Source organism: Cucumis melo, chromosome 11, assembly GCF_025177605.1.
Source record: "Cucumis melo cultivar AY chromosome 11, USDA_Cmelo_AY_1.0, whole genome shotgun sequence".
NCBI lineage: Eukaryota > Viridiplantae > Streptophyta > Magnoliopsida > Cucurbitales > Cucurbitaceae > Cucumis > Cucumis melo.
Window position 1 is genome coordinate 26,167,520 of NC_066867.1, and position 72,089 is coordinate 26,239,608.

General features: G+C 35.5%; 2 long non-coding RNA genes and 2 pseudogenes across 2 annotated transcripts; 2 read left to right on the forward strand and 2 right to left on the reverse strand.

The window, feature by feature from the left end:
• Positions 1–12,850: 12,850 nt before the first annotated feature.
• On the reverse strand, positions 12,851–14,394 carry LOC103502953 (peroxidase 4-like; annotated as a pseudogene).
• Positions 14,395–20,179: 5,785 nt separating this feature from the next.
• LOC103502963 (peroxidase 4-like) lies at positions 20,180–26,407 on the reverse strand (annotated as a pseudogene).
• Positions 26,408–30,908: 4,501 nt separating this feature from the next.
• LOC127151689 (uncharacterized) lies at positions 30,909–32,196 on the forward strand. The gene is made up of 4 exons (XR_007824793.1): positions 30,909–30,940; positions 31,046–31,118; positions 31,201–31,249; positions 32,134–32,196. It is a non-coding gene; the product is annotated as an uncharacterized LOC127151689 (long non-coding RNA).
• Positions 32,197–38,259: 6,063 nt separating this feature from the next.
• Positions 38,260–38,798, forward strand: LOC127151690 (uncharacterized). Its single transcript, XR_007824795.1, has 3 exons — positions 38,260–38,291; positions 38,397–38,469; positions 38,552–38,798. It is a non-coding gene; the product is annotated as an uncharacterized LOC127151690 (long non-coding RNA).
• Positions 38,799–72,089: the final 33,291 nt, after the last annotated feature.

Consider the following 72,089-nt stretch of genomic DNA (forward strand, 5'->3'; position numbering starts at 1 on the left):
TGAGAGAAAAAAATGGGAACAAAGATAACATAGAGAGAGAGAGAGAGAGAAAATTAGGCATTATTAATTAATTTGAAGATGAGGCCAAACTTTTGGCATTGGGTGATTGGTAGATTACCTAATATTATTCAAAGACAGAGACTAGCAATGGCATGGATTGGATGTATATATGTCTTGAAACTTATAGAGAATATAGACTTTTCTCTTTTTGATGTGAAATTATTGGTTGATGTTTTTGTTTGATTGATGTAATAAATAAAATAGTGATTTTAACACAACTTTTGTGATCAGTATTTTATTATTTTCTTTGATGTTAATTACGTCGGGTAGTAAAAAAGCACTCATAACAAATACAAATGACAAAAAAAATATTGAACACTAAATTGTGCATTAAAAGTAGGTGTTGGATCTCTCATATTGAGAGGTCTAGAACTCCACAAGATTATATACATATATATATATATATATATATATATTTACACTCTCATATTTTCAACATCAATTATTTTGAAATTGAAGGATGAATTTAATTAACCAAAATAGAAATGGGATGAGAAGATGGGTCTAATTTGGAAATGACAGGGTGTGGTTGGAGGGTTAATTTTAACTTTAATTATTAAAGCCTTAATCCATTTAGTCAAAATTATAAGGGCCCACACAACCAAACTAATTTGGAGTTTGTTTATTTTCAGTAATTCACTTTTTTTTTATGGTCAAATTTTAATGGTTATAATATCATTTTAGCTTTTGTATTTTAGATTTTTTTTTTTTAATTTTCCATTTATCTCTCAACTTCATATCTATAGTCTAAGTAAACTTTAAATCTAGTTTATCTTATTTCTAATTAAAATAAATCAATGGGGTTACATTCGATTATGTTTTTGATACTTGTTTCCTTGTATTTAGCCCATTCATATTGATACATGGGACCCTCATCTGTATTCGTAGAAAAAAGCCACTATCAACAACTGTGTCTGAAAATTACATCTTATCATTATTCTCACGGTTATAGTTTGAGTTATTTTTGTCATTTTTGTTATTGTTTTAAAGAAAAAGCTATCAATTTTGACATAATATTTACTGCTAGTTGTTATGGTTTGAGTTAATGGTGCACGCCATAAATCAAATTATCGACGGTAATGGTTTGACAAAAACCATATTTTAGAGGTTAAACACGATAAAATAATAATAAAAAAACAACCTAATTATACTTGTAACTATGATCCATTATGATTCATCAATCAATAGAATTCTATTACGATTACACCAATTTTTATTATGAATCGATAAACAAGGTCTTAGTATCCACGACTAATTTGTTATCCATTTTCTTTAGATTTTTTTCTTTGTTATTTATGAGTTTTTTCCACTATAAAATTTAGTGACATATTTATTTGGTGTATTTTTTTTTCTGCCGGAGAATCATTATAATTATTTTTCATTTTGCAAAATTAGATTTAAAAAGATAAAGAGTTTTGGTTTGGGATTGTTTTTGGAATGGTTTAAATTGATTTTAAAAAATCTTAACCGTTTGTATTGTTTAGTAAAACTAATTGTTAGTACATCTATCAAAAATTAGTTTAGAAAACATATGTTTATCGATTATGATTATAATTATAACATATAATAAAATTTTGGATTTTATTAATGATAGACACTTCTATAACGATCTATCAATATGACTGATAGAAGTATATCAGTATCTATCGATATCTATCATTGATAGTATCTGAAAATTTGCTATATTTTGTCAAATTTGCTATTTTTGACAATTCCCCATTAAAATTGATAACTAATTCTAAAAAATGGAGCATCAAGTAATGTATAAACCAATCTATTGAGACAAAATCAAAGAGAAGATTGGGATACCAAGAGTCACTAGCAAAATTAACAGAAATTGTCTTATTGGAGTGTTGTTGATTATACACGTGGCAGTCATTAGAGTAATATTAAGCAAAATATAATATTAAAATAACATTAAAAATATTTGATTCACCCAATAATGTCTATTAAATAAATAATTTATCAGCACAATCTCTTTTGGTATTTTTTTAACTTTAGAAAAATTTATAAAAATAAAAGTATTTGTAAATATATATAAAAAAATAATATCTCTTAGATTATTCTTAAAAATGAATTTTATTTTATTTTATTTTAATAAAACTTGAGGTAGATAAGCACATAATGTTGTTTAGTAGTATATATATTTAAATAAAGGTAATTTTTCAAATCTAAAAAAGCAGCCACAATTCCATGCATGCACTACGGATTTTAATTGAATTGAGCACCTGTTTTTCATTTTTTTCCCCTTCTTTTTTCTAGTAAAAATAATTTTTGAAATTTTGTGGATACTTGATAGAAATAATGTCAATTTAAACATGGTTATTAAAAAGACAATAATTTTCCAACAAAAAGAAAAACAATAATTGATTAATTAGAAAGAAAGTTAAGTTTCTCCAAAGGAAGCGTATTATTTAAAACTCCTTGCTACCATCAATATGCAAAGCCAAAAAGTTTGACTTAAACTTTAATTTATTCATAAAATTTTGTATATAAAGTCCATTTTTTCTTCAACTATAATTAAATTAAATAGTGAACCTAACAATATCATAAACTAATATATTTTATGATTCTATATATAGTTGAGTATCAAATAGATGGATGGATTATCTATATTCTACCTACTTACATACATTTCTTCCAAAATATAGAAAAAAAAAATATTAATCTATACCTTCGATTTTCTCTATAGTATTAATGTATTTATCCATTCTATTGATTGGACATTTAAATGAGCCTACAGTATTATTAATTCAATAGAAGGATGATTTTTAAATATAATTTTAGTAAGGAGTCTTATAGGTTAGTGTTTAGTTTGTTAACGATTTAGATATTTGATTTTGATTTCAAACGGTTATAGGAATTCGGTATTATTTTTTTAACTAACTAATTGATTTGAAGGAGGGGGTTAAATGATAACATCTTATATGGTTTTCATTCTCAACAACCAAAATAAAAACAAAAAATTTAAGTTACAACATAAAAATAATATATCTACAAAATTTCAAAATCAAAATCTTCTCTCGAACAAAATAGAAACGATTAATAGCCAAGTATTATTTGGCTATTAACATGCTTAACTACTAATAATGTACAACTTTGTTAAGATATATATTTAAGTCTTAAAATTAAATTATGTTGTGCTTTATTAATTATTATCTTTCATCTCTTAATTAAGGTGTGCAATATTTATTTATTTATTCTACATAAATAAATTAGAGTATAAATAAGAGTCAAATAGTTTTTTTAAAAAAGTAAGAAAGTATTGAAGAAAGTATACGTGAATATATAAATAAATTGAAATCGAGCAAATCGATCAAAATCAACTAAACAGAAGGTAATTGAAGTTGATGTCAGTTTGAAAAAAATTCCAAAACAGACAACAATTTTTAAAAACTTCAAATGCTTAAACCATCTCAAATGAATCGATTGACAAACCAACATTCGATTTGTACTCATTCTAATCAGAGTCTATTTAAACATTTATGAAACTAACTATAGTTAATTCGACGATAGTTTGGTCAAAAGACTAATTAACTCCAACTTACTAATAGACACCCTTGGATCAGAGATGGAAAGGGAGAAAAATGTGGAAAATAGAGAGATAATACGTAGTATTAATGGTTTATATTTATATAACAATAAAGATAGTTTAAATTCTTTTTCTTTGATAAGTTAAGAATATTTTTGAAACAAAACCTTTAACGACGATTTTTATCCAAAATTAACTCATATTAAAAGTTACTCAAATACTTTTGATAATTTTAGTTTTTTAATAGTTTTAAATTTTTATTATATTTAGAAATGAACTATATTGTATTATTTAATTAATAATTTAAAATAATATAAAATTGAAACAAAGTTGGACTGCAATTTACTTTAAAGAAATGAAGGTTGGTATATATTTATAGTATAGAGAAGGGTAAGGCATGCCTCTTCTTTGTGGTTGAATATTAATTTCTTTTGTTTAAAGTTTACGCAAACTTCCAAAAATTAATTTGAAATGGACCAATAGAAAAGTATATATAAATTAATAGTTCTCTCTTGTTCAAAGTTGCTGTGGACTTGTATCCTATAAAGTGTTCAAATCTTCCTTAAATCATAAATTAGTCCCTATCATTTGATAATATTTTATAAATAATTTTGATGGTTTGATAGAACATGGAAGTTCATTAAATCATACGAACTAAATTCTATACTTCTTTACCCTATCATAGAGATCAATTTACAATTTAATCTAATACATGTGCTATATACACCCGATAATATTTAAGTCGAAGGACATATCGTTTCCCTTAAGTTTTAAGATTTTTATTTATTTACTCCTTAAACTTTTTAGTTGTGTCAAATATAATCAAAATTAGTACAAGTTTGAATTTTGAAAATCAATTTGATTAACATTAGATACCAATTTGAATTTGATGTTTTACTAGGAATCCAAAGCTTTTAATTTTTGTTTATGGTATAAATTATTTGTTTATTTTTTCTAATCATATTTTGTTTTTCTTTTTGTTGTTATTATAAATTAATTAACCTTTCTCTATATATATACACATTAATTTTCCATTGTAAGTTTCTTACTTTGTTATTTGTATTATACTAATGGTTTAAAAATGGTTTAAAAAATCAAACAAAAGGTTGAAAATAAAAAAGAATATTTTAAAAAACTTCAACCATTGTATTTAAAAAAAAAAAATACAAATTACATGAATAGAAAATAGGTTTGATTTAAAAAAATAAAATGATTACTAAACAAATCCGAACTTAAAGGATTAAATTTGTAATTTTGAAAGTTAAATCTAAAATAGGTAATTATTTAATACAATTTTGAAATTTAAATTAAACTTTTGAATCACCAAAAAAAATATAATGGATTCTCAAATGCAAATGCAACTTTTAAAGCTTGTGCACATAAATCATATTAGTAATTTCTAATAATAGTAATAATAATTTTATTTTTCAACAGGTAGTCAATTTAATATAATGAAAACTAGATTAGTTAGTACTTAATGTTTTATTGAATTGAATTATTAAATTATATTTAAATATCATAACATAAAAGTTAAGGTATTGAAACATTTAAAAGAATAATAATTAAGAAAAATAGAAAAATCACCTACTTAATATTATATAAAGTTTAGCACATTTATTATCACATTGAAAGGAAGCAAAAGTCAAAAAGAGAAAAACGTATCTTTTAACTTAAAGAAGTAACAAAAAGAGAGCGTATGAGATTAAGTCAAAGTTAGGAACTTATATTAATGATTAAGTAGTTTTTAAAAATTTAAAAATAATAATCAAACACAACATTATTCTTTCTAAACCAATTCCACAGTTCTCTCTTTGGTTCGTCATCTCTCGGTATTATTGTATTGACTAAGTGGATAATATGAGTTGTGTGTTTGAAATTTTCATCTATATAACTAATTTGATTCCCAACTTTTCCTTTGTAAATTAATATATATATATACACACACACACACACACGAAGGTTAAGAAAAATATCTCTTATTTGACTTTAATTATTAGAACATATAATTTTATATACTGCCAATTTGCAAGACTTTTAGTTACTTTGAAAGTTTCTCCAATTTTACAAAAGATTTACAAAAAGAAAAGTATGCACCGATTATCATCGCTTTAAAAGTTGACAATCTGATTTTTCAAACCTAAATAGGTATTAATAACCACGACGTTAAATGATAGGATTCAGAGTCTCTAATAATGTTATAATATTGTTCTAGACTATCCCAAAAGGCCTCATAAAAATAAAAATAGCTATCTTCACTTATATCATTTCCTTACTTAACCAACGTAGAACTTTGATTGCATTACATGCATTATTTCAAGCTAATTTAAAGAAAAAAACATATAGAAAACCTATTAAATTCTACTTCAAAATATATAATAATCCATCTTCTTCCCCATACAATTCTAAATTAAGATAACACGATTCTTTGCTCAGGATATGTCAGTAAATAGATGTGACGCCCCAAATTTAAGTTAATTTAGTTGTAATTATCTTAAGTTAAATTTTAACATTTGGGTGTTATTTTAGTGTTGAATTATTTATTGGTAGAAATTAGGACTTATTAGATATTATCTAATTGTTTGTATTTGAGAAAATTTGATTAATTATATATTTGATTGTATAATTAATTAAAATTTGAAGTTAAAATAATTATATTATGTGGATAATATAATTAGGTAAGGATATTTATTTTTTGAAGGATAAAAGTGATTAGATTGGAGAGAGAGGGAAATTTGAGTTTAAAGAGAAGTTTTGGTGAGTTTTAAATGAAGAGAGAGAATGAGACTTTATTTGGGGAAAAGAAAAGATAATAATAATAATTTATTATTATTAATGCGTTTAAATAGACTCCTTAGGAAGAGCACTATTCATGAGGAAAAACAACCTCAAGGAAACCCTAAAAACCCTAATCTCAACCATCGCCGCCGCCGCCTGACTTCTGTCGACCACCGCTAGGAGACCGAGCCGACTGACCATCCTCCGCGCCGCGGGTTTTGTAAGGCAATCGATTCACCGACCCGAGTCGTCCGTATCCATCCTAGCCAAGAGTCGTCTCTGCTGCGTCGTCCGTGAAGCTGATCCTCTCCTTCGTCCTCGCCTTAGCGTTCGTGCGTCGCCGTCGAAGACCAGCTGGCCGCCATTCGCACGTTGCGGTCGAAGTCCAGCCGCGTCAGCCGTTTCCGCCACGTCGTCCGCCAAGTAGCCACCATCGTCGTGTTTCGTCCTAGCTGTCAGTCGTCTTTCAACCGCGCGCGCCAGTCATCCCTGCAAGCCACGTAGGGAGCCGTCGAGTCATGCAAACGTTTCCTTTCAGTTGCGCGCGTGTCTTCGCATCGAGCCGTCTCCTAGTCGCGTTTCGTCCCAACCGTGCGCACGTGTGCAAGCCACTTCCCCAACCGCCGAGCTGATCCTTACCGAGCCGCCTTGCATCCACAAGCCGGTTTCTGCCTTCGAGCCGAGCCAAGCCCCTTTTGACCAAGCCATTTAAGCCACCTAGTCTATTTTTGGTCATTTTCACCTATTTTTGGTAACTATGAGTTGGGTTTTGGTTAATGCCCAAGAAAGAGTCAGTTGAACCCTAAATAATTTAATTACTGATTTAATTAAATTATTTTTCATGATAGATCAGTTGGGAGTTGTACTGTAGAAGATTCCTAAACTAAGGATAAAGTTGGGTTCATCTTCAATTTTGGTAAGTGAAAATAATTGGAATTTGGTCCCTAGGTGACTGTTAATTAACTTATTAATTTTAGTGATTGGGTTCACTTGTGTTTAAGACTTGATTGTTGGGAAGCTTGACCGTCACTGTTAGGATAATTTTGGTTTTTAACTAATTTCTAGGTAAGAGATTCTACTATTAGACCCTTGAACCGAATTTAAGAGACCACATGTATTTATGGTTATGCATTAATGATAGCTAAAACGTATAATTTGATGCTATTGATAACGACTACCATTGTATGAGTGATTGATGATGATGACTGTTAACATGTTTATTACCGGTAGTATATTGAGGATGACGACTGTATTATGTCTTGGATGACAATGTTTGATTAAAATTAATGTTATGATCGATACTTATGCCATGTTTATGATGATATATGTTATGTTATATGCTATGGTTAGGTTGTGCTGTTAGCTTTAGCTATTAGAGTTGTACCCGCATGAGTGTCCCTCGGGATCACCACTTTTTATGACTGTGTAGTCCGACCGAAGCACTAATCCAATATGACATAGACATAGACATGATTATGAGTGATTTGACAAGGTTACTTATAGTCCGATTGTCTTAGTGTTTCCTTTGGATACACTAAAGACCAGTTTGTCCTAGGTGTTCCTTTGGGTTCACCAAAGACCAGATATGTTTCTACGAGATCATAGATTTGAACGTGTTCGGAAACATGTCAGTTTAGGGGTACCACTTTATAAGACTCTAATAGAAACTCCTTATACTGAGTCGAAGTCATTACTAAATATAGAACAAGTGGTTTAAGTCATAAAATTTAGTAAAACGCATAAGGTTTGAGAAATTTATTTATGAAAATCCAAACAAGGTAATATGCAAAAAATGAAATTCGTTCTAAAGTCCTACTCGGGCCCTATCTACATAAAAAAATGGTAAATAGTGAAGAATACTCAAACTCAGGTACTAAAGTCAAAAACAAGAATAAGCGGAAGCAAAATCCCTATGGCTCGCCACGGTCACTTCTGGTCGCTCGCCAGCTTGCCTTTGCCCTTGCCTCGTCCTCTACCTGAAATCATGACATGAAAAGAGTGAGTATAAAATACTCAGTAAGGGACCCACTACTAGTCCCACTAGGTGCCTGTTAGCTTCCTGTCGGAGTCCTGTAACTGGTACCCAATCTCTGGCACGTTCCCGAACACGTGCAACATGCGCTCCCGAAGGAACGTAACTCTGGTCTTCGGTGCCCCGGGGGACACCTAGGACAATCGGGATGTGAGGACCCCGTCGAGTCACTCGAGTCATATCTATATCCATGCTAGACTGGTGTCCCGTCGGACCGCACAGTCCTAAATAGGTGGTGATCCCGGAGGACACCCATGCAGGTACGACTCTAACAGGTTAAGCTAACAGGTACCCTAATTGCAGTATACGTACACATGGCATCATCATTTAACATAACAGATAAATCATTATTACACTCTCCCTCTCGACACCCGTCGTACAGCCATAACAGTTCTCGTCATCACAACATCATGCTATAATATAACCATATCATCAATCGCATCATACTATCATTAATTTCATGCATCGTACAGTCTAGTCCTCGACATGCACAATTGAAGGTATACGTGACCTCATAATTCTAAACATGGGGCTAGTAGTAGAAATCTCTTACCTGGAGATTTGGTTGTCGAGTCCTAAAAGTAAGAAAAGGTGTGCTTTCCAAGCAGCAGGACCCTAAATGATTAGAAACAACAATTAAAACTAACCTTCAAGGAACAGAGACCCAAGAGTCGTTCGAAGCAACTTACCCCAAAATCAAGGTAGCGCTAACTCCCTTTAAGTCGAGAAAGAATCCCACGCTCCAACACCAATTTGTCCAACCGGCCCCCTTTCAGAAAGATAATTTAATTCAACCATTAAATTATTTAAAGAAACTAAAATTCCTCTTCGTTGGGTATACCAAATCCCAACTATCTTCCAAAACTTACCAAGGAACGTGGGGAACGGCCAAAATTTGTGTGGCTCTAAAAGGTAGGGATCGGCTCGGCTTGATTGGCTGGAAGAGCAAGGATCGGCTCGTGTGCAGGCGCGGCTCGGCTCGGCGCAGGAGCTGCGCGCGTGCGGCTCGGCTCGGCGCAGGAGTTGCGCGCGTGCGGCTCGGCTCGGCGCAGGAGTTGCGCGCGTGCGGCTCGGCTCGGCGCAGGAGTTGCGCACGTGCGGCTCGGCTTGATTGGCTGGACACGACGCGGCTGAGCTGCGCGGGGCGATCGGGTCGCGGGGAGCTTCGGCCGGGTCGGGTCTTCGCGCAACGTGGCGCTGACTTTCGGACTCGGGTGGTGCGACGGGTTGCGGTGGTCCAGCTAAAACCACGGCTTCGCTCGGGACGGCTCCAGACGGAGGCTTCGGCTGCTCTGCGTCGGATCGAAGCGGCGCGACTTGGCTTCGGCTGGCCGACACGACTTCGGCTTGCAGACGCGCGGGTGGTTCAGCCTCGGACGACGGCTCCAAAAGACTGACTGTGCGGCGGACGGTCGGCGTGCGCGGATCGGCTTGGACGGGTCTCCGACACGGCTGGGAGGATGGCGTCGGCTCGGTGGCGTGCGGCGGTCGATCGGCGGCGGCGTGGAGAGTGGCGGCGGCTATGGTGGGAGCAAAGTGGGGCTAGGGTTTTCTTGGGAAGGTGATGAGTTTCACGCCTCCCAATGCCCTCTTTTTAAAAGAATCAAAAAAATAAAAAAATTAAATAAAACCCACACAAAATACTTTCTTTTCTTCTTTTAATCCAATAGCAACCCTCCTCTCTCTCTCTTCATTAAAGCCACATTTGACCCTTTCCAAAGCATTAATTAATTTGTTACTTCACAATTAATTAATTTATTTCATCCTTAGACTTCAATAATTAAAATAATCAACCAAGGAAAACTTTACCCTTAATTAAGTGTAAGGTCAAGATGGTCCTATTCCATAACAACTTTTGAATTTTAAAAAAATATATATTATTGAGGTGAACAATGGAACTCTAATCTACTGGGGCGTTACATAACGGGACTAGTAGTGGGTTCCTTACTGAGTTTATTTTTATACTCACTCTTTCTTGTTTAATTTTTTTAGGCAGAGGTAGAGGTAAAGACAGAGGGAAGCTGTCGAATGACAAGAAGTGACCGTGGTGAGCCATAAGGATCATTTTGCTTCCGCCTTATATGCTTTTATTTTATTTTATTTATTTTTCTTTAAAACTAGATAGGATCCGAGTTAAGATTTTATTTAATTTTATTTTTACCTACGTTTGTTTATGATTTTTTTTAATGAATATTTGAGGTTTTGTTTTATTTTTCTATTTTTAATTTAGAAATTTTTATTTATTTTTTAATTAGTAATGACTTCAGTATAAGAAGGAATTGGATCGTTACAATAACCCATGATGTAATATAAAGTTGAAACTTAAATGAAGGAGAAGCTAATAAAGGTAAAATCATAAAACTGCATGTGTCACAGCTTCAACATAAATAAATACACAATCCAAATAATAAAATACTAGACCCCTTTAGGATGAAGCCAAGGGGAGAAAAGCCGGTCACGACTCGCATGAGAAGGAGAGGGTAACATTGTAATGACAACGTCTCATAAGCTTCTGCAACTCAATTCAAAAGGTGTTTCACTCCCATATCTGAGTAATTCTTCGTTGTATTGCGGTTTCTAGTAGGAAAAAATTATGCCACAGTCAAATAATGTAAGTCAAACCAAGTCATTCTTTCATGAAAGAGCAGCGCAAAAATCGTTTACACAATTTATATCAGATGAAATCCACCTAGCTCATGATGTTTCCCACCAGCTTCATCACCATCCAACTATGAGCTAGCTTTGTTTTTGGATCATTGGTAATAAAGATATAAAAATGTGTTCGTAGGAACGTAAAAACATAAAATTTGTCTTCGATCATCTTTCGGCTACCTTTAAGATTCAAATAATTCATTACTGACATTTTCTAGAATAAAGGCCAGTTTAACAAAATTGTTATATAAGTGAACTTTTGAGCTGTATATTGATGAAACAAGAAAATGTGTGATTGAGAAAGTGTGGTCACCTCCTATGTAAAAGTTGAAGGATATTTTTCTGGAGCTTTCTCATGTCAATGTTCTATGTGCATATGGCCTTAAATATATATAGCACACCTTATCATGGAATTGATAGAAATTTAAGATGCAAAACCTGGTGTGAGGATGTCAATAATTATTACTGACCATTATATTCAAAACGAAAATTAATTACTATTGAATTGAATTGTTGTTCTACCTCACTATGCGCTAGTTCAAAAAAATCAAAATATATTGATGTTTAAGTAATTTTTACTTCTTTCTTTTATGGGAGAAAATGTTTTATTATTATTATTTTGTTAGAATTACTGCAGTTGAAAATATGTTAATAGTTATTATTATTATTATTAGTATTAGTATTATTACTTTTTAATATGCTAACCATTAATTTTAGATTTAAAATGTTTTTCTTTTCTATACATTTGAGAGAAAGATTTTGGTGCAGTGTGGTTCTTTTCTAAATTTTTTATTTTTTTCTCTAAATAATATTTTCTTTGATTTCATTTTTTATTATGGTAAGTATATGCTTGAGTTTGAAAGTTGTGTTAATTTTGGGGAACAACGGACATATACAATTTAACACTAAGGTTGCGTTGAATTTTTCTTTTAAGGTAGAGGTTTCGAATACACAACAACTAGCGGCATTTGACACCAACAGATTAACGAAAAAAGGGGAAAGAATATGTTGGGACAATATGATAATTTTATCTTTTCACGATGGAGAATCAATTACTGAGAACAACGAATTTGAAAACTTTCAAATCGGTGTTTGGTGATGGCAAGCCAACAAGACGCTAACGAGAAACAAATCTGAAAAAAGAATACATCCTTCTATGCATAGGTCTACCTCTCTTACATTTAAATAATCTATTGTTATGTTTTTACTCTTAATCCAATAATTTATTTATAGATTTGATTTGTTTAGTTGGAAATTTAAATAGTTGGTTGTTTTACTTATTAATTATAATAATAATTAGCCTTATGTAACAGTAATGCACTCTCAATTGATTACAAAAATTTAATTTGTTGTATTACTTTAATTAATTAGCTATAGTATAATGGTATAATTTCAATTGAATTTTAAAACCACTAGAAATCTTCTAATTCAATCATTGAAATAAAATCAAATGATTTTATTAATTGTTTAAAAGATGTATATTTTTATGAAGATTAAAATTATTGGAGAAACTTTTGATTGATTGAATTCTCTCATCTTATTGAATAACATAAATTTGATTAACAGTGAGATATAGATTTTCCCTTTTTTAATTAGCGTTTGCATGTGAATTTATTCTATTTATAATTTTAGTATATAGATAGCGAAATTGGACTTTGAAATATTGTACTTTTAAATTAATTGCATGTAGGAAATCTGATAATTAGGACTCAGTGGTCAAAGATTAAACAATACAAAATCAAACCATTAATTAATTAGAAAATGTATTTAAGAAAAAGAGAAAAGACAACTTCATCCACACTTGCAGAGGCTTATTTTTGCTCAAACGAATTTCAAATGATCAAAGAGGAAACAAACAAAAACAAATTTATTCTCCATCATGAATGCGAATCTCGATCAGTTGGGTCGGCTGCAAATCTTACGAATCTCGCCCTGCGATCCAGTGAGTGGTTGAATGTCGCCCATTTTAATCATAGCCGTCACAAAATCATGTTCAAAGGCATCACTGTCATCGCTGTAGAGTTCAACCAATGAATCAGTGGATCCGCCGTTGTGGAGCACTTGATCGGAACGTAGTAAAGCCTTCTTCTCCAAGATGTTTTTGTAGTAGTAATTGTCAAAAAGCTTTGGGGTTCTTAAGTCTAAAGGGGCACGATTGTCATCTCCTCCATTTGTTGGGCAAATCCTTTGCCTCTCTTCAGCAAACGACTCGTCAATGTTGGTCTCGTTGTATATACGGTTCTTGAAAAACAAACATCTTGCTTGTCCAATTGTGTGAGCCCCTGCATTATATTACATCAGTAAAGTACTGATATAATTAATAAATTTTGGTTGTAATAATTAACGACGACTCTCATTATTAGCTTTAACCATTTTGATTAATTGATAATTTTGCCATGATATGATTAATTAATATGTACAAGAGATCATATTATATTACAGAACAATATTATGCTTGATATTATATAGTACCAGATAAGGCAACCAAGTCTCGAGGGGAGAGGCCTTTAGTGTTGAATCGGTTGATAAGGGTGTCAAGAGTTGAGGTTGGCGGAGGAATAGCACCAGTGACATCAGAGAAGCTGGCAGTTTTAGAATCTCTTCTTCCTAATTTTACCTTCCAACTTGGCCCTCCAAGCTATAATAATAATCAATTGGTAAAAATTAAAAGTCAACATCATCAAGTACTCAAACCTAAAACATAAGTTATGTAATGTACAAAGTTTGGATAATTAAGCTAGCATAATTAACAAACTAACTCACCACTACAACAGCATCACGAGCAGAAAGAGTCAAAATATCAGCACATGAGACAACACCAGGGCAAATTTTTTCAACATTTTTCTTTATGCTCTCAATCACGTCAAACCCTCTAACGGATCTGTTGTTGGAGCTGCTGTTTGCTCTCCTGTAAACGTAGGAGTATCTTCCAAAAGAATCGATCTGTCACAACCCTAAAAGATAATAATATTATAATTTCCATATAAAATGAAACAAATGAAAGAAAAAGTATACATATATATGATACACTGTGACATGAAAATACAATAAAAAAAATATATAAACAAAGAATACTTTTTTTGAAAAAATAATATATATAGATTGTACATACATTAACAAAGCAGTCATGAAAGTGAAGGCGAAGAAGGGAAGCGCCCATACGCGCTTCCTTAGCCACAGCAGCGTGGATACCAGCTCTGACCGTGTTAAGGAGCTTGGGACAGCTCTTATGGTAAAAGTTAGTAGAGAGTTGAGCTGAAGAGCTCCCAGTAAACACGACCAAGATGAGTAATGCTAAAGTCATAACCATTTTGTTACAAGAAGAAGTTGTAATAATCGCCATATAGATATTAAAAAACGGAGATTATCAGAAGAAGAGGATGGGGGATATATTGAAGTTTGAAGAAAGAAGAGAAGGGATATTTATACATAAGAAGGAGAGAAATTGGAGGTATTAAAAGATTGTAGAAATCAAATTTGGTTAGTAGATCGCCTAAAAACTTCAAAGAAGACCTAGTAAATTGTTGGTATATCCTAGAAGAAATTTCCAAAACCTTAATTGTTTAATCATAAAGGGACACTTAAAATACAAGGTTTGGATTGGGAGAAGAAACCTTTTTTAGTTTTTTTTTTCTTTTTCTTTTTTTTGCAATTTGAATGGGTTAGTTGCCAAGGGCAGGTGGATTATGGTTAATCAATTATATGATTAAATTATGAGTCAAATTTGAAGGTTTATTTAGTTATTTTTCTTCGAACTATTTTGAATAGTTTCATGTGTATTCAATATTCATGGTATTAAGTTTCATTTAATCTAGTTTTTTGTTTTTTATATTTTCATGAATTTGACCAGGACGTAGTGACATATATAACAAAATTCATATAACATAAAAGAAAGAATATTTATTTAGTAAAGAGTTAAAACATTTTCTTAAAAGATTTTGTTCTTCTAATTCTTATTTTACGAAACATCAACGGGACATATTATAATTAAAACTCTTTGTTAGTAGTAAGAAAAGCCGCCGTCATTTGGTCTGTGGTGATGCAAAGGGATTATTAATAATAGGAAGTCTCCTTTGGAAATTCCAAATTCCAACATTAAGAATTAAATTTTTAGATTTGGGTAGCCGAGTCAATTTATACTTTCTATTTATGTCGTTATTTTTTAAAATCATCATAATACTCTATCAAATTTCAAACAAAACACAACGAAAGATGTAAACTATTAACATACTAACAAAAGTATCGAATTTAAATTCACGTTGGATTAATAAGTATAAAATGATATTTGTTTCTATAAATTTTAATTAATTGTAATATGTCATGAAAGTATATACCAGAAGGTCTATATATATATAGAGAGAGAGGGGAAAACCAATTCAACAATGAATATTGATTCTTAAAGTTGTGAAAAAATACTCAATAAATGTAAATGAAAGAAAGGGTCAAAGTTATCTTTTGTCTAACTCCTACTCATAAAATATTGGTGTTGAGGAAATTTTTTTGATACTCTTAACACAAAGGTTTTCACACACTATATACCTCATAGAGTGCTTAATTCTCATTTAATTAGGTTTATTCAATGTAAAGTATAAGTAATTAATGGCAGTACTATATCAGACATTTTAGATTTAAATATAAACAAAAACCAAATCCTATTTCTAGGGCATCTAAAATTGATTTAAAATTAAGAAATAGGATTTTTGGGATAAGAGAATAAACAAAACATGGTTAAGTTGACTCTTCCTTAAATCCAAAAAATATTTTTGTATGTGTTTGCCTTACAAGAAATCGAGTTTTTAGTGGCATACAAAAAACGTCGCTAAAAGTATTAGCATTGTTTCCATGTAGATTAAAGTTTTAGCGCGCAACAATTACGTACCAGCAAAAGATATATTTTTAGTGACGTTTGTGCGTTACTAAAGGTTACTAAATGCTTACTCTTAGTAACATATGTTATGCACTATTTATTTTTTATAGTGACGTATTGAACTCGCCACTGAAGGTGATATTTTAGTGAGAAATAATGTTGTTGTTAAAGACTAATTTGTGATTGTTACAAGCATCTTTTGTGACATATTGAAGTACACTAAAAATTCATATAGTTTTTTTTTTTTTTAAAAAAAGCAATGCTTTTGCGACGTTATTGAAAGCGCCAGTAAAAGTATTTTATTACATAAAAAAATATTATCCAATTGATTATATAAACATATTATAAAATGTCAAATATAATAATTTTAAAAACTATATTACTAAGTAACATGCAATAACACCAACTTTATAACAAGAAATATATGTCAAGAAACTTCAATAATTTCACAAATAGTTCAAGCAATGTCAACCTAAGTTATAAGTATGAAGTTACATCAAGTAAATGGATGCCCAAAGTTAATTCCAAGTTATAACCAGGAAGTTAAATCAAGAAGTTACACGGACCAAAAGTATTATGCATAAGAAAAAATTCCTACAAAGTCAACTTGGATTCATGAAATGATCTTTCTTAACAAAATTATAAGATACGAACCAAAAACTCTTTTTCATATTCATCCGAAGTCAACATCAAAATCTTGTATAGAAGACCATTTGTGTGTCAAATCTCACATGCAACATAAATAAGTAAAATATGTAAGCAAAAAACGAAACTTAGGCATTTTAAATATGACATACTCAAATTGATAAAACTCAAACATTCTAAAAGAATGAGTAAGGGAAAAAAGGATGGAGAGGGGGTACGTATCTAACGCGAAAGTAACAAATTCCATAATAAGGAAATGGGGCATATCTACATCAAAAACAACAAATTCAATATGTTTGTACTCAATAAATAGCTCCAAAACATAACGACATTACTTAAATGGATGAAACTCAGATACTTTAAAACAATAATCGAGAAAGGGGAGCACTAAAATCATAATAACACTCCATAACATTCTAATCATAAGTACCAAAATCATCATAAGAACGAATCTATAAATAAGGTAATATATTAGATAATGAAATAAGTATATCCAAACGATTTCGTCCCTCACAGTAACTACCATATAATATCATGAATAGTAATTAAGATTCTCAGTTCCATATTAATTCCAACAAAATTCTAAGAATTTGGTTACTGATGGTGAAAAAAAAAGTTATACGAACTAGACAAAATTAAAAACACAATTTAATAAATGTCTGAAAATTTTAAAATCTGACCCAAAAGAACGAAACAAAACCAATAGAAACATACACTAATCTTTCCTCTCACAAACACAATAAAAGAAAATTGATAAGATTCATCACTAACATCAACCATTCCATCTCTTCCCACTCCCCCCATCACCCGGCCAAAACGTCGTGGGTCGCCGTCAGATTGAGAAAGTGAGTAGGAAAGTGAGAAACAGAGTAGTGACATGGTCGGAACGTGCTTTGTTTCGGGGCTCCGTGTGGTTCGCTGTCAATGAGATGTGTGGTCAACCGTTGGAGGTGGAGATGGAGAGGATTAAGATTGGGAATGGGGTTTGGGATTTCATGGAGATGGAAGAGAAAAAAGGGTTTAGGATATATATATAATTAATAAATTATATAATGAAAAAGTCGGTGGAAAATTAAAAGAATGGAGAAATTTAATTTTACTAAAATTTTAGCAACGTTTGTTGCTGAAACTATTTAAGTTCTGACGACAATCTTACTATATCTTTTAATGACGCAAATTAAGAACTTGCTGCTAAAAATGATTTGTGACTAAAATTTTGTTAATTAATAATGAATTTATTTGAAAATCACAATTATTTATAAAAGCAAAAATAATCGTCATTTGGGTATATGCCTCTTTTTTTAATCTAATTTGAATTTTTTTCCCTTAAATATAAATAAGCCAAAAGGATGGAAGGAAAGTGAAATTTTGGTATTTTTATCCGAACCAAAATTATACAAATATTTTGAAGGAATAATCATAAGGAAAACTCTTGTAAATGTAACAAAACACCAAACTATTTACGGCTCATATAACAAAACCCATCAAGTTAGTCATTTTTTAAATATTGCATATTTGCTCTTCCATCTTTCTTTTCTTCCTTACAATTCGTTTTTCTCCTGCGATTTCGTCTGTCTTCTTTCTTTTTTTTTTCTGCAATTTCTTTCCATTATCTTTCTTATTTTTCAATTCTTTATTTACGTCGTTCAATCTTTCCATCATTTTTCTTTTTTTCTTTTTTCTTTTTCGCTTTTACATCGTCTTTTTACTTTTCCTCTTCTTTTTTTTCGCTGCGATTTCTTTCCATTGTCTTTTTTTTTCTTTTACGTTGTGTACAAAAAATAGCAAAATCTAAATTGGAGTAGCCAAATGTAAAGTATAAAAAAGCAAACAATTGTGTAAAAAAAGATTATAAAGAATCTTGAAAAACAATCATTTAGATTGAAGTAGCTAAATGTAAACGATCCTGTAAAAAAAGTAAACGATCGTGTAAAAAAAAAGATTGTTTATAAAAATCATTTAGATTGGAGTAGCCAATGTAAACGATCCTTTAAAAAAAAAGTAAATGAAAAAAAATCGTATATAAAGAATCTTGCAAAAGAATCATTTGGATTTGAGTAGCCAAATATAAATAATCGTTTCCGTTTACCAAATTTTGAAAAAAAAATCATATCTAAACAATCGCATATAAATTGTAGCCATATCTAAACCATCACGTATAAATTGTAGTCATATCTAAACGATTGGGTATAAATTGTAGGCATATCTAAACGATCGCGTATAACTTGTAGTCATATCTAAACGATCGTGTAAAAAAGTGTAAAAAAGTAAACAATCGTGTAAAAAAAAATTAAAAACAATCTTGAAAAAAATATCATTTAGATTGGAGTAGCCAAATGTAAACGATCGTATAAAAAAAGAGTAAACAATCTTGAAAAAAAATCATTTAGATTGAAGTAGGCAATATAAACGATCCTTTAAAAAAAAGTAAATGATCATGAAAAAAATTAAAAGATATTGTTTGTAAAAAAAAAAAACATTTGGATTGGAGGAACCAATGTAAACGATCATGTAAAAAAAAAAAAATAAACGATCGTATAAAAAAAATGTAAACGATTGTGTCTCAAAAGAATTAAAAAAATCGTGTACCAAATTTTGAAAAAAAAATCGTATCTAAACGATCACGTATAAATTGTAATCATATCTAAACGATCGCGTATAAATTGTAGGCATATCTAAACAATCGTGTATAAATTGTAATCATATATAAACGATCGTGTATCAAACAATAGCCAAATCTAAAACGATCGTACATATATTATGCACATGTTATTCATGGTGAGATTGACACAACATTTTTGGTATTTTACACGGTAGGTCTTTAGACTTTTTCCATTTTAGAATTGTTTTATAGAATGAAAATATTTTATCATTTTTTAATATTTTTGAAAAGATCGTTAATGAAAAAGATAAATGAAAATAACTAAATAAAGAAATAGAAAAATATTAATATCAAAATTAAACGGAAGAAAATACCTTAGTTACACATTAATTATAAGAATGGAACTAATATATAAAAGACTAAGCTTCATTTGTGCAAATAGGTGTTTGCTTTAAAGGATTGAAATGTTTGTGTGTTTATATATATATTAAAAAAGTTTTTTCATTTGAACGTGAGTTTATAATAAATTTTAATAGTGGTTTTAATATATTATTGATTAATGAAGTTTGGATTTAATCACATAATAAACTGTACCCTTACTATATTTTGAAGATTAAATTAGGATAGTGTAATCCTAAAAAATTGTATTTTTCGAGTTTTGAAGTATTAAAAATGTATGATAAATTAGGAAGTTTCAATGTATCTAAAAAAAATATATTTAAACTTTCAATTTTGAATTTATTATAAATCGAATATTTTGCCAGTATACTCTACCCAAAATCTCAAATAATTAAAAGTTATTACATTTATTAAAAAAAGATTAATACCAAGATAGTATTAGACAAATTAACACATAAAAAAACTATTAAACACAAAATTAACAACAAGAAACGTTTGGTAAAGTAAAATCATTGACGATAAAAATACAATTTTCAAACGACCAAAGCAACAATATCAATTCACAATTACATATAGCTAGGAAAGGCTTTATTATTTGGCATGCCCAAACGAATTTTAATGGAAATTTGAAGGGATGGATTGTGAATTCTGATATGTCAATTTGTTGGGTCGACTACAGACTTTCCGAATCTCGCCTTCCAATCCAGTGAGTGGTTCAATGTCACTCATTTTGATCATAGCTGCCACGAAGTCAGATTCAAAGGCTGCGCTGTCGTGACTGTAGAGTTCAACCAAGGAATCCGTGGATCCACCATCGTGTAGTACCTGATCAGAACGAAGCAAACCCTTTTTCTCCAAAAGGTTCTGAAGTCAAATGGCGTACGGTTGTCGTCTCCTCCATTTCTTGGGCAATTCCTTTGTTTTTCCTTGGCGAATGACTTGTCGATGTTGGTCTCGTTGTAAATACGGTTCTTGAAAAACATGCATCTTGCTTTTCCAATTGTGTGTGCCCCTACATGCACCAACAGTTAACTCGTAAAAATTTGAAATCATTCGAGGAGATATTACTGCAATATGTGTGTGACTGACAATTTTGCATGGTAGAATTATAAGAAAAACATAGTAATTATTCAGGGTATGCATATTTATCCAATAACAGTTATTATGAAGCAACTACATTGAGTGATTTTCTTTGCTCATCCTATTACTTTTAGAGCAAAAGAAAATATATAAACAACGAAAACTAATGGTGATACCAGTTAAAGCAACCAAATCCTTTGGTGAAAGGCCTTTGTGTTGAAGTTAAATTAATCTAAACTTAATACATGAATTTGCATTATTAAATATGCATGAATAGGTGAGATACATGGAATAGTTAATAATCACTAAATACATTGATATATGAATAGTCACATGTATTGATATTTATTGTTAATGACTTTTAATATACTTTTCTACTAGTATAAATATGTGTAAGGTTTCTCATTTGTAAATAAGAAAGAAAGTAAGAAATTCAAGTTTAAGAAATATTATTCAAGTTCTTTCTTCTCAATTGTGTGAATAAGAGAACAATCTTCTTCTCTTGTTTCTTGATTTGTATTGTAAGGGTCTATTACGTTTCCAACAAGTGGTATCAGAGCTCCAGTTAGATATGACTTCAAATGGTATGTTGCAACCCCAACTTCCAAGGTTCAGCGGGAAGAATTTTAATCAATGGAGTATTCAAATGAAAGTGTTATACGGCTCTCAAGAATTGTGGGATATTGTTGAAAGAGGATACACTGAAGTTGAGAATCAGAGTGAGCTCACAAATCAACAGCTTGTTGAGTTAAGAGAAAATCGTAAGAAAGACAAAAAGGCTTTATTCTTCATTTATCAAGCTGTTGATGAATTTATTTTCGAGAGAATTTCAACAGCTACTTCTGCAAAGGCGGCTTGGGATATTCTAAGATCTACCTATCAAGGAGAAGATAAGGTAAAGATGATAAGGTTACAAGCTCTCAGATCCGAATTTGATTTCATTAAAATGAAAGAAACTGAAACTATTGAAGAATTTTTCAATCGTATTCTTGTAATTGTCAATAGTTTAAGATCAAATGGTGAAGAAGTAGGCGATCAAAGAGTTGTTGAAAAGATTCTTAGAAGTATGCCAAGAAAATTTGAGCATATCGTCGTTGCAATTGAAGAATCGAAAGACTTATCTACGTTGTCTATAAATAGCTTGATGGGTTCTCTTCAATCCCATGAGCTAAGATTAAAACAATTTGACGTTAACCCCGAGGAAGCTTTTCAAATGCAAACTTCATTTAGAGGCGGTTCACGTGGAAGACGTGGTGGTCATGGAAGACGAGGAGGTGGAAGAAACTATGATAATAGAAGCGGTGCAAATTCTGAAAATTCACAAGAAAGCTCTTCTTTATCTCGAGGAAGAGGAAGCAGAAGAGGAAGAGGCTTTGGCAGAAACCAAGGAGGTGTCGTGGTAATTTCTCTCAAATTCAATGCTTTAATTGCTGAAAGTATGGTCATTTTCAAGCAGATTGTTGGGCACTAAAAAATGGAGTTGGAAATACCACCATGAATATGCATAAAGAACAAAAGAAAATTGATGAAGGAATTCTATTCCTCGCATGTAGTGTTCAAGACAATGTTGTAGAGCCTACATGGTATCTTGATAGTGGTTGTAGTAACCACATGACAGGAAATAGAAGTATATTTGTTACTTTGGATGAATCTTTCCAAAGTGAAGTAAAGACTGGTGATAATACCAGACTACAAGTCAAAGGCCAAGGTGATATTCTTGTGAAGACAAAGAAAGGGACAAAACGAGTTACAAATGTGTTCTATGTTCCAGGTCTAAAGCATAATCTTTTGAGTATTGGCCAACTGCTTCAACGAGGTTTAAAAGTTTCATTTGAAGGTGACATATGTGCAATTAAAGATCAGGCCGGTGTTCTTATTGCCAAGGTAAAAATGACTGCTAATAAGATGTTTCCTCTTAACTTTACATATGGCAAATATCTTGCTTCAACAGCATATTGAAGGATCCATCCTAGCTTTGACATTTTAGATATGGTCACTTAAACTTCAAATCACTATCTTATTTGTGCAAAAATCATATCGTGAGAGGTATACAAAATATCAACCATGAGACAAATATTTGTGAAGTGTGTATTCTTGCAAAACATCATCGAGATTCATTTCCAACTGGGAAAGCTTGGAGAGCCTCTAAACCTCTCGAGTTGATTCATACAGATTTGTGTGGTCCTATGCGAACAACAACAAATGGAGGTAATCGATATTTCATAACCTTCATCGATGATTTCAGTAGAAAGTTGTGGATTTATTTTTTGAAAGAAAAGAGTGAAGCACTTGTATGTTTTAAATCCTTCAAAACTTTTACTGAAAATCAAAGTGGTTACAAGATAAAAACTTTGAGATCTGACCGTGGTAGAGAATATATAGCTTTTGGTAATTTTTTCAAGGAGCAAGGAATTCATCATCAAATGACAGCTCGAATGACTCCACAGCAAAATGGAGTTGCAGAGAGAAAAAATAGAACAATCATGGAAATGGCGAGAAGTATGCTAAAAGCAAAAAATATGCCAAACGAATTTTGGGGAGATACTGTTGCATGTACTGTTTACATTCTAAATCGAGCTCCAACAAAGAGTGTTCCAGGTATGACTCCTTATGAAGCATGGTATGGTGAGAAACCATCTGTTAGTCATTTGAGAGTGTTTGGGAGTATAGCTTATTCTTATATTCCAATTCAGCTAAGAGGCAAGCTTGATGATAAATCTGAAAAATGCATTATGGTAGGTTATAGTGAAAATTCTAAAGCTTATCGATTGTATAATCCTATGTCAAGAAAAATTATTATCAGCAGAGATGTGATTTTCAGTGAAGATGAATCATGGAACTGGAATGACGACGTTGATGAAGCTAAAAGTCCATTTCATGTTAATATAGATGAAAATGAAGTTGCTCAAGAATTAGAGCAAGCGGAAATTCAAGCGGTGGAGTCATCTTCGTCCTCAACGTCATCTTCCACAAGTGATGATGAAATCTCACCAAGGAGAATGAGGAGTATTCAAGAAATTTATAATAATACTAACAGGATTAATGATGATCATTTTGCTAATTTTGCATTATTTGCTGGTGTTGATCCTGTAACTTTTGATGAAGCCATCCAAGATGAGAAATGGAAGATTGCAATGGATCAAGAGATTGATGCGATAAGAAGAAATGAAACATGGGAGTTGATGGAGCTTCCGACAAACAAACAAGCTCTTGGAGTAAAATGGGTGTATAGAACAAAGTTGAAGTCAGATGGTAATGTTGAAAAATACAAGGCAAGACTTGTTGTAAAAGGCTACAAGCAGGAATATGGTGTGGATTATGAAGAAATATTTGCCCCTGTGACAAGAATTGAGACCATTCGATTGATTTTGTCATTAGCTGCTCAAAATGGATGGAAAGTTTATCAAATGGATGTAAAATCCGCTTTTTTGAATGGACACTTGAAGGAAGAGATATTTGTTGCACAACCTTTGGGCTATGTGCAAAGGGGAGAAGAAGAAAAAGTGTACAAGTTGAAAAAAGCTTTGTATGGATTGAAGCAAGCTCCGCGAGCTTGGTACAGTCGTATCGACAGTTTTTTTCTAAAGACAGGATTTCGAAGGTGTCCATATGAGCATGCACTCTATGTCAAAGAAGACAAGTATGGCAAATTTCTCATCGTTTCTCTTTACGTTGATGATTTACTTTTTACTGGAAATGATAAATTTTTGTGTGATGATTTTAAGAATTCCATGAAAAAGGAATTCGAGATGAGTGATATGGGTCTCATCCATTACTTTCTTGGAATTGAAGTTAATCAAAATGAAGGAGAAATTGTCATTTCACAGCAAAAGTATGCTCATGATTTACTAAAAAAATTTCGGATGGAAAATACTTCACCTTGCAACACTCCCATGGATGCAAATTTGAAATTGTGCAAGGATGATATTGGAGAAGCAGTCGATCCAAGTTTATATCGAAGCTTAGTTGGAAGCTTAATGTATTTGACAGCAACAAGACCTGATATTTTATTTGCTGTAAGTATGTTAAGCAGATTTATGACAAACCCGAAAAGAAGTCATTGGGAAGCAGGAAAAAGAGTTCTTCGTTATATTCTTGGCACCATTAATTTTGGAATTTATTACAAGAAAGTTTCAGAATCAGTGTTGTTTGGTTTTTGTGATAGTGACTGGGGTGGTAATGTGGATGATCATAAAAGTACATCTGGTTATGTTTTTAGTATGGGTTCAGGTGTTTTTTCATGGACTTCAAAGAAACAATCTGTTGTTGCCCTTTCTACAACCGAAGCAGAATATATCTCGTTAGCTGCAGCTGGATGTCAAGCTTTATGGCTTCGGTGGATGTTAAAAGAATTGAAGTGTACTAAAAAATGTGAAACCGTTTTATTTTGTGATAATGGATCTGCCATAGCATTATCAAAGAATCCAGTTTTCCATGGAAGAAGCAAGCATATTAGAATCAAATATCATTTTATCAGAGACTTGGTTAAAGATGGAGAAGTGATAGTAAAATATTGCAAGACTCAAGATCAAGTGGCTGATATTTTTACAAAGGCGCTCAAGTTTGACTTATTTGTTAAATTCAGAGGAAAACTTGGAGTTGCTCAAGTTTAGATTAAGGGAGGATGTTGAAGTTAAATTAATCTAAACTTAATACATGAATTTGCATTATTAAATATGCATGAATAGGTGAGATACATGGAATAGTTAATAATCACTAAATACATTGATATATGAATAGTCACATGTATTGATATTTATTGTTAATGACTTTTAATATACTTTTCTACTAGTATAAATATGTGTAAGGTTTCTCATTTGTAAATAAGAAAGAAAGTAAGAAATTCAAGTTTAAGAAATATTATTCAAGTTCTTTCTTCTCAATTGTGTGAATAAGAGAACAATCTTCTTCTCTTGTTTCTTGATTTGTCTATTACGTTTCCAACACTTTGGTATTGAATCGATTGATGAGGGTGGCGGTTGGCGGAGGAATGGCACCAGTGACATCAGAGAAGCTGGCTGTTTTGGAATCTCTTCTTCCCAATTTCACTTTCCAACTTGGCCCTCCTAACTATAAGAATTAATATATCCAGAAAACAAGGGGAAGAAATTCAACATCATCATATCAAACCAAAATGAGTGTTGTTTCGAATGAGTTTAATAAATTAAACAAAATAAACTCACTGCTACAGTGGAGTCACGAGCAGTAAGAGTCAAAATATCAGCTCAAGAGACAATGCCGGGACAAATTTTTTCTAATTTTTCCTTTATACTTGCAATCACGTTGAACCCTCTAACAGATCTATTGTTAGGAGCTGCTGTTTGCTCTCCAAGAAACGTTGGAGTATCATCTAGAAGGATTGATCCATCACAACCCTGATAAATGAATGATTTGCAATACAAGATTTAGAAAAAAAGAAAGCATGAAAAGCACATATCATCACACAATTTGAATTTTCTCAATAAAGTTTTGGAAAATATAGTGTCTCATGCATATGCATATAAAAAAAAAATGATAGGACAAAATAAGAAGAGGTTTCCATACATTGACAAAGCAATCGTGAAAATGGAGGCGGAGAAGGGAAGCACCCATGCGAGCTTCCTTCGCAACGGCAGACCAAACACCAGCTCGAACGACACTGAGGAGCTTAGGGCAAGTCTTATAGTAGAAGTTGGGAGAAAGATGAGCCAAGGAGCTCTGCATGAGTACTGCGAATAAATCTAATGTTAAAGCCAAAACCATTTTGTTACGAGAAGAGAACATTGTAATGGCCATTGATTTTAAGTAAAAGGGAGTGATTAGTAATTAGAAGAGAATAATTGAATAAGCTAAGAGAGAAGAGATGATTGAAGGCTGAAGGTTGAAGGTTGAAGATGAGAGAGGTATTTATACATAAAGTGGAGGGATATATTAATGTGGAAATTAATGTTTAGAAGAAATTTGGAATTGGCTTTGTAATAGGACAATGGATTTGTTGTATAGTATAAGGAGTCTTGGAAAGTTCCAACGTCCAAAAATGGCCATAAAATAAACTCGATGGTGAGAAGGAGATCAGTATTATTGAACAGTTTGGTTTTTTATTTGATTGGTGTGCTGAAGACGCCGTCTTAGTGTCCCTAAGTGGACTTTGGGTAATTTAACATTATTAACCCAAATCCAACTTTTAGGATTATTATGTATTTAGCCGACACATTTTTAAAATTCATGCAGTAGTCCATTATTTTTCATTTTTAAATTTACGATACTTTTATCAATATTAAACATATAAACTAAAACACTATTCAAGTTTTAATTATCATTTAGGAGCCGTATTTGAATCCCACTTTTTGTTTCTATATTAAATATTCAAATTTTGAATGCATGAGTTTTATATGTTTTGAAATAATTAATATTGATAATTAACATTTATAATTTATATTAAGTAGTTCATTTAATACAAAATATTATTGATAAAAAAAATTAGTTGAAATTAATTATGCATCAATCGCAATTTACAGAAGAATTTTCGAAAATAGAAAATTTTACAAAATTTTACGAGATATTTACAAAATTTTAAATTCTATTCTCGATAGACAGTGATATGCTTCTACCACTTATATTGATAAATAGTAATAGAAGTCTATCCGTGTCTTTTATTGATAAAATCAAAAAATTTATTATATTTTGTAATTATTTTAATTTATTTCACTATATTTAGAAAAGTTTCATATTTATATTTAATAATTAATAAAAATCAATAGTACTAAATAGGTGGCATTAGTTTATAAACTAATTAATAAGGTATATATATATATATATATATATATATATATATATATATATATATATATATTGTTTTATCATCCAATCATAAGAATTTCACACTTTTGCAAAAGTATTAATAGTCGACGTTAAGTGAGTTTTAAAGTTGTCTGAATGATAATATTTTGAGTTACAAAAAGTAAAATTTTATGAAACATACAATGATATTGCTGGAATTTGTGTCCTAAAACTCATACTTTGTTATTTAATTCAATAAAATTTATTATTGAATGTTATAATCTTAAAACCAATAATTTTAAGGTCCCAAGACTATTTACTAGTTTGTCATATATACTTGAACTTTATGTAGAGACATAAACATGGATTAAGTTCAAGTTAATAGCCCAAATGGTCTATAGTGTATGAATAAGGTTGGATGCCTTATTCTGGATAAACACTATGGATGCTGCCTGCTCTGTAGTTAGTACAAACGATGTAATCCTGAATCGTTCATGTAGAGACATGGGAGTGGGGGCGTCCTATGTAAATAGTTTGCATAAGACTGGAACCACGAAATAGTCATTTTTAGTTATAACACCGTAAACTATAAACTGGCTATTTCAATTATGATGACCTAGGTAACTTGATCTTAATCCTGAGCTAACTATGAACTTCTGTTCATTCAGTAGTATCCTTAGATCTGTATAGGTGAGGACAGCTCAACATCGCTGGCTCAATAAGTCTCCCATTTTAGGGGTAAGACCGAGTGAATAGCTAGGGACATAGGGTGCAAGATGAAATTCACTCCTACCCACTTCTGAGATAGTAGATAGGTTGTTCCCTTAAGGACTAAATACAAATCTTGAACAAGGGGCCCCACCTTCTCATTGGCCCGAGAAGGATTCTGGTTTAAAGGTTGGACCTTAAACCAATTGTTCAATAGTGGGTCTTAAGGAGCAAGATGTAATCTCGGGGGTAAAACGGTATTTTAACCTAGCCAAGATTACGAACAACCTGTGAATGATCGACTTACCCATCATGGTTATATCAGGTGGACAGAAATATATCTATAGTGAGGGAAGTGCAACTAAGAGTCTTTAGTGGAATGACTCTTTAGTTAACGAATGTTGATTAACTTTGGTCTAAAAGAGTTTAGCCAGTTAATCTCGAATCGTTGGAGCCCATGATCTATAGGTCCATTAGGTTCCCGTACTAGCTCATATGGATTCACACTACTACAAATTTGATCTTTCTTGATGCACGCAAAATTTGATTTCTTGATGGTCATGGCAAAGGACCATCAAGAAAAATATTTTTCTTGATACAATGTTTATCTTGACGGTCATGTACGTTAAGAAAAGTTCCCATATTTTGTTAAAGAAATACGAAAATTCGTAAAAAATGTGGATTACTAATTTCCTTGATGGGTAAAGTTCCCTTAGTTTCGTTGATGGTCCGTAAACGTCAAGAAAACTATTTCTCGATGGACAATAAACATCATGGATAATATATTAGTTGACGGGCAATGCCCATCCAGATAGCTAGGTTTTCTTGATGGACAAGATCCATCAAGGGATGAATTTTCTTGATTTGCAATGACCATCATCGAAAAAAAATTAATATATTTGTTTTGGATTTCTTGATGGGTCGGGTTTCTTGATGGACATAAAAGAAAACGATGGGCAAGATCCATCAAGAAAAAGAATTATAATTTTGAGTTTGTGATAAGATCATGGGTAAGGCCCATCAAGAAAACGATAGCTTAATTGACAATGCCCATCAAGAAAAAATATTTCCCACTTCCGGACCCTCATTAACGGACTAAAACACGATATTCATCATTTTTATCTCATTCACTCTATTCCCAAATTAAATTAACACTACTCTAATTTTATCATTTTTCTTATTAATTTCTAATTTTTTTAAAAAAAGTAAAGTCAAATGGTTAGGTACATAACTTCAACAATTTTTTTCTAATATTAAATTAATAAATCCATTTACATTTAAATTTTTTTAAGAAAACCCATTAAATACAAAAGAACAAATGGTGTAGTTATTAATTAAATTTAAAATTATTTAATTTATTGTTATATCTATTAGTTATTCAATCAATTAAAATAAAAATATATATGATTTCGAATTATTTTACGTCAAGTATAGTTCAGAGTTTTCTTGACATTGTGGTCGCGTGAAGTATAGGTAATATTTACTTGACGTGAAAAAAAACGTCAAGTATAATTTACATTTTTATTTAAAAATATTTTGGAAATGTTTAATATAAAAAATAAAAAATAAAAAAATAAAAAGTATAAACATATCATTTATTCCATCCTTTCATTAAATAAATTTATTAAAATAAACTTAATAAAATAAGGTTATCAAAATTAATTTGTTAAAAATTATTTTAATAAAACAATTTATTAAAATAAATTAATTTATAAAATTTCCCTCGTAGCCCTAATTTTCATTTTCTCCCTTTCTCTTCCAAATCCATCTCAAACCTCCATCTCAATATCTCAAACCTCCATGTAACGTCCCGAATTTTCGAGGTAAATTTTATCTTTTTGCGGGGATACGAAATTTTTTGAATTTAATGTTTTGTAAATTGCTATAATAATAATATGATATTAATTATATTATTAATATTATTTTTTTATTATTATTATAAATTATTATTGTTATTATTACTATTATTTAATATTATTATTATTTAATATTATTATTACATTATTATTAATTAATATTATTACTAATTATATTATTATTATTATTATTATTATTAAATATTATTATTATAATTATTATTTAATTTAATATATATATATATATATATATATAAAATAATTCTTTTTTTTAAAAAAAACCCTAGACGCGCGCGCCGCCCCCCCCAGTTTTTCTTCTTCCTTTCCCCGACGGCCTTCTCCTTCTTCTTCACTCTCTTCTCCATCCGACAGCGACGCCACCCTTCTCGTCAATCTTCTTCTTCGTTTCCGACAGTGCCAGCTTCGCCTCCTTCGTCGCCGTCGTCGGAATCTCCCCGCTCCAGCCTTCATCTGCCGCGACCATCCATTTCCGAACGCCCTTTCGATCTCACGCACCCGGACGCCGCCGTGCATCTTTCACTCCACCGCGTCCGCCGACGCCCTGCCACTCTCCGCCGCGTTGAAACGGAACCGGTCGTCGGACTCCTCCAAGCCGCGAAGCATTCCGTCGTCGAACGCCGAAGACCGATGTTCGTGGTCGCCCCTGTTCCAAGCTGACCCGACCCGAGACCCATTTCCAGCCGAGCCGCGAGCCACAAGCAGATCCAGCCGAGTTGCGAGCCACAAGCAGATCCAGCTGAGCCGCGAGCCACAAGTCGAGCCGAGCCGAGAGCCGAGCCGAGGACCGAGCCGAGCCAAGACGAGCCGAGGACCGAGCCGAGCCGAGCCGAGCCGTAAACTGATCCAAGCCGAGCCGAGCCGCGAGCTGGCCAACCCAAGCCCCGAGCCAAGCCAAGCCGAGCTCCCTGTTTATCGAGCCACCTAAGCCTTCCTTCCTCCACTCCGGGTCACGGTGAGTTCTCGGTAAGGATTGTTTTGATGATTTCCCTAATGTTGCTATATCCGATTCGAGTTGAATATTGGAATAAGATTTGGTCCTACCTTTCATTCCTTGAAGGTATTAAGGAGTTGACGTATAAGTTCTCGGGTTCCGCGGCAGGCTTGTTTGGAGATAGCTTTCCTTTCCTTGGGTAAGTCAACGGATGTCGCTTAGGACCATTTAAAATGACTTCTACTAGTGTCATCGATTAAAACCTTCGTGTTTTCGTTTAGGTGGATCCGTTGAGCGTGGACTCGATCGAGGGGCATAACCGAGTATCAGGTAAGGGTTTTCCTACTACTGGACCTCGAATCGAGGCTGGAAACGTAATAATCCACAGGGGATTACACGTTAGTAACTGTACCGAATAAATATATGTGTGATTGACTTTTAAGTATTGTTGCTATACTCTTGTCTGATGTAAAGGTAACGCGACCGCTAGTTGTAGCTTGTGTGCTATCGGGTGTAAGGAGTTGCTTGCGGATAGACCCCGATGCTGGATGTTCGGTATAGGGTGGTTATGTTAATAAGCTACGTTGTAGATTGGGATTTTATGTCGATGGACCCTGAAGTTTACGGTTAGGTACGTGGTAGTCATTGGTCTGGGCATTGATCATGGAGTTGGTCGGGGAAGGACGGTGAGTCCGATTTTGATTGATTAGTTGATTGGGTCTAGGGGTTACCATAATGGTGTGCGAATTGGAAACGCGTATAGCAACTGAGGGTGTAGTTGTTTAAACCTATACTATCTGACTGACAAAGCCTATGGCGGAACTGTAATATGAATGTCGTTGGGGTATGACTGTTGTAGACGGTTTAGTATGGACTGAGGGGTAACGGTTAGCTTCATCTATGGGGTAGTGTGCCTTACGGATATGTGCATCCTTCGGGAGCACTAGACTGATATGTGCATCCTTCGGGAGCACTAGACTGATATGTGCATCCTTTGGGAGCACTAGACTGATGTGTGCATCCCTCGGGAGCACTAGACTGATATGTGCATCCTTCGGGAGCACTAGACTGATATGTGCGTTCTACGGAACCACTAGACTGTTATGTAGGGTACCCCCGAATAGGAAGTTAACTGTTGTTCCCTAACGGGCCCAATAGTGGGTCCCTTACTGGGTATGTTTATACTCACCATTTTCTCTTCTTTAACTTTTCAGGTAAGGGCACAGCGAGGGGCAGACCGACGAGAGGCAGGAAGGATGCGTGAAGGCCATATGGACGCGTCTGGTTTTCTTATTGCTTCCGCTGATGTTTTTTGTTAGAATATGTGGTTTTGTGATTTTGAGTTGATGACCTGAGTTTTTATTTGAAACTTTTGTGACTGTGATTTAAAATAGGGCCCGATACTTTTTTTTTGTAATATTTCTAACGTTTTAAGAAATCGTAACCGGTCCGTTATGAATTTTATGTTGTGTGGTCGAGTTTTGGTATTGAGTAGTGACCTCAGCTTAGTCCGGAAAGTTGGGTCGTTACAGTTGGTATCAGAGCCTAAGTTTAAGGTTCTGTAGACTGACTTATAATGTGAGTCTGTGTTTTGTGTCCTTATGGCTAAAACGATCCTTGCCACTCGTCAGGTACGCTCTCATGAAAGTATATGTATAACTCTATATGCATTACCTTACCTAAGTTAAACTGCAAAGTTAATTACCATTTATGACTAAAGGGATCATTGGTGGTTGTTAGGGAAATGCCGCCAAGGAGAGGTGCACGTAGGGGTGGCCGAGGAGGCCGAGGAAGAGGAGCAGGACACGTTCAGCCTGAGGTGCAGCCTGTAGCCAAAGCCACTGACCCGGCTGTGCCAGTTACTCCTGCGGATCTAGCTGCCATGGAGAAGAGGTTTAGAGATTTGATTATGCAGATGCGGGAGCACCAGCAGCCTGCCCCGCCAGCTCCAGCGCCAGCTCCAGCACCAGCTCCTGCTCCAGCTCCAGCTCCAGTACCAGTTGCGCCCCAGGTTGTGCCGGATCAGTTGTCAGCAGAGGCTAAGCACCTGAGGGATTTCAGGAAGTATAATCCCACGACATTCGATGGGTCTTTGGAGGACCCCACCAGGGCTCAGCTGTGGTTATCGTCTTTGGAGACCATATTCCGATACATGAAATGCCCTGAGGATCAGAAAGTTCAGTGTGCTATTTTTATGTTGACTGACAGAGGTACTGCATGGTGGGAGACTACAGAGAGAATGCTAGGTGGTGATGTGAGTCAGATCACGTGGCAACAGTTTAAGGATAGTTTCTATGCGAAATTCTTCTCTGCTAGTTTGAGAGATGCTAAGCGGCAGGAGTTCCTGAACTTAGAGCAGGGTGACATGACAGTGGAGCAGTATGATGTGGAGTTCGACATGTTATCCCGCTTCGCCCCCGAGATGATAGCGACCGAGGTGGCCAGAGCTGATAAGTTTGTTAGAGGCCTCCGACTGAACATTCAGGGTTTGGTCCGAGCTTTCCGACCCGCTACTCATGCCGATGCACTGCGAATGGCAGTGGATCTCAGTTTACAGGAGAGGGCTAACTCGTCTAAGACCGCTGGTAGAGGTTCAACATCGGGACAGAAGAGGAAGGCTGAGCAGCAGCCTTTTCCAGTGCCACAGCGGAACTTCAGATCAGGTGGCGAGTTTCGCCGCTTCCAGCAGAAACCTTTTGAGGCAGGGGAAGCTGCCAGAGGGAAGTCGTTGTGTACCACTTGTGGAAAGCACCATCTGGGCCGTTGCTTATTCGGGACCAAGACTTGCTTTAAGTGTAGGCAAGAGGGTCATACAGCTGATAGATGCCCGTTGAGACTTACGGGGAACACGCAGAATCAGGGAGCAGGTGCTCCACATCAGGGTAGGGTCTTTGCTACCGACAAGACTGAGGCTGAGAGGGCAGGCACGGTGGTGACAGGTACGCTTCCAGTATTGGGGCATTACGCCTTAGTTTTGTTTGATTCGGGATCGTCATATTCTTTTATCTCTTCCGCATTTGTGTTGCATGCCCGCTTAGAGGTAGAGCCCTTACACCATGTTCTATCAGTATCTACTCCTTCCGGGGAGTGTATGTTGTCGAAGGAAAAGGTGAAAGCATGCCAGATTGAGATAGCAGGCCATGTGATTGAAGTAACGCTGTTAGTCCTGGATATGCTCGACTTCGATGTAATCCTGGGTATGGATTGGTTGGCCGCTAACCACGCCAGTATAGATTGTTCCCGTAAGGAGGTAACGTTTAACCCTCCCTCGATCGCCAGTTTTAAATTTAAGGGAGGAGGGTCAAGGTCGTTGCCTCAGGTAATCTCAGCCATCAGGGCCAGTAAACTGCTCAGTCAGGGTACTTGGGGTATCTTAGCGAGCGTGGTGGATACTAGAGAGGTCGATGTATCCCTGTCATCAGAACCGGTGGTGAGGGACTATCCGGATGTCTTTCCTGAAGAACTTCCAGGGTTACCTCCGCACAGAGAGGTTGAGTTTGCCATAGAGTTGGAGCCGGGCACGATTCCGATATCCAGAGCCCCTTACAGGATGGCCCCCGCAGAGCTGAAAGAATTAAAGGTGCAGTTACAAGAATTGCTTGATAAGGGATTCATTCGACCGAGCGTGTCCCCTTGGGGTGCGCCAGTTTTATTTGTTAAGAAGAAGGATGGATCGATGCGTCTATGCATTGACTATAGGGAGTTGAATAAGGTAACCGTTAAGAACAGATATCCCTTGCCCAGGATCGACGATCTATTTGACCAGTTGCAGGGAGCCACAGTGTTCTCTAAGATTGATCTTCGGTCGGGATACCATCAGCTGAGGATTAAGGATGGTGATGTACCAAAGACAGCATTTCGTTCCAGGTATAGACACTACGAGTTTATTGTGATGTCTTTTGGTTTGACGAATGCTCCGGCCGTGTTTATGGACTTGATGAACAGAGTGTTTAGGGAGTTCCTAGATACTTTTGTGATCGTGTTTATCGACGATATCTTGATATACTCCAAGACGGAGGCCGAACATGAGGAGCATTTACGTATAGTTCTGCAAATACTTCGGGATAATAAGTTGTATGCAAAGTTCTCGAAATGCGAGTTTTGTCTGAAGCAGATGTCCTTTCTGGGCCACGTGGTTTCTAAGGCTGGAGTCTCTGTGGATCCAGCTAAGATAGAGGCAGTCACCGGTTGGACCCGACCTTCCACAGTCAGTGAGGTTCGTAGCTTTATGGGTTTAGCAGGTTATTATTGACGGTTTGTGGAGAACTTTTCTCGTATAGCTACTCCTCTCACTCAGTTGACCAGGAAGGGAGCTCCTTTTGTTTGGAGCAAGGCATGTGAGAATAGTTTCCAAAACCTTAAACAGAAGCTAGTTACCGCACCGGTTCTTACTGTACCTGATGGTTCTGGCAGTTTTGTGATTTATAGTGATGCTTCCAAGAAGGGTTTGGGTTGTGTTTTGATGCAACAGGGTAAGGTGGTCGCTTATGCTTCTCGTCAGTTGAAGAGTCATGAGCAGAACTACCTTACACATGATTTAGAGTTGGCAGCGGTGGTTTTTGCTTTGAAAATATGGAGGCATTACTTATATGGTGAAAAGATACAGATATTCACGGATCATAAGAGCTTGAAATACTTCTTTACTCAGAAAGAATTGAATATGAGACAGCGAAGGTGGCTTGAGTTAGTGAAGGATTACGATTGTGAGATACTGTATCATCCAGGCAAGGCAAATGTGGTAGCTGATGCTCTTAGTAGAAAGGTATCACATTCAGCAGCACTTATTACCCGACAGGCCCCATTGCATCGGGATCTCGAGCGGGCTGAGATTGCAGTGTCGGTGGGGGCAGTCACTATGCAGTTAGCCCAGTTGACGGTACAGCCGACCTTGAGGCAAAGGATCATTGATGCTCAGAGTAACGATCCTTATTTGGTCGAGAAACGTGGCCTAGCAGAGGTAGGGCAAGCAATTGAGTTCTCCATATCCTCTGATGGTGGACTTTTGTTTGAGAGACGCCTCTGTGTGCCGTCAGATAGTGCGGTTAAGACAGAATTATTATCTGAGGCTCACAGTTCCCCATTCTCCATGCACCCTGGTAGTACGAAGATGTATCAGGACCTGAAGCGGGTTTATTGGTGGCGTAACATGAAGAGGGAGGTAGCAGAATTTGTTAATAGATGCTTGGTGTGTCAGCAGGTTAAGGCACCAAGGCAGAAACCAGCGGGTTTATTACAACCCTTGAGCATACCGGAATGGAAGTGGGAAAACGTGTCCATGGATTTCATTACAGGACTGCCGAGAACTCTGAGGGGTTTTATGGTGATTTGGGTTGTGGTGGACAGACTTACCAAATCAGCGCACTTCGTTCCGGGTAAATCCACCTATACTGCTAGTAAGTGGGCACAGCTGTACATGTCTGAGATAGTGAGATTACACGGAGTGCCAGTGTCGATTGTTTCTGATAGAGATGCCCGTTTCACTTCCAAATTCTGGAAGGGTTTGCAGACGGCTATGGGAACGAGGTTAGACTTTAGTACAGCTTTCCATCCACAGACTGACGGTCAGACTGAGCGTCTGAACCAAGTTTTAGAGGATATGTTGTGGGCGTGTGCATTGGAATTTCCAGGTAGCTGGGACTCCCACTTGCATTTGATGGAATTTGCTTATAATAACAGTTATCAGGCTACTATTGGCATGGCACCATTTGAGGCCTTGTACGGCAAATGTTGTAGATCCCCGGTTTGCTGGGGTGAGGTGGGTGAGCAGAGATTGATGGGCCCTGAGTTAGTTCAGTCTACTAACGAAGCGATACAGAAGATTAGATCACGCATGCATACCGCTCAGAGTAGCCAGAAGAGTTATGCAGATGTGAGGCGGAAGGATCTCGAATTTGAGGTAGGGGACAAGGTGTTCTTAAAGGTAGCACCTATGAGAGGTGTCTTACGATTTGAAAGGAGGGGAAAGCTGAGTCCCCGTTTTGTTGGGCCATTTGAGATTCTGGAACGAATTGGCCCTGTAGCTTACCGCTTGGCGTTGCCACCATCACTCTCGACAGTTCATGATGTGTTTCATGTTTCTATGTTGAGGAAGTACGTGCCAGATCCATCCCATGTAGTGGATTACGAGCCACTAGAGATTGATGAAAACTTGAGCTATACTGAACAACCCGTTGAGGTGCTGGCTAGAGAGGTGAAAACGTTGAGGAATAAAGAAATCCCTTTGGTTAAAGTCTTATGGCGGAATCACCGAGTAGAAGAGGCTACATGGGAGCGAGAAGATGACATGAGGTCCAGTTACCCCGAACTGTTCGAGGAATAAAACTTTCGAGGACGAAAGTTCCCTAAGGAGGGAAGAATGTAACGTCCCGAATTTTCGAGGTAAATTTTATCTTTTTGCAGGGATACGAAATTTTTTGAATTTAATGTTTTGTAAATTGCTATAATAATAATATGATATTAATTATATTATTAATATTATTTTTTTTATTATTATAAATTATTATTGTTATTATTACTATTATTTAATATTATTATTATTATTATTTAATATTATTATTACATTATTATTAATTAATATTATTATTAATTATATTATTATTATTATTATTATTATTATTATTATTATTAAATATTATTATTATAATTATTATTTAATTTAATATATATATATATATATATATATATATATAAAATAATTCTTTTTTTTAAAAAAACCTTAGACGCGCGCGCCGCCCCCCCCCAGTTTTTCTTCTTCCTTTCCCCGACGGCCTTCTCCTTCTTCTTCACTCTCTTCTCCATCCGACAGCGACGCCACCCTTCTCGTCACTTTTCTTCTTCGTTTCCGACAGCGCCAGCTTCGCCTCCTTCGTCGCCGTCGTCGGAATCTCCCCGCTCCAGCCTTCGTCTGCCGCGACCATCCATTTCTGAACGCCCTCTCGATCTCACGCACCCGGATGCCGCCGTGCATCTTTCACTCCACCGCGTCCGCCGACGCCCTGCCACTCTCCGCCGCGTTGAAACGGAACCGGTCGTCGGACTCCTCTAAGCCGCGAAGCATTCCGTCGTCGAACGCCGAAGACCGATGTTCGTTGTCGCCCCAGTTCCAAGCTGACCCGACCCGAGACCCATTTCCAGCCGAGCCGCGAGCCAAAAGCAGATCCAGCCGAGTTGCGAGCCACAAGCAAATCCAGCTGAGCCGCGAGCCACAAGTCGAGCCGAGCCGAGCCGAGGACCGAGCCGAGCCGAGCCGAGCCGTAAACTGATCCAAGCCGAGCCGAGCCGCGAGCTGGCCAACCCAAGCTCCGAGCCAAGCCAAGTCGAGCTCCCTGTTTATCGAGCCACCTAAGCCTTCCTTCCTCCACTCCGGGTCACGGTGAGTTCTCGGTAAGGATTGTTTTGATGATTTCCCTAATGTTGCTATATCCGATTCGAGTTGAATATTGGAATAAGATTTGGTCCTACCTTTCATTCCTTGAAGGTATTAAGGAGTTGACGTATAAGTTCTCGGGTTCCGCGGCAGGCTTGTTTGGAGATAGCTTTCCTTTCCTTGGGTAAGTCAACGGATGTCGCTTAGGACCATTTAAAATGACTTCTACTAGTGTCATCGATTAAAACCTTCGTGTTTTCGTTTAGGTGGATCCGTTGAGCGTGGACTCGATCGAGGGGCATAACCGAGTATCAGGTAAGGGTTTTCCTACTACTGGACCTCGAATCGAGGCTGGAAACGTAATAATCCACAGGGGATTACACGTTAGTAACTGTACCGAATAAATGTATGTGTGATTGACTTTTAAGTATTGTTGCTATACTCTTGTCTGATGTAAAGGTAACGCGACCGCTAGTTGTAGCTTGTGTGCTATCGGGTGTAAGGAGTTGCTTGCGGATAGACCCCGATGCTGGATGTTCGGTATAGGGTGGTTATGTTAATAAGCTACGTTGTAGATTGGGATTTTATGTCGATGGACCCTGAAGTTTACGGTTAGGTACGTGGTAGTCATTGGTCTGGGCATTGATCATGGAGTTGGTCGGGGAAGGACGGTGAGTCCGATTTTGATTGATTAGTTGATTGGGTCTAGGGGTTACCATAATGGTGTGCGAATTGGAAATGCGTATAGCAACTGAGGGTGTAGTTGTTTAAACCTATACTATCTGACTGACAAAGCCTATGGCGGAACTGTAATATGAATGTCGTTGGGGTATGACTGTTGTAGACGGTTTAGTATGGACTGAGGGGTAACGGTTAGCTTCATCTATGGGGTAGTGTGCCTTACGGATATGTGCATCCTTCGAGAGCACTAGACTGATATGTGCATCCTTCGGGAGCACTAGACTGATATGTGCATCCTTTGGGAGCACTAGACTGATGTGTGCATCCCTCGGGAGCACTAGACTGATATGTGCATCCTTCGGGAGCACTAGACTGATATGTGCGTTCTACGGAACCACTAGACTGTTATGTAGGGTACCCCCGAATAGGAAGTTAACTGTTGTTCCCTAACGGGCCCAATAGTGGGTAGTGTGCCTTACGGATATGTGCATCCTTCGGGAGCACTAGACTGATGCGTGCATCCTTCGGGAGCACTAGACTGATGCGTGCATCCTTCGGGAGCACTAGACTGATGTGTGCATCCTTCGGGAGCACTAGACTGATGTGTGCATCCTTCGGGAGCACTAGACTGATGTGTGCATCCTTCGGGAGCACTAGACTGATGTGTGCATCCTTCGGGAGCACTAGACTGATGTGTGCATCCTTCGGGAGCACTAGACTGATGTGTGCATCCTTCGGGAGCACTAGACTGATGTGTGCATCCCTCGGGAGCACTAGACTGATATGTGCATCCTTCGGGAGCACTAGACTGATATGTGCATTCTACGGAACCACTAGACTGTTATGTAGGGTACCCCCGAATAGGAAGTTAAATGTTGTTCCCTAACGGGCCCAGTAGTGGGTCCCTTACTGGGTATGTTTATACTCACCCTTTTCTCTTCTTTAACTTTTCAGGTAAGGGCACAGCGAGGGGAGACCGACGAGAGGCAGGAAGGATGCGTGAAGGCCATATGGACGCGTCTGGTTTTCTTATTGCTTCCGCTGATGTTTTTTGTTAGAATATGTGGTTTTGTGATTTTGAGTTGATGACCTGAGTTTTTATTTGAAACTTTTGTGACTGTGATTTAAAATAGGGCCCGATACTATTTTTTTGTAATATTTCTAACGTTTTAAGAAATCGTAACCGGTCCGTTATGAATTTTATGTTGTGTGGTCGAGTTTTGGTATTGAGTAGTGACCTCAGCTTAGTTCGGAAAGTTGGGTCGTTACAGTCTCAATATCTCAAGCCTCCATCCAATCTCACCGCCGTCGTTGGACGCCGACCCACCGTAACCCACCACCGCCGTTGGACGCCGACCACCGTAACCCACCGCCGCCGTTGAAGCCGCACCAGATCCACCGTTGAAGCCGCAACGCTATCGCCGCCTACACGTCTAAAAGCCGCAACGCCGCCCACACGCCCACACACTGTACTGCCACCGCCCACACGCTGCACCGCCGCCGCTGCACTCGCTGTAACGCTCCGTCGCTGCACCCGCTATAACGCACCGCCGCCGCATCCACTGTAACGCCACCACCATCGCCACTATTCATCGGTGAGTCTCTTCACCAATGAACTTTGAGTTTGTTACATCGATGGAGTGGTTTAGCCTTTGTATTTAACTTAGAGATGTTTAATTTACTATTTGTTTAATACCTAATAATGGGTAATTTACTGTTTAATTTGTTTGGCTTCTATGGTAGAAATGTTTGTTTGGCTTTTATGGTAAATATGGTATTGATCTACATTTAAAGGGATTGATTTTTGTATGAATGAAATGTGATGTTTGAATGAAATGTTGATCGATTTTTGTAGCTTAATATTATAAATATTAAAGGGATTAGGCCAAAGAATGCAAAATTTTTAGGTTGAATACAAGGAGAAAAGAGCATTCTTCAAAAAAGGGAAAAGAATTATTTGTGGGTTTGAAGATGAGATTCTTTTAAATTTGAAAAATGTTAACTCAATAAATTCTAATTGTTATTGTGCATTCCCTCTCCTTCAAGCAAGTGACAAATTTTGTTATTACTTTATGTATGCTATTAAAGTTCAAATTTAATATAGCTGAATTACTTTAAAATACATAGATTTTGTTATGTGTGCTGTTAAAGTAGAGTGATCACTTTATGAGTGTTGTTAAACTAAAATACATAGATTTTGTTATTACTTTAAAAGAGTTAGAACTTTATACCTATATTTGATAGTTTAGACATTATAATCATAATCATAATCATATTTTAGTTTAGACATTAGAACTTTATACCTATATTTGATAGTTTAGACATTATAATCATAATCATATTTTAGTTTAGACATTAGAATCATAATCATAAGAATACATAGATTTTGTTATTACTTTCTTTCTTTTCTTTTATTTTATTGGATCTCTATATTTACTATAGGCAAAAGGATCTCTATATTTTGTCTTTTGGTTTGAGATCGTAAAGTTTGAACTTAAGTTCGTTTATGTACATAAAATATTAGTGATGAAGGTGTTATAACAGTTAAATGACACTAGTAGAAAAAGGGCCTACAATGACAGTTAAATGCTGTCATTAAAGGTTTTCGTGACAGTTTTTTGCAGTCATTGATGTGGCAGTCATGGAAAGTATTTTATGATAGTTGTATAAAACTATCACGAAATTTGGTTTCCATGACATATAATAACTGTCACGAATGAAATATTTTATGACAGATTATAACTGTCATTATTTAGTTACGATGACAGTTAATAACTATCACAGTTTATGTTTTATGACAGAGTATAACTGTCATTATTTATTTTCGATGATAGTTAATAACTGTCATTGTTTATATTTTATGACAACTTATAACTATCATAGCTTACATTTTATGACGGAGGATAACTGTCATTGTTAATATTCTATGACTGATATTAAATGTCATTATTTATCATTTATGACACTTTTTAACTATCATCATTTTTCTTACCATGACTTTAATTAACTGCCAATAAAACTTTTTTTATGACAGTTTTATTTTTTAATTTAAATGTCATAGTTGTGTTTTTAGTCACTGTTTTCAACAAGCATTTCTTATTGAATCATGTATTTCTTGTCGCCTGCCATTACACATACCATTATAGACCAATACAATCACATATGGAAAAGGTAAACACTTTAATAGAAAGAAACACACTTTGTAATATTGCGTTAATTGTTGGTACAAATGTGTTTTGGTACGAACAAACTATTTAAATAACTACATTTAAACAAAAAAATTTCCTACCAAACCTACAAAAAAGCCTATACATCAACTAATTGACATAAATATGGCTTCATTGCTCCAATGGATTGTGGCAAAACCTAATAAGAAAAGAAAAAGAAAAAAAAAAGATTCAACAAGACAACACATTCACCCACATAAACACATCACATTCACTTCATGATGAATAACACACTTCAACAACATAGAGCACATACACACTTCAAGAAGAATAACTTCTAAGCTTAGCTAAATTCAGTCCACAAACTAAGCTAAATTACATACACACTTCAACAACACTTCATGATCAAATGTGCATACTAAAAACAACTAAAAATAACACGATCCCATAACCCACCCATCTTCTAAAGGAAGTATCTTTTTGCAATGCTTGATCAATATTATACTGTGCCTAAAAACCAAAACATGAAATGAACTTATGGGTAAAAATAAAATCATTTGCCTATTCAACCATAACATGATTGAGTACATACCTTATAGAATGCCCTAAAATTCCCTTTTGCCTTGTTAAGACCTTTGTCAACTTAGAAAAAACAAAAAGAAAAGATATTGGACTAAAATTTTGAGTATTAAAAAAAAAAAAAAACAGAAAGGGTGTTTCGATAGTTTCAATGTTCAACTTTGACCCTCTAGAAATCCCCCATTGTTGTAACAAGACCAAACCTAGAAAAATTGACAAGTTCCATATTCTTAAAAGGAAATGAACAATCTTGACGTGCTTAAAGAGCATTATTATGACACATAAGTTTATAAACTCAAAGAAATATATATATATATATATATATATATATATATGAGCAAGGAACTTGCCTATATTGTCCTTTACAATCAACATGGAAAGGTTTGCAAAACTAAATCATTAAAAACAGTCTTTGAATATAATATATACCAAGAGTGAAGAATATAAAGATAGATTCAATAACTAAGAGAACGTACTTAATTACATGTTCCACGCAAGCTACTGTGTTATTGACGAATATGATCCTCCTAAAACTCCAATAACACATATCAAAAAATCAAAGTGAAAGGATCTATATACACAAGCAAACTACACTGCTAAAAGTAATTGCAATTAGGAGTACAACCATTTGTTTCCATCTTTTGAATCAAAGCATTTGCCTTATCTACAAGTACCTCTCTACAAAGGTAAAGAAATTTTTGTCTCATTTTCAAAATACACATTTGGCATCAGTTCCACATGAGAAATTCTTGCTCTTCATTTTTTCCTACCAATTAGTAAAAGAAAAATGGTACTGTAAATCTAATTTTCTTGGCTACAATCTTGGAGAATTCTTGTTTTAATTATTTTTTTAATAATACCTTTTATAAACTAAGGACTCCTATCTTTAACTAACAACAACTAATGAAAGCACAAAATAAACCTTTAATCTAAGTAAACAAATAAAAATAGAACAACAAACACTTAAAAACAGAAACAGAAGCTCTACTTATCAACTAACTGATTAACATCAAATATATGATGAGTATTTTCAGTAATCAAATATGAGCCTGTTTAGAGGAAAGATTGGAAATAGAAATCAAAAGAGTATAGGAGGAAATTTACCTTGATGATTCTTGATCATTCCTGCTGCAAAGATGGTCATACCCTTTCACTAGTAGCAAAAACTATTCATGTCATTGCTTGTTATAACAAAACCATGGCAGATCATACATACATTACGAAACAAATATAGCATGGAGTACACTCTAGAGAACTAATGAATCTAACTACAAATTCTTCAACTTAAAGGATATCTAGCATGAAGGTTAACGATCATTACCCCTCATCACCAAAACAGTTATATGAAAGTTTTTCAACTGTGTAAATAAGCATATGATGATTATATAATTACAAAAGAATTTAGGATGATTATGTAACGCCCTAACTTTCCGGACTAAGCTGAGGTCACTACGTAGTACTAAGACTCGACAGTAAAACACACAAACTCATAAAAGACCGGTTACGATTCATTAAAAACGTTTAAAATATCACAAAAGCAATTTCATGCCCTATTTTAAATCATGTTTCTAAGAGTTCCAAAATATAGTGCTCAAATCATCAAAACCACCAATCAAATGTTCTAACCATGACTCGATCTGACAATGAAAAATAACAAGTAACAAAATACATCAGCAGAAGCATAAAGAAAACCAGACGCATCCATATGGCCTTCACGCATCCTTCTTGCCCCTCGTCGGTCTGCCCCTCGCCATACCCTTATCTGAAAGAAAAATTTAAGAGAAAAATGGTGAGTAAAAGATATACCCAGTAAGGGACCCACTACTGGGCCCGTTAGGGTAATAACAGTTAGCTTCCTATTAAGGGGTACTCTACGTAAACAGTCTAGTGGTTCCGTAGAACGCACACATCAATCAGTCTAGTGATTTCGTTGGATGCACATATCAGTCTAGTGATCCCGAAGGATGCTCATATCAGTCTAGTGATCCCGAAGGATGCACATATCAGTCTCGTGATCCCGAAGGATACACATAGCAGTCTCGTGATTCCGAAGGATGCACATATCAGTCTCGTGATCCCGAAGGATACACATAGCAGTCTCGTGATCTCGAAGGATGCACATATCAGTCTAGTGATCCTGAAGGATGCACATATCAGTCTAGTGATCCCGAAGGATGCCGTGCCTACAAGGTACGCTACCCCATAGATAAAGCTAACTGTTACCCCTCAGTCCATACTAAATCGTCTACAATAGTCACATCACAATAACATTCAAGTTAACGTTTTAGTTTATAAGCTTAACTAGTTCGACAGTTTAAGTTTAATCAATAGTCTCCTCGGTCGCTATATGTATGTCCAACCCACACTTCATCGTGACATTCCTTAAATTCAGTCTAATAGTCAAATAACCACTTTGTAAATCCCCCTGACGGTACTTCGTCTCAATTCAAACCCTAGCACATCTATAGGTTATCTATTTTATGCATAACGTTCATATTAGGCATAACAATCGTATTCGGTTTACAGCACCTCTCAACCGCGTATACACAATCTACCCAAGAGATTTCCAAACCCTTGGTACCTCCACGAAATAATTCATAACCAGTATCTTGATAACAGACTTCAACTTTATATAACATTAAGATTTTCATAATCCATCGGCATTACTATTCCAATTGACAGCACAACCCATCAACATAACCACAATACATAGAACATCAGGCCATCAGTACCTACCAACAGAACAACTCATTACATAGGCTACAACTAACGATCACGTTACCTTTAATCAGTCAAGAGCATATAAGTGATATGTACTAGTTAAACATGCGTCAATCAATTCAATACAGTTACTATTGTATAATTCCTATGTGGGTTACTAGGTTTCCAGTCTCATTCCGAGGTCCAGTAGTAAGAAATCCCTTACCTGAGATGTAGCTAAAATCTCGTTCAAGTCCGCATCTAAACGAATCCACCTAAACACAAACATACGGGTTTAACAATGACATCATTATAATCCACAGTACAAAACACTCCAAAGCAACAACTACCGACTTACCTAAGCAGAGGAGAGTTGGCTTCTACTGCGCTTGCCGTAAAATTCCTGAACTCGAGCGTCACCTCCCCAACACCTTTAGGGGATCAACGGATAACCCCATCAATCAGTTCAACATTTTAATCCAATATTTAGGCTCTCACTGAATATTGAAAACATTAGAAATTCCTCACATTGTCCTTATCAAGACTCACCGGGACTCGACACGAATGGATACGACTTAAGTGGCTCAGTGGATCAAGAGATTGGCTTGGAAAATCAACTTGGCTTGGGAGGCGGCTCGGCTTGGCTCTCGGCTCGCGGCTCGGCTCAGTTATCGGTTAGCGGCTCAGCTCGGCTCGACTCAGTTCTCTTATTGGCTCGACTCTCGGCTCGCAGCTCAGCTTGGTTCAGCTATGGCTCGGCTCGACTCGATCGGCTCGGCTTGCTTGACTCGGCTCGACTCGATCGTTTGTAGCCAGCGCACACGCGACCACTGTTTTCCCTCTGCTTCACTCGACGACGGTCAGAAGAGGGAAGCACGACGGAAATGGAAGGACGGCTTGCTCGGGTACACAAGATGAAGAGAGAGAGAGCGTCGGAGATGGCGGAGATGAAGAGAGAGAGAGCATCGACTGCGTACGGTCGGATGACCGATTTGGGAGGACCCGTTGGTGGCTAGCCATGCCCAGGCGAAAACGTTGCGAGGCGGACGACGACGAAGACGAAGGCGGCGGTTCTGGCACTGTCGGAAAAGAAGGAGAAGATTGAAGAAGGCGGTGGTGGCGTCGGGTGAAAGAAGATTGGGGGGGGGGGGGCGGCGCGCGTCTTAGGGTTTCTCCTTTTTTTTTAAATATATATATATAATAATAATAATAGTAATAGTAATAATAATAATAATAATATAATTAATAATAATAATAATATAATTTATTATATTATATTATTATTATATTAATTTATATCATATTATATTATTAAAAATTCATACCCTTCATTTTCTTTTTCTTTTCTCTTCTAAACCAAACAAAAATTAACACAAAAAATTTTAAATTCCCAAAAATTAAAATAAAATATGTTAAAATTTACCTCAAAATTTGAGGCGTTACAGATCGTGTTGCACCAAAATACAAAAATACTCGAAGCAACACAATATGGAAAAACTCCAAATACTCCCAAGAACATATGGAAAGAAACATTGTACGATGTTTGTATCATTCAACACTTTAGTTCCCAAATGAAGCACTAGAAAAATCTCTAAATACTCCCAAGAAACTTAATAAAAAGTTTTAAACTACCAGAAGAAAAAAAATGTTGAAATAAAATTGATACCTCCGGAGATATAGCATGGTGAATAAGACGTGCATTGCTATGAAGAAAGTTTAAAGACTCTACTAGTTGAAGCAAACCATATTTTATTTCCAGTAATCCCATTTCCTATCAAATGTCAATGAAGAACAAGCCGATGAGAATAGAGAAGCTTTTATGAAAACTACAAGCATAACATGATTAGTGATCCAAACAAAAAAAAAAAATGTAAGTATGACACATATGAGAAGTATATATATGTCAGAATTCATTTTCTAAATTAACAAATGAAGAGGTCTATAAATAGAATTTCCCAACAAACTTATGAGAAATACTAAAAATGCTTTCATCTAAAACACTTCCACAAAACATTTACATTTACAAATGACAACCCTACAACCAGGCTAACAATTATAGATGCAGTGAATTTATTAAGGTAATTTGAAGAAAGCAACCAAGAAACAAGTGACACCCCACTTAATAAAATCCAAAAATAATAAACCGAGATCAAAAAACGAAAAAAAAGAGAAGCAAATGAAGCAAACAAAAAAATATTTGATCCATAACATTCCACCACATGGAAGCAAATTTAAATCAATTGAAACTCCAACTCCCCAATTCACCCTGCAAATCAGATTTCAAGTTGAGCATTCACATCCGAAACAAGAAGCAATTTTCAACCAAGATAAATACAAATACTAGTTGACTTTTTCTCCTTCAGATTGGATTACCATCGGGTTCAGTTCCATGTTCTTTACCACAATTAGTGCTCGGTCTAATATTCCATTTCCTAATCTTAAAACATTATTAATCAACTTCCAAATAATATATAGAAACCCAAAACTACTCAAGACAACATAAACTTTTACCACTTTTTACAACTAATGTTCCAACTTTCTACATCAAGGATCCAAATGTTCCATTACCCCAAGAAGCATTCTATCCAAACCCATGAATCCAAAAACCTAATTAAATTCAACTAAAACGCTAAAACCCAATAACATAAATTTAGGGCAATGTTATACGTTGTATTTCAATGCAAACTGTATTACGATGCTCCAAAGATTTTCTAACCACTCCAAATGATATATCTTGCTAGCATACAACAAAAACTAATTACAAGAAATTGTATTGAATAGCAGAATTCAAGAAAAAATATGCCAATCATAAATAGTAAAACAAAATTATGTTAACAAAACTTACAATCTAGTAATTTCGATTGGCAATGTCCCAACCACCTTCATACCTCTTTTAAGTAAGACAAAAGCACTCATTTCCTCAGCCCAAATCAAATAGAAAATACATATTACAAAACTTAAAGTTTGACTAAGGCATAAATCTTCCATAATTAATTTTTCACCTTTCTCAACCCTTCCCTTGAACAACTTCTTGAAAAAGAATATATTGAAGACCAAGCACCATAAGGCAACAAAGATCGATAAGCCCTGTTAAACGGTCAATGATAATGCACTGAAAAAAGAACCACAAAACAAAAAAACCATTCAAACATGAGTAACATAATTAACAACATTGAATGAAGCATTACAACATCAAAAAATTGATCACATTTTGTAGGAAGAAACACTGGATATAATTAAGTGGAACACAAAGTGAGAACACGAGTTTTGCAGTATACCTATGGCTGCTTGTTATGTGAAGTTCTCATATACATTGAGACTAACAAATTAGGTATGAGAAGAAATACCGAAGTTGGATCGAGATGGCTCATACAAAAGTATGGAAAATTTCTTCCTACTCCCTGCCATAATTATTATAACATACAATCATTTAACACTGATATTCTTAGAGAGAAGCTCACATGAGCATAATTATTCCATAAATTCAAATTCATTCTCGCAATGTCAAGCTGAAAGAAGATAGAATCATATACATACTGATCATCTCTTATAAGCACCGTACTATCTTTTATATTAGAAAACAACATGATCGCCTTAGTATTAGTGAATTTAGAAAATAAAGAGAAATCTGGAAAAAAGCTATCCTATCCCTCAATGAAAAAATGATGAGACGCTGACTATGTTTCTAATAGCCATAACTAACTATAACTCCGAAGTCAATTTAACCAAACTATAACTCAAAACATATTTCAACAACTACAACTCCGAAGTCAATCTAACGAAACTAATCAATGTTATTATAAAAAGTTAATTAAACATTGATTAACTGTTTCTTCCATGAGCAAACAAGGATGAAAAGAGAAAGCACCTCCCATTAACAAATATTTGAAGACAAATTATGTAAATGAATCAAATTCTACACTAAGTTTGACGGTGTCTTAGCTGTAAATTCTTGTGAGGATTTGACATCAGCAATGAGTCCATTAGCAGCAACTAGATCTTCTTTATCATCTCTGAAGGAAGATTTTCCATTTCTTTGCATAAATCTAGCAAGTTAGAGAAGATATATCAAACACTCTTGTATTTTCATCTAGTGTAGTCCATATAATTAGTAGTTTAACCAAATGTCTATGCAGTAACATTTAAAAATTTAAACTAAGCATAGTAACATTCCACAATTTATGAATAATGAAATCTCCGTAACTCATGTAGACATGGGAAGTAAATATTGTCAAAGATGTCAACTAAAATTGATATGAAAATCTTGCAAGCACAATAGCTGAAACCATACAAATCTGAAAAAATGGGCTCCATTAAAAAGAAATGAAAATACAGAAAAAAGAGGCTCATCTGCCAAAAATGGTTGGAATATTGATGGTAATAAGAGCTTCTTTATTCTCTCACTGGAAAGTATGAAACAATATGTTATGTATATCTTTAGAAAACCAGAATGTTTAGAGTTCTAATACTTGGTTGGGTTGTTGGCAGGCCGAGAAGAATTAAACCGAGCTTATAGACCAAGAATCTAGCCCAAGAATGTGAGTGGAAAAACCAATTTTGAAATATTTTTCATAACTGTTATTTATGATTGAATGCGATGAATGTTTATTTTCGAAGCCATGAAAGGTATTTGAATTTCATGACTATTTTCAAGTATACGTTTGGAAACTAGATTTCTTAATGAAATTTATCCTAGCACGTGGATATTAAATGTTTGGAAAGTATTTAAACCACCATGTTTTAAACAAAGCATGAATTAGTAAGAAGTTTTGTTTTAAGAACTACAGTTTTCCACGAAAGAGCCGAGTAAAGTTTGAGCTCTGTGTAAGATTTATAAGCAGGCATGTTTTAATATTTTTTTTAGATGATTTATGAAATTTTCATTAACTACATGATTGAGATCTTGAGCCTGAGGCTAGAGATTACCGTGTGCACACTGGTTAGATTTCGTTGTTCACATTGAGTGAACTCCGTGACAACGATGCTGTCGTGAGTGCTGGGCGGGCCCTACTAAGACAAAGATGATAGGAGTGCTGGGCGGGCCCCACTACATCGTAAAGCTTGTAAACGTTGTTGTATTGGGTGTACCCTACACAACGTAGATTTGTCATGTTAGTTAAAATATTTTGATATACTTGATATGCCTTGCTAGATTTCAATGACGTACACGCTAAGTATTTGCAAAAGCTATTCTTACTACTACATGTTTACATTTACGACTTATAAAACAAATTTATATGTGTAAAGTTTTCACGTGTTCTTATCTTTAAATTTATAGTTTTAAACTGAGTCACTCACTGAGCTTTATAGCTCACCCTTTCCAAAATGTTTTACCCATTTTCTAGGTAAAGATCGAGTTCCCGGTGCCTGATAGACTGTCTTAGTCTGCCGAAGCTCCGTTATCAATTGCTAGTATGTGTTTCAAGTTGGGCATAGAGTCTATTGTGTTATGATGTATATACACCCTTGTATGTTATAGATACTCCACAGTTTGTATAAGCTTTAGAAGCTGCTGTTGTGTAAATTTTTGTTTGTTATATTTTGATTAAGGTGTCTTTAGGTTTACTCGTGAAATCAGTTAATTTCGAGGTACACTTCATGTATGTGTTTGACTAGCCTAGGATCCGCTGTGTTTTGTTGCATGTATAATAGTTTATATACTAGATTGGAAGTTCATCACATTAAAGTTTTAAGCAGAGTCGACAGATACAGGTAAAGAAAAGCATTGTTCGTCGGCTTCGCGCCATCTTTCAGTCTAAGCTAGCAGGTAGTGCGGGAGGGGATGTGACAACTTGGTATCAGAGGAGTTTGCTCTATGGAATTAAGATAGAGCGGTTAGCTCTAGAAGAAACTGGACAGTAAATAATTGAAAGTCAAGTTAGCTTAAAGGGAACTAGTGGAGTATGGTCTAGGTAAGGGTAGAAGTGAGTCCAATTATTATTAATATGTGAGTAGACATTTAGTATCATGCATTTGAGTTAAGTATCTATATTATGTCTAATGTGTTGACATATTATAGAAGTCATGGCACCACGTACTGGCAGACGACGTCAGCAGAATCAGGATGGGATGCAAGGTCCTACCAAAGGTTCATCTGTAGGGGAATCTAGTACCCTAAGAGTTTGAGGTGGGGCAGGACACGAGCAGTTTGCAAGAACTGCACAGGAGAAGGGAAGGCCAGAGAGAGCAAAGCCTAGTGATCTAGAAAAGACATACGAAATTGAACGACTGAAGAAGTTAGGGGCTACAGTGTTTGAGGGTTCCACAGATCCAGCTCATGCAGAGAACTTGTTGAATATGCTTGAAAAGTATTTTGATGTGATGAATTGTCCTGAGGAGCGAAAGGTTAGATTGGCCACATTTTTGTTGCAAAAAGAGGCTGAAGGATGGTGGAAATCTATATTAGCTAGGCGCAGTGATGCACGTGTTTAGACTGGCAGACTTTTAGAGGCATATTCGAAGATAAGTATTATCCCAGCACATACTGCAAAACCAAGAGGGATGAATTTCTAGGGTTGAAACAAGGATCACTTTCAGTGGCTGAGTATGAGATGAAGTATACCGAGCTTTCACGGTATACTGACGTTATTGTGGCTTCTGAGAGTGACAGGTGCTGAAGGTTTGAAAGAGGGTTGCATTTTGAAATACGTACCCCAGTTACAGCCATTGCTAAGTGGACGAATTTTTCTCAGTTAGTGGAGACTGCTCTTCGTGTGAAGCAGAGTATAACAGAAGAGAAATCAGTAGTGGAGCTTAGTCGTGGGACTTCAACAGCTAGTGGATTTAGAGGCCGTGAGCAGCGGAGGTTCACGTCTGGGATAAATATTTTAAGCCGTCAAGACTTTAAGAATCGGTCTGGAGGCCAAGCATCGAGGAACTTGAGTTATGGTAGTGTTTTTCAGAGACAGAGCCAGAGAATACCTAGTCAACCCACTAGATCAACAATAAGATCGCAGCCAGGTGAAGAGTCCGTTGCTAGTACAGTCAGCAAACACCATGCTTGAGTTGTGGCAGGAACCATCGAGGTTAGTGTTTGGTGGTTGTCGGTGTATGTTACCAGTGCGGACAACCAAGACATTTCAAGAAAGATTGTCCGCAGTTGAACATGAAAGTTGAGAGAGATCAGGGAGTTGGATCCCAGACAGTTGAGGAATCGAGAGTTTCAGTGGTTCCCACAGAGGGCACCAGTGGTGCAAGGCAAAAGGGAGTTGTTGGAAGACCTAGACAACAGGGAAAAGTCTATGCTATGACTCAACAAGAAGCGGAGGATGCACCAGATGTTATTACTGGTACGATTCTTATTTGTAATGTACCTACAGATGTTTTATTTGATCTAGGTGTTACGCATTCCTTTATTTCTAGTATACTTTTAACTAAGCTGAATAGGATGCTAGAGCCTTTATCTGAGGGGTTCACTATATACACTCTAGTTGGTGACGTTTTACTTGTCAATGGGGTGTTGCGTGATTGTGAAATTTTAGTAGAAGGTACCAATATGCTAGTGGACTTGCTACCACTAGAGTTGCAGAAGTTAGATGTAATTTTGGGAATGGATTTCTTATTTGCTTACTATGCATCTATGGATTGCCATAAGAAGGAAGTGGTATACAGAAAACCAGACTTTGCTAAAGTGGATTTTAGAGGTATGAGGAAGGTCGTTTCTAGAAGTTTAATCTCAGTTTTGAAAGCTGAGAAATTGCTGAGGAAGGGTTGCAAAACGTTTCTTGCACACATCGTAGTAGTGCAGAGAGAAAAGCTGAAGCCAGAAGATGTTCATGTGGTGAAAGAGTTTCTTGATGTATTCCCAGCTGATCTGTCAGGTTTTCCACCTGATAAAGAGATTGAGTTCACCATTGAATTATTACCAGGAACAACACCTATTTCACAGGCACCGTATAGAATGGCTCCAAGCAAGCTTAAAGAATTGAAGATGCAGTTACAAGAACTGGTTGACAAGGGATACATCAGGCCTAGTGTATCGCCTTGGGGTGCGCCAGTGCTATTTGTGAAAAAGAAAGATGGTACCCTCAGATTATGTTTTGACTATAGACAGTTAAACAAGGTTACAATACGTAACAAGTATCCTTTACCACGCTTCGCGACTTATTTGATCAATTAAGGGGAGTAGCATTATTTTCTAAGATTGACTTGAAGTCAGGATACCACCAGTTGAAGGTTAGAGAATCAGATATTGCTAAGACAACATTCAGAACGAGGTATGGGCATTATGAGTTTTGAGTTATGCCATTCGGTTTAACGAATGCACCAGCGGTTTTCATGGATCTCATGAACAGGATCCTCCATCAATATTTAGATCAGTTTGTGATCATGTTCATTGATAATATATTAGTTTACTCGGTTGACAGAGAAGCCCCATGAGGAACATATGAGGATTGTTCTACAGACTCTACGTGATAAACAGTTGTACACTAAGTTCAGCAAATGTAAGTTCTGGTTGGAACATGTAGTATTTTTGGGGTATGTAGTTTCAGCAAAAGGAGTTAGTGTCTATCCACAAAAAGTGGAAGTGGTTATCAATTGGAAAAGACCAACTAGTGCGACAGAAGTATGTAGTTTCCTGGGTTTGGTAGGATACTAGAGGCGTTTTATTGAGGATTTCTCACGATTGGCATTGCCTTTGACCGCTTTGACAAGGAAGAATGCTAAGTTTGAGTGGTCAGATAAATGCGAGCAATGTTTTCAGAAATTGAAGAAAAGAATAGTCACAGCACCTATTCTGGCACTTCCTGTAACAGGGAAGGACTATGTGATTTATTGTAACACTTCAAGGCTAGGATTAGGTTGTGTGTTTATGCAAGATGGGAATGTAATAGCTTATGCTTCAAGGCAGTTGAAGGAGCATGAGTGTAATTACCCTACCCATGATCTTGAGCTAGCAGCAGTTGTTTTAGCATTAAAAATTTGGAGACACTATTTGTTCGGGAAAAAGTGTCATATTTTCATAAATCATAAGAGCCTGAAGTATATTTTTGATCAGAAAGAGCTAAATCTGAGACAAAGGCGATGACTAGAATTGATTAAAATTTTTGATTGTACTATAGAGTATCATCCAGGTAAGGCTAACGTAGTAGCGGATGCATTAAGTAGGAAGTCAAGACTTTCGAAGAGTGCCTTGTGTGGTATTCGAGTAGCTTTGTTGAATGAGTTGAGAGGTTCCAAGGCAGTAGTAACTATAAAGGATTCAGAAAGTCTCTTAGCTCAATTTCAGGTTCGGTCTTCTCTAGTAACTGAGATTGTAAGAAGACAGTCAGAGGACAATAATTTACAGAAGAAGTTTGAGAAATCCAAGAAAGGCTTAGAGGTGGAGTTTGAGCTGAGAACAGATGGAGCCATTGTTAAATAGGGAAGATTATGTGTTCCGAATATCAGTGAGTTTAAGAATGCTATTCTAGAAGAAGCTCACAGTTCAGCTTACGTTATACATCCAGGTAGCACCAAGATGTACAAAACTTTAAAGAAGGCTTATTGGTGGCCTGGAATGAAGCAAGAGATAACTGAATATGTTGATAGATGTTTGATTTTTCAACAGGTTAAACCAGTAAGACAGAGGCTAGGAGGATTTCTTAATCCTTTGCCAGTGCCAGAGTGGAAATGGGAGCATATTACTATGGATTTTCTGTTTGAATTACCTCGTACATCCAGTGGACATGATGGTATATGGGTAATAATAGACAGACTCACCAAGACGGCACGATTTATACCTGTTAAAGTGAAATCTACGTTAGACCAGCTAGCTAGATTATATGTCAATAAGATTGTGAGTCAGTATGGAGTACCAGTGTCCATAGTTTCAGATAGGGATCCGAGGTTTACTTCTAAATTTTGGCCTAGTTTACAGAAAGCAATGGGAACAGGGCCAAAGTTTAGTACATCATTTCATCCCCAAACAGATGGTCAGTCCGAGAGGACCATCCAAACTTTAGAGGACATGTTGAGAGCATGTGTCCTTCAACTTAAAGGAAGTTGGGATACCCACTTGCCACTTATGGAGTTTGCTTATAATAATAACTATCAGTCTAGTATCGGTATGGCACCATATGAGGCCTTATACAGAAGACCATGCAGAACTCTTGTGTGCTGGAATGAAGTGGGAGAGCGGAAGTTAGTAGGTCCTGAGTTGATTCAGACTAGGAGAAACAATATTAAGTTAATAAGAGAAAACCTGAAGATAGCCCAAGATCGGCAGAAAAGTTATGTGGATAAGCGACAAAGAAACTTAGAATTCCAAGTTGGAGATCAAGTTTTCTTGAAATTATCTCCATGGTGAGGTGTTATTCGTTTCAGAAGAAAAGTTAAGTCCTAGATATATTGGGCCATATCAGATAACGGAACGAGTGGGACCAGCAGCGTATAGACTTGAGTTACCAATAGAACTTGCACGAATGCATGATGTTTTCCATGTATCCATGTTAAGAAAATATATACCAGATCCATCACATGTGTTGCAAGAGCAACCAGTTGAATTAAAAGAAGATTTGAGTTATGTTGAAGAACTAGTTCAGATTCTCAACAGAAAGGAACAAGTTTTGAGAAACAAAACGATTTCACTCATAAAGGTTTTGTGGAGACATCACGGTGTGAAGGAGGCAACTTGGGAACCGGAAGATCAGATGAAGAAGAGATACCCGATACTTTTCAGTTAAGGACATTCTAAATTTCGAGGACGAAATTTTCTAAGGGGAAGGTAAGTTGGAAACCCGATATTTTCTTGGTTTAATTTCTTTAAATGTGGAAAAAAAGAGAAAAGAAAAGAAAAGAAAATGGAAATTAAGTGTATATATATAAATATATATATTTAATGGTTTTATTAGGTAAAATAAAGAAAAAAAGAAAAGAAAGGATAAAAGGAAAGAAAAAGAGGAAAATTTTCATTTTTCTTTTCTTCTTCTTCTCTTCTCTTCACCGCCAAAAGTTCTCATCCATCTTCCATTTTTCCTTCTTCAATTTACAGAGAACATTTAAGAGAAAGTTTGGAAGGAAGAAGAAGAGGAATTTTACTAGAGTTTTGAGGTTGAAGAGGAGAAGGAGAACTCAAGCAAAGTGTATCCATGGCTGAATCTTGGTTCATTCTACACATCACTGGTTTTTAATTTAGTTTGAACTCTTCAAAAGGAATTAAGAGGTGAGATTTACATTTACTGAAAGTTAACTCATTTTCAAACAAATAGTATGAAGAAAGTTGGAGCAAATTCTGATATTCATTGGGTGCTTTTTGATGAAGAAAATAGGGCAGTTGGTTTTCACGCGAATTCAGGAGGTCTCTGGTGTTTCTTGTATTTCAAAGTGTACAGGTAGAGTTAGGATCTCTATTTGGTATGGTTGGAAATTTTATTCAATTTACTACAACTTTCATGAAGATATTGTAAACCAAAAATGACTAAAAATAAGTTAAATTGTAGGGACAAGTTAAAGGGGTCGTGTGCGGGCGATCCTGGAAGTTATTCTGTTTCGAGGGTTATCTGAGTTTATTCATAGGGGATCAGATTTACATGTCTTCAATTAAGTTTTAGAAGACCTCAAAATTAAGATTTGGATATAAAGAACACTCATTTTGGTTAAGTATTGAGGTCGTTATAGTCATTTGAAGTTTATGTTAGAAATCTGGAAATTTTAGAGAGTTGTTGAAATATGATTTTATTTCTTAAGCTTTGTTTTCGTGAGCGCCATCTTTAGTGCAACATGTTTTGTATATCTTTAGAAAACCATAATGTTTAGAGCTCTAATACACAGTTGGGTTGTTGGCAGGTCGAGAAGAATTAAACCGAGCTTATAGACCAAGGATCTAGCCCAAGACTGTGAGTGACAAAACCAATTTTGAAATATTTTCCATAACTGTTATTTATGATTGAATGCGATGAAAGGTATTTGAATTTCATGACTATTTTCAAGTATACTTTTGGAAAACAAATTTCTTAATGAAATTTATGCTAGCACGTATATATTAAATGTTTGGAAAGTATTTAAACCACCATGTTTTAAGCAAAGCATGAATTAGTAAGAAGTTTTGTTTTAAGAACTACAGTTTTCCATGAAAGAGCCGAGTAAAGTTTGAGCTCTGTGTAATATTTATAAGCAGGCATGTTTTAATATTTTTTTTAGATGATTTATGAAATTTTCATTAACTACATGACTGAGATCTTGAGCCTGAGGCTAGAGATTACCGTGTACACACTGGTTAGATTCCGTTGTTGACGTTGAGTGAACTCCGTGACAACGATGCTGTCGTGGGTGTTGGGCGGGCCCTACTATGACAAAGACGACGGGAGTGCTGGGCGGGCCCCACTACATCGTAAAGCTTGTAAACGTTGTTGTATTGGGTGTACCCTACACAACGTAGATTTGTCATGTTAGTTAAACTATTTTGATATACTTGATATGCCTTGCTAGATTTTAATGACGTACATGCTGAGTATTTGAGAAAGCTATTCTTACTACTACACGTTTACATTTACGACTTATATAAACAGATTTATATGTGTAAAGTTTTTCCGTGCTCTTATCTTTAAATTTATAGTTTTAAACTGAGTAGCTCACTGAGCTTTATAGCTCACTCTTTCCAAAATGTTTTACCTATTTTCCAGGTAGAGATCGAGTTCCCGGTGCCTGATAGACTGCCTTAGTCTGCTGAATCTCCGTTATCGATTTCCAGTACGTGTTTCGAGTTGGGCATAGAGTCTGTTGTGTTATGATGTATATACACCCTTGTATGTTATAGATACTCCACAGTTTGTATAAGCTTTAGAAGTTGCAGTTGTGTAAATTTTTGTTGGTTATATTTTGATTAAGGTGTCTTTAGGTTTACTCGTGAAATCAGTTAATTCCGAGATACACTTCATGTATGTGTTTGACTAGCCTAGGATCCGCGGTGTTTTGTTGCATGCATAATAGTTTATATACTAGATTGGCAAGTTCCTCACATTAAAGTTTTAAGTAGAGTCGATAGCTACAGGTAAAGGAAAGCGTTGTTCGTCAGCTTCACGCCATCTTTCGGTCTAAGCAAGCATGTAGTCTGGGAGGGGATGTGACACAATGTGTTACAGGTGTTTTTTGATTTTTTGGTTAAAATCTAAGTATGGAGTTGAAACCTCAAAATTGTAATTGTTAATAGCAAAGGAAATGATAATATGGCTCTTTTAAAGAAAACAACAGCTTCAATGTCTATGAGATTTCTACAGAACACACGGCCAGTTTGTTCCTTAAAAAGAATAATCACAAGTTGATGATTTTTTAATGTCACACAAAATCTAGTACCAAAAATAGAACAACATACCTTCCGGGGAACGGATTTCTGTGGAGTACCCTGATCTTCTTTTGAGTCATTTGGCACTCCATTGAATTTCCTTGATCTGTCTCTCGATCTAGTACCAAAATCTAGCTAGTCTCTCAATCTGTCTCATCTTGAATTTCCTTCCTGACAGCAACTGCAAAAAGTAGTTTGTGCAGTAAGAAAAAAAGTAGGATAAGCAAATCATTTGTAGAAGTCGAACAGTGGCCGGACGTTGAAGATTCACCTGAGGTCGATGAGTCACCAGACGAAGAAGAAGACGGAGGATGAAGAAGAAGACCAACGGCGCAAATGGGAGGGGTTGAAAAATTGGGGATTTTCTATTTTAATCAATTAATTTAATAAATTTAGGGATTTTTTATTTTAATAAATTATTTTAATAAATCCTACCCTTTTATGACACTAAATAACTGTCATGAAAAATAATTTCCGAAAACAACGTATTTTCCCGCCAAAAAAGTGCATTTTGACATATTATGACAATTGTTGCTTCTCTCCTCTCAATTTTTCTTCCAATCAAATGTCATAGAAGGTTATTTTTCTTGTAGTGTTAGTTCTAAACAATATATTTATATTTAAATAATTAATTAAAATCAATAGTAATGAATAATTTAAATTACTATATTAATTAATTAAACTATATCATTTATATTTTGATGGGCTTAATTTGATGGGCTTAATTGAATTTATAAAAAACCTAATTTTGAAACTTTTCTCACAGTTGCCGTCGGTAAGCAGAAGTTTTCAAAACTTTTCTCAATTTTTCTATTCAATTGTCGTTCAATCCGCCGTTGTCAACTGAAAACTTCGTTGATTTTACAATTCTTCTACTGTTCAACCCCCCGCCATCAACGGAAAGTTTTTTTTAATTCTTTTGTCGCTCAACTCCGCTGGCATCAACTAGAATCTTCATGATATTTTTATTCTTCTGTCGCTCAACCGCTCGTTATTGATCAAAAAGTTTCCTATATATCAATTCTTCTGTCGCTTCATTGAAAATTGCACTGAATATTCCATTTGTTTTCACCATTCTCCCCAAGGTACTCTTCTTCACTGTTTCAACCCACTTGTCCTCTTTTAAAACTAAAATGACATTGTCTTGGTTGTTCCAACAGGATTTTGGTTCGCAAGAAAGCTTCTTGACTTGAGGTGGCAAGGCAACAAAGTAAATACTAAGGTGCCCTGCCTTCAACCTTGTTGTTTTTGTGCTGTGTAAGTTGCATCTAGTTTTAGGAAACGATAATGTGATGATTTCAATCTTTATTTTGTTGACGACGAGCTTCAAGCAATTACAAACCAAATTTCCTTCCCTTGTAAACTGGTGTTTTTTTAATTTCGAAGACTTTATTAAACACTTGTACAAGTAAGTTTGTTATGAGACATTGAAAGGAACAAGATATAAGTAAAGAAAAGGGAAGTCATTTTTACAAGACCATCGGCATATCCTTCATATTTTTCTATTATCCAATATTGTTCATCTATATAGTCCAACTTCGAGGGGGACAGTAGATGAAAAAAGTTGTTATTGATATGATAGTTTAAAGAAATTTGTTAATTATGAGTTATTTGGTTTGTCTCGTCAATGTAAATACCCCTAAATAGAGAAAATATCAATATCAAAGCCACTTATGTTTTTTTTCCAGTGTTCAACTTTTAATAATTTTCATGTTTTGTTTGTTTGTTTCAAGTTAAACCTCCGTGACTTTAAACATATATTATTAGATAATCAATATACAGATAATTTAGGTTAATCAATGTTTAGTTAGTTACTTTGCATATTTTATCGTAAGATTATAAATAGTCACTTTAGGAATTGAAAAGGTCATCACATATTTGAGAATTAATCCATGAATGGATTTCAAATGTAATTGTAATGAAATGTCTAAATTGATTCGTCTATGAAAATTTAGGAATTCATTTTGATCGAGAGCAAGTAAGTTGTCTTAGGATCTTTGAGTGACTTTCATAGATAGTTTTTGTTTCTTCTTCTTATCTCATGCATTTTAGTTTTTTTCTTTTAAAAAGAATGAATTGTCTCAACTTGGTATGTATATTTATTTATTATTTTAATGTTTTTGTATTCAATTCAGTTTAGAGAAGATTGAATGTTTTTTTTCTTTTCATTTTTATGTTTGCTTTTACCAATTAAGAGTTTGGTTTGTTTATGTTTTTATATTTTACTTCCTTTTATTTGTAAGTAATCTCGTTAGTATAATATGTTTCATCTCATTGCTTGAGTTAATCATGATGTTTTTAGAGTAGCTTGAGTTAATCATGATGCTTACTTTGGTGATGCATTAAATGACTATCCTGCAGTTATGATAGTCACTCAGGACCCGTTTGGTAACGTTTCTATTCGATGTTTCTTGTATCTTGTTCCTTGTTCCCTTTTTCCTGTTTCTTCTTTTTTTAGAACAAGAAACAGTAATGCGTTGGAATAACTGTTTCTATTTTTTGTTTCTTGAAAAAAAAAGAAACAGAAACAAAAAAAGTGTTCGATAACTGTTTCTTGTTTATTGATTTTCTTCTAGATTTATTTTTTATTTTTCACATCTACTTCAATTAAACATTAAACAAAAATATAGGTCTATCCATCAAACATAACAAATAAAATTATCAAAAGTTTATTCATTTAATACGAAGAAGTATCAATGCACGAATAAAAATAATAACATAAACATAAAATTATATTTATCCTTCAAATGTTACCAAATTTGATTGGTAATATCATCTCTTACTCAGGCAATTTTTCTTTTTAATCCATCAATTTCTACAATCTCATCGTTATTTCGTGACATCTAGAATTTAATATTAATTTTAAAGTAAGTTATTATGTCTTCAATATTCAGAATTGAAAGAAACAAAACAAAATTTAACCTTTAACTCTTAACCTATGATGCTTTAGAGAAAAACCCACAACGAAAATCCAGATTTGCACAAAGAGAAAGATGAAATCTATGGATCCGACGAAGAGGAACAATCAGGCAAAAACTATGGATCTGACGAAGAGGAAGAGTTCGGGTTGTCGAGAAAGACGGTGAGAGGTGAAGAGGAAGACGGTGTGCAAAGAAAAACGATGAGTAAAAGAGGAAGAGGATGATTATTTGGAGAAGACCATGGAGATAAAAGGAAAAGGAAACCAATAAAAATAATTGAAAAAAGAAAAATGAACCAATAAAAATAATTGAGAAAAAGGAAAATAAAAGAAATAAAAATAATTGAGAAAAATGAAAGGAAAAAAAATAATTGAGAAAAAGGAAAAGGAAACAAATAGAAATAAATTGAGAAAAAGGAAACCAATAAAAGCAATTGAGAAACGAAACAGAAAAAACTACTTTTTTTTGTTCCCAATAATTCTTTATAAAATGAGAAACGTTTCTACTTTTTTTGAGAACGAGAAACAAGGAACGTTATCAAACACTTCTGTTTCTTAAAAAATGGAAACAGAAACAAGAAACAGGAAACAAGAACGTTACCAAACGGGCCCTCATATACTTTGTTATTTGATTTTTTTTTCATTTTGTTAAGGTGGTTTGTCTAATTAATTTCATATAATTAGATTATTACACAATGGATAAGTCGTGGATGATAAAAGATAGATTATCTATGGAATATGAAGAAGGTGTCGATCGTTTTATTGAGTTTGCACAAAAACATTCAAGTGGCAGAAGTTCTATGTCATGTCCATGTATTAGGTGTGGAAATTGCAAAACACTTAATACTAATGAAGTTAGAAACCACTTATTAATCAATGGTATTAACCAAAGGTATAACAATTGGATTTGGCATGGCAAAAACCTTACTAAGTATTGTCCAACAAATTTAATTCCTGATACAGACTACAACTCTAGGAAACAATTTTTGGATGATAATGTTGATGACAATATGGTTGAAATGGTGGAAGAGGCACAACAAAATAGTGTACATGATCCCAAAAAATTTAAAAAGTTACTTACAGATGCTGAAAAACCTTTTTATCCAGGCTGTGAAAACTTGACCAAGTTGGGTACACTAGTCAAATTGTATCACTTAAAAGTAAAATTCGAGTGGAGCGATACTAGCTTTATAGAGCTGTTGAGTCTGTTGAAAAGTATACTACCTGAAAGTAACGAATTGCCAACATCGACGTACAATGCAAAAAAAGTTTTAGTTACTTTAGGAATGACGTGTGAGAAGATTCATGCGTGTTCTAATGACTGTTGCCTATACAGAAAAGAATTTGCTGATATATCTAATTGTCCTCATTGTAAAGAGTCGAGGTGGAAGAAGCGTAAAAGCTCGTCTGAAGTATAAAAAGGAGTGCCTGCTAAAGTTGTTTGGTATTTTCCACCAATTCCACGATTTCAAAGGATGTTCAATAATCAAATACATTCGAAGAATTTAACATGGCATGTAAACGAAAGATTTGGTTGATGAAAATTTACGCCATCCAGCTGACAGTCCATCTTGGAAATTGGTTGATCATTTATGGCCTGATTTTGGAAGTGAGGAAAGAAATCTTCGTCTTGCTTTATCTACTGATGGAATTAATCCTCATAGTGAGATGAATAATAAATATAGTTGTTGGCCAGTGATATTGACAACATACAATCTCCCACCATGGTTATGTATGAGACGTAAATTTATGATGTAACAATGTTAATTTCTGGGCCAAATCAACCGGGGTACAATATAGATGTGTATTTAGCTCCATTAATAGATGATTTAAAAATACTATGGAATGATGATGTACCTTGTTATGATGGATATCGAAATGAGACTTTTACATTAAAAGCAGTATTATTGTGGACTATTAATGACTTTACTGCATATGGTAATCTGGCAGGTCACACTGTCAAAGGATATTGTGCATGTCCCATATGCGACAAAAACATGTCTGCTATACATTTAAAATTTGGAAAGAAGATGGCATATCTTGGACATAGAAATTTTTTACCACTTAATCATCCATTTAGAAAACAAAAAAAGGTTTTCAATAACGAAAAAGAGCTTGGAATAGCTTCCGAACCGTTGTCATGAGAAAGTATTTTTGAAATGTTTATCAATAATGATTTCTCTAATGATGAAAATTCATCGAGTACCAGAAAGAGATCAATAGGCTTTTCACGTAGTTGTTGGAAGAAAAAATCCATATTTTTTGAACTTGAATATTGGAAGAAGCTTCACGTTCGACATTGCTTGGATGTTATGCACGTTGAGAAGAATGTATGTATGAACTTGTTGGACACATTGCTCGACATTCCTGGTAAGACAAAAGATGGATTACAGTTACGTCGTGGCTTAGAACAATTTGGAATTTAATTTATCGTCTTAAGTGTAATTATGGGAACATTGGATGTAATTGAGGAACTTGATTAATTATATTTTGACTTTGTGATTAACTAAGTTTTGAGGAATATAATTATTTATTTGCATGATCAAATATTGGTAGAAATATTGTTTGTAAATAATGATGTTTGGTTGGTTGAGGAGAGAGATGTGGTGATTTAATTGGGAAAAGAAAGAAAAAAAATAATTAAAAGGAGAGAAAAAGGAAAATTTGGTGAGATTTGGAGGAGGAGAGAGAAGGTTGGGTTGTTTGGAAATTCATTAAGGAAAAGGATAGGGGAATTTAGTATTGGTTTAATTGGTGTTTAAATAAGACATGGGGACCCGTGCACAATAAAGACCCATCATCTTTTTCAAAAAAAAAGGAGCAAACCCTAATAATTTTTTTAAGAAACCCTAGTCGCCGCCGCCATCACCGTCGACCGAAGCCCGCCGCACCGCCGAGCTCCAGCCGTCACCTGTGGATCTCAGCCGATCTCCAAGCCGCTCACGTGGAGCCCCATCGGTCCGTCATCCACCCAAGCACCTCCGTCCCCACGCCAGCCGTCGCATTTGGGTCGAGGTCTGCGAAGCCGACCCTGTCTAGCCGCTCGCCGCTGTTTGAGTCGCACAGCCGAGCAGCGCCGCTACCCCCGGCCGAGTAGTCCCGAGCGATACGTATATCGACCCGCGATCGCAGCAGATCCGTGTTCCCGACCCGAACAACTGCGCCGTGCCTTCGACTCGGAACTCGACCCATGCTCCCGCGTCTTCTTCACTGCGTGTGGACGACCCGACCCTCGTCTCCTCTCGGCGACCCGAGCCGCTTCTCTCCGCGTCCAGCTGCACGCACACCGCGCCTGCATCGCTAGCCGAGCCGCACGCCTGCGTGAGCCACAAGCCGAGCCGATTCTTGCTTTCTAGCCGAACTGATTCGCCTGTCTTTGAGTCGTCAGCCTGCTCCGGTCCTTTGCACCTATTTTGGTAAGTTGATTGGGTTTTTGGCACACCCAGCAAGGACTTAAGATTTTTGAACCTAAATAAATTATTTGGATTAAACTGATTTACTTCTCTTAAAAAGGCAGCTTGGACCAATTGATTTGTAGAGTGAAAGACTCCTCCAGTTAAGGACCCCTCGTTGTAACCACGACCTCGGGTGAGTATTCTAACTGAATTCTTGCATCCTTGGTCATTTAATGCTCAAGTGATGAAGACTGGTGTTTTCTAACCATTTAGGACCCTGCGGCTTGGAAAGCGCATTTTCTTACTGTTAGGACTCGTTGAGCAAATCTCCAGGTAAGAGATTCTACTACTAGCTCTATGAGTAGAAATAAGACTACTAACCATTTGGTTATGCACATTGACGACTAGACTGCATAATGACATGTGATTTGGTGTGATGACATGATATGACATGATGTTGTGGTTTGATATGATATTATGTTTTGACATGAGGATGTGACATGATGACGTGATGATGCTATGTTATGTGTATGCTATGCTTAGGGTGCATGTTAGCTTAGCCTATTAGAGTCGTACTTGCATGGGTGTCCTTCGGGATCACCACCTATTTAGGACTGCGGAGTCCGACGGAACTGCCAGTCTGGCATGGATATAGATATGATTCGAGTGATTCGACGGGATCCTCGCAGCCCGATTTGTCTTAGTGTTTTCTTCGTGTACGCTACAGACCAGTTTGTCCTAGGTGTTCCCTCGGGACACCGAAGACCAGATTTTGTTCCTATGGGAGCACATGTTGCACGTGTTTGGGAACGTGCCAGTTATTGGGTACTATTTTTAGGACACTAATAGGAAGTTAATAAACACCTAGCGGGACTAGTAGTGGGTCCCTTACTGAGTATTTTATACTCACTCTTTCCATTTCATATTTTTCAGGTAGGGGCAGAGGTAAGGGCAAGGGCAAGCTGGCGAGCGACCAGAAGTGACCGTGGCGAGCCATAGAGATCTCTTGCTTCCGCTTTACATCCGAGTTTAAACCTTGAGTGTTTGAGTTTTAGTTATTCTTTATTTGTCATTTCGTTTCTTTAAAACTAGATAGGGCCCGAGTTAGGATTTTAGTATTTGTTTACATTCTGCACATTACTTTTGATTTGGTTTTTAAATAAATAAAATTTTGAGGTTTTGTTCATTTTAGCCAAACTTTATAACTTTATTTTTGTTATTTACATTTAGTTCTGGCTTCGACTTAGTATAAGGAGTTGTGCTGTTACTGTTATATTGTTGAATGGTATATTGTTGAGGAAGCTATAGATATTTGTACGGAATTGTGTTAAGATAACATGTTAATTGGACTTGGGAAGGCTAAAGAACGAGATCAAAATGAAGATATTGGACGACCCTCATCTGCAGCTTCTCACATAAGGCCTGAAAAAGAACAACTAATGCAAGCTCATTTGTATGTGTTAGAGAATACAAATGACGTTCAACCTTACATAGAGTATGTTGACTTTAAATATTTACTTTATTTATTTATTTATTTATTATGTTATACCTATTACGATATATCTAACCATCGTGAGTTGATACAATAACTTTATAGAAAACATATGGATCATTTGAAAAAAATCTACTCATCAAAGGCAAAACAGCTAAAATGGCTACAAGATAAGCACAATCAATGTTTTATTTCTTGGATACGTAGCCAAGTATGTATTTAACGATGTTCAATTATTTTGTTTTAGTTACTTTGTTAAAAAAGTCTTGCTAATTTATATTTACATGACTATGATTTTTAGGTTACTATAGAACTTGAGTTACCAAACAACACAATATCTGATACATTGAGATGGATATCACATGGTCCTTCGCCTAGTATGATAACTTACTCTAGTTATGTTATGAATGATATTCGTTACAATACAGAGCCTTGTGATGGTGTTCGTAATGTGCAGAATAGTGGTGTATGTTTAGTAGCGAATACGATGCAGATATCTAGTGCAAAGGATAAACATCCTATAATGACATACATGTCGTTTTACGGTATGATCCAAGAAATTTGGGAGTTAAACTATATTAATTTTAAAATTATAATGTTTAAATGTAACTGGGTTGACAGTGTTAGCGGTGTCAGAACAGATGAGTTGGGGTTTACATTAGTTAATCTTAAACGTATTGGTCATAAGACAGATTCTTTTATCCCAGCATCACAAGAAAAACAAGTATTTTTTCTCGAAGATCCAAGTGATTCTCAATGACATGTTGTGTTGAATCCTCCCAATCGAGAGTACGAGGATCATATTAATGATGATGAGTTAGGGGATATAAGTTTAAATTGTATCAGTTCTAACAATGTTCCTATGAATGTGTTCGAGGAAATAAACGACGAAGATGATCCAAACTACATGCGAACTGATTGTGATGGTATTTGGATACAAAATGAAAATGAATAATAGATGGTAAAGTTTGTTATTATTTTGCTTATTCTTTATGAATGTTATTGGCTCTATAATAATGTTTATTTTCATGAAAGGTTAGGTACTAATGGACTGTTGTAGTGACGACCACCTTTCAGTAGGAGCCGACGAGGATGTAGCCCAGGTTAATTGTTTTTAAGAGACATCTAGTTAAAGGAGTATGCGTGGTCCTACCACGATGATTCATTTGACACAAATTAGCTCTGATGCAAATCGATTGGTTGTTGACTACGATGAATGTGGTAAATGGATTGGTGAAAATGCAACTCAAATGGTGAGTTACATCGGGGCATGAGTTTGAAACAACATTTCGATTACATATGCTTCATGGTTAGACATGCCATTAGAATTTAAAGATAAAATTTATGTTTGCATTTAGGTAAGCATCTTTTATTCTTAAATTAATATATTGAGATTGACGTTATTTTTACATATGTCATTTTGTCATTTTCAGAAATCATTTGTAACAAACCCAAAGTCCAAGAAAGATATTTTGAAAAAAGCTGGAAGTGCTTCAGAAATTTCAAAAGTATTTTGAGAAATAATTATATTTTTCCATATATAGACGAACCAGAATACTTAAAATTTCCTCCACCAAACTACCCTACTATTGATCTATCTGATTGGGAAACATTTGTATCACTATCCATGAGTGAAGATTTTCTGGTGAGTGCTATGACTTATTTCATGTTTCAATAATTACATATATCAATGCATCATTGACTTGTGTTATGTGGTCATATAGAAACGTAGCAACATGCAAAAAGAGAGATGCAAGAATTACAAATATAACCATAGAACGTCTCGCAAAGGCGACGCAAATTTGGGAGAAGAGTTGGTAAGTTTATATTACTATGCACAATATTATCCTATGTTTATCAAATTTAATGTTTAATTTATGTGTATACATGTAGAAAAAAAAGGAAATTGCCACCATCGACCGATCGAGCTACCTTTTGGAAACATGCTCGTGTGGGTAAAGATGAAGAATTTATGAATAAAGAAGTCGAAGAGATTGTAGGGAAAATCGTAAGTAAATTTGATTACTAGCATTTTATATGTTTGAGGCATATTTACAACTTGTGACAATCAAATTTTTAATTATTTGTTCATATTATAGGATAAACTCCAGAAAGATATCGATAAAACATATAATATTTCAGATGATATTTTAACTCAAGCTTTAGGGACACCTGAACATCGAGGACGTGAGAGAGGTGTAGGCGGATTGATTACACCTTCGTTCTACTTTCACAAATATATTCCATCAGAACCCAGAGAAACTCATATTACTGTTGATGTAGATGCCAATTGGAAAAAAGGAGAAATCACAAATTTTACCAGAATACAGTCAAATGGAAAAAAAAATGCTTAAGTTAAAGTCTTTAAAGAGAGCTAGAGAAACAAGCTTAGATGCACACTCTAAATGCAATCAGAATATTAGTGAGAAACAGTTTATCTCGACGTCCATCCATCACATGGAAAAAATCGATCTAGTAAATACTATGTTAATTTCAATTTTATATATTGTATTTCATGATTTATTATTCAACATTGATGGTAAATTGAGATGTGAATGTAATTTTTCAGGGGAGACCATGTAGTCTTGCTGTTGGAAAGGTTGACAACATTGTTGCAACATGAACTGTTTTCGAAAGAATAAGTACGAATGAAATAGTTTATGGAGTACGACTTGGAGAAGGTGATATGCGGGTTCTCATTGAACTTGCATGTGATAATCATTCTCTACTACCCATACCCATTGTTGGAAGCATTTATTCTGTACACGATGCAATTGGTTCACACGTTCCATGGCCAAAATATCTTATAGTTATAGAAGAACAGAAAAAGGTAAAGTTTTAATTTCAAAATATGCATTTTTGCATTAGCATGTTCTCATTTTAATTTTTGACATTCTTTTGTTAGACATCTAATAAAAAGACTCGTGAGTTAGAAGCTTTGAAAGGAACAAAGTCAAAAATGAATAAATTAAAACTGCCAACGGCAATAAGATTCGTGTTGAGGCATGTAGAGAAGGATATGAATGATGAATATCTTACTATCCCAATCGGTCGACACTTAGAAGATTTTTGGGTAGAGCTTCAATGTGAATGTGATGAAAGGTAGCATTAAACAACTTTGTTTGATGGAGAAATTAGCTCCTCCAGTGATATTGAGCTATATGATGTAAGTGCGCAACTTCAAAGTATTTATTTTTCTTATTTTTTAAGATGCCTATTTCTAATATTAGAAGATTTTTCTTTTAATGTTAGATGCTTATATGAATCTGATCCAAGTATTCTAGAGGGATATGCATTCATGAATCCTAGACAAGTTTCAAAAGGTTTGGGTACAGACGAGCATAGAGCTCGACACTTGTGTAATAGATTGGTATCAATCAAGAAAAAATTATTGATATGTTCATTTAATTGCGGGTAAGTTAGAATCAAAGTATCATTATTTTTCAAATGGTTTTTAATTATAAATATTTTTTACCAAATCGAAACATATGTTTATTATATAGATATCATTGAATATTTTTTATTATCTCATTACAGGAAAATACGGTGTATGCACTCGATTCGATAAGACATGGTAGTGTTCGAGACGAATTGAAATCTATGGTCAACACATAAGTATTTAACCGTAATTTCACATTAAGTGTATATTTATTATGTAAATTGCAGTTTGTTATATTTTTTTATTCTTTTTAATTCAGAGGCTTAAGAATGTTTTATGCTGAAACAAAGTGTAACGCCCCGAATTTTCGAGGTAAACTTTATCTTTTGTGGGGATACAAAATTTTTTTGAATTTAATGTTTTGTAAATTGTTATAATAATAATATGATATTAATTATATTATTATTATTATTTATTATTATTATTATAATTTATTATTGTTATTATTACTATTAATTAATATTATTATTATTATTATTTAATATTATTATTACATTATTATTATTATTAATTATATTATTATTATTATTATTATTATTATTATTGAATATTATTATTATTATTATTATTTAATTTAATATATATATATATTTAAAAAAAAAAGAAACCCTAACTTACCGCGCGCGCCGTTCCCCCCCCCCCCCCCCCCCCCCGTGAATTTTTCTTCTTCTTCTTCTTCTCCCTTCCTCGCCCAACAGCCGTCCGTTCTTCACCCGACGATTTCCTTGGCCGCCTTCGTCTCTTCGCTATCCATCCTCTCCGTCTCTGTCCTTGTGGTAGTCGTCCGTCTCTGTCCACGTCGTTGAAACTTCCAGCTTCAACGTTCGACAGCCGCAGCCCCCCTCTATTCTGATTTCCTCTCGGGCTCACGACGCCAGCCACCGGCGTGCGCCCCTCCTTCCGCCGACGCCCGGTCACTCTCCGTCGCGTTGAAGCAGAGCCGGTTGTCAAACGCCTCCAAGCTGCCATTCTTCACGGTCGTCGAACGTCGGAGATCCGTTGCTCGTGGTTGCCCCGATTTCAGCCGACCCGACCCGAGAACCCGTTTCCAGTTCGACCCGTGTTTCAAGTTGCGAGCCGCAAGCCGAGCCGCAAGCCGAGCCGCGAGCCTAGCCGCGAGCCGAGTTGAGCCGAGCCGCAAGCCGAGCCGCGAGCCGAGCCGCGAGCCGAGTTGAGCCGAGCCGCGAGCCGAGTTGAGCCGACCCGCGAGCCGAGTTGAGCCGAGCCGCGAGCCGAGTTGAGTCGAGCCGAGGCCAAGCCGAGCCGAGCCGAGGGTGAGTCGAGCCGAGCCGAGCCGAGGGTGAGTCGAGCCGAGCCGAGCCGAACGCCTCCAAGCCAAGCCGAGCTCCCTGTTCACCGAGCCACCTAAGCCTTCCTTCCTCTACTCCGGGTCACGGTGAGTTTTCGGTAAGGATTGTTTTGATGATTTTCCATAATGTTGCTATATCCGATTCGAGTTGGATATTGGAATAAGCTTTGGTCCCATCTTCAATCTCTAGAAGGTATTAAGGAGTTGACGTTTAAGTTCTCGGATTTCCGCGGCAGGCTTGGTTGGAGATAGCTTTCTTTTCCTTGGGTAAGTCAACGGATGTTGCTTTGGACCATTTAAAATGACTTCAACTAGTATCATCGATTAAAACCATCGTGTTTTCGTTTAGGTGGATCCGTTGAGCGTGGACTCGATCGAGGGGGCATAACCAAGTTTCAGGTAAGGGTTTTCCTACCACTGGACCTCGAATCGAGGCTGGAAACGTAATAATCTATAGGGGATTACACGTTAGTAACTGTACCGAATAAATGTATGTGTGATTGACTTTTAAGTATTGTTGCTATACTCTTGTCTGATGTAAAGGTAACGCGACCGCTAGTTGTAGCTTGTGTGCTATCGGGTGTAAGGAGTTGCTTGCGGATAGACCCCCATGCTGGATGTTCGGTATAGGGTGGTTATGTTAATGGGCTACGTTGTAGATTTTTATGTCGATGGACCCTGAAGTTTACGGTTAGTTACGTGGTAGTCATTGGTCTGGACATTGATCGTGGAGTTGGTCGGGGAAGGACGGTGAGTCCGATTTTGATTGATTAGTTGATTGGGTCTAGGGGTTGCCATAATGGTGTGCGAATTGGAAACGCGTATAGCAATTGAGGGTGTAGTTGATTAAACCTATACTAT